Source organism: Ambystoma mexicanum, chromosome 3p (assembly GCF_040938575.1).
Source record: "Ambystoma mexicanum isolate Mex_15411 chromosome 3p, UKY_AmexF1_1, whole genome shotgun sequence".
Lineage (NCBI taxonomy): Eukaryota > Metazoa > Chordata > Amphibia > Caudata > Ambystomatidae > Ambystoma > Ambystoma mexicanum.
The window spans coordinates 86,818,641-86,890,729 of record NC_090925.1 but is presented as its reverse complement, the minus strand read 5'-3'; positions in this window follow the sequence as shown (position 1 = coordinate 86,890,729).

Below are 72,089 nucleotides of genomic sequence, written 5' to 3'. Positions count from 1 at the left end.
ATCAGATCCTGAAAATTCAGAGATTGCATGTCCATCCTCCTGCAATGTCTTGCACTACTCCTATCCATAGCAGAGTCAATGGGCCTGATTCATGGAACATTTTTCTATGGAATTGCACCATTATAAAACACATCCATGAATCAGGCCCAATAACTGTATTAAAATCCCCCCCCCCCAGGATTATGTTACTAGACTTAAGGTCTTGAATTTCTTGAGCCACCTTTCTGAAAAAGGAACCATCATCTGACGTTGGAGCATAAACATTACAAAAGGTCACTTCTTTGACCTGAATATGAGTCCGGCTACAGAATTGCGTCGAATATGAGAGTACCCCGTACCCTGTAGATGTATGGTGTCAACTGCATACTTCCGCAATACTTGTGTGATGCAGAGGATCTACGTGTGTATTGACTTTGGCGATCCAGTTAACCTGATTTTACTACCTGATAACCACTGCTGATGAGCCACCAGAAATCAGAATTATGGGAACCCTTAAAGAGTTGGAACGAATAGCAACCATAGCCCTGAGGATGGATTCTGTAGTAATCCGAAACGCGTTGGCAATTGATTGAACTCAATGGTGCTGTTTGGAATCATTTAAATGGACTTTGCTGATTTATCGAAAAATGTTCTAGTGTGAATGTTGTGAACACTAGTCATTGCAAATTGTTTTGAAGATGTTCCTTCTTTCTTTTTGAAAATTTGATAGTAGCAAACATTACTCCTGAGCTACTCTGAAAAATGAAATATATGATTTTCTGTGACAAAGTGTAGGGTGCTATTTGATTTACAATTGTACTCTTTATGTTTTACTCTTTATGTTTTACTTTTTTGTATTAAACGCTTGATGCATATGTATGCTTTTCTTTGAGAAAGAATTTTTTTTTCTAACAATTGTACATTTAAAGCATACCTTCTCTCAGTTTGAGAGCAATATTAGTGAATTGTTCATAAACACTTTTCGTTAAAGAAACTTACCTGGTGACAGTCTATACTCCCCAAATGTAACTCCTGGTATGGCTCGGAGCTCGTCACCCTTAAACGCGAGTGCAGGGTGGCAGAGAGTAAATGGCGTGCTTCATGTTCATCCTCTGACAAACTGGCCTGCCGCCTGCTCCAAAGGCAATACCGTCTCTCCGTTCTCTCCAAGAAGAGAGCCCTTATCCAAGCCCGCATCTCTGCGGCATCTAACAACTCAGAAAAATTCTTTAAAATCTGCAAGGAGCTTGCCAACCCTGCTGCAGTCTCTACCTCTCCTGTCCCCTCCCAGGCCCTCTGCACTGCACTTGCCTCTCACTTCATCTCTAAAACTCAGGACATCCTGTCCTCACTCTCCTCCTATCACCTCCCTCCCTCTGTTCCTGGCTCTTCCTCTGGCCCTTCTACAACCACCCCTCCTCCCTCCTTCTCTGCCTTTCCCCTTCTTTCTTCTGACGAGGTTTTCCAGACAAGTCCGATCTATGAAAGTCTCGTCTAAACAGGTTCACCCCTGTTCCTCCAAAACTATGAAGGACCACATCGACGCCCTGGCTCCTGCCCTGGCTGACTTTTGCAACCACTCCTTCGCCTCTGGAGTCTTCCCATCCCCCCTTAAGCACTCCCTTGTGCACCCTCTTCTTCAGAAACCCTCTTCTGACCCCTCCTGCTCGGCTAACTATCGCCCAATCACCATCACTCCCTTCCTGGGCAAGCTCCTGGAGAAACTGGCCATCTCCCAGCTTAACCTCCATGCTGAATCTGTTGGCAGTCTTCATGACCATCAATCTGGCTTCAGAGCTGCCAGAAGCACGGAAACTGCTCTCCTGAACATCCGTGAGGACCTACTCTTGAACCTTAACTCCAACACTCCGTGTGTTCTCATTCTGCTTGATCTCTCTTCTGCCTTTGACACTGTCAACCATGCCATCCTGCTCAACCATCTCCGTGATAACCTGGGTATCACTGGTCAGGCTCTGGCGTGGCTGACCTCTTTCCTCTCCAATCGACCCTCCCAGGTCCAACTGGGGTCCTTCCTCTCTGACATCTTTTTCTCCACCTGTGGTGTCCCCCAGGGATCAAATCTCTCCCCCTGGCTGTTCAACCAGTACCTGGCACTCCTTGCCCACCGCATCGCTGCTCTCTGCCCCAACTTTCAGTGCTATGCGGACGATACCCAGCTCATTTTCAGGCTACCCTCGGCCTCCTCCTCTCCTTCCCTCATCTCTGACTGTCTGTCTGCTATCCAGGAATGGTGTGCTGCCAATGACCTCTGCCTTAATGCCAGTCAGACTGAGATTCTACTCATCGGCACACCCACTCCCTCCTTCCCTGCAGCTCTCTGGCCGGCCTCTCTTGGCCCTCTTCCTGCTCCTACCTGCACGGCAAAAAACCTTGGGGTTAACTTCGACTCCACACTCTCCTTCTCTCCTCATATATCTGACGTCTCTAAGAAGTCACACTACCAGCTGCACCTCCTCAGAGGTATTCTTCCCTTCCTCTCCTTCCCCCAGAAGCTCACTGACTCACGAGCCCTGGTTCTCTCAAAGCTGGACTACTGTAACAGCCTCTATCTTAATCTGCCTGCCTCCACTCTCCGCCCTCTGCAACTCATCCAGAACAGAACTGCAAGACTTGTCCTTGGCCTCAAGCCCAGGGACCGTATCTCTCCAGGACTGAAGTCTCTACACTCGCTCCCAGTGGCTGCGAGGATAAAGTTCCAAACCCCTCTGCATTGTCCACAAGGCCTTCTGGGGCCTGGGGCCTAAATCCCTTCAACTCTCTCTTCCTAAATATCTTCCTTCCGGAGCCCTTCGCTCATCCGTCTCCAACTCCCTCAGGGTCAGCCGCTTCTGGAAGCAATGAGCTGGGGGTAGATCTCTCTCCGCGGCAGGGGCCTCCCTCTGGAACAGCCTTCATGCCTCCCTGAAACTTGGGGAGAACCATTTACGGTTCCGGAAGCACCTCAAAACCTTTCTTTTTGCTTCTGCTTTCTCTCTCCCTCTCCCCTGCTAATTTTCGCTGAATCTGCACCGAATCTGCAACTGGGCCACTCTCGCCGATCTCGGTCCTGGGCCCAGCCACTCTCCACTTGCACTGCCTCCCTGTTAACCCCTGCACTGCGGGACTGTCTCTGTATCCCTACAGCCCCCGTTCCCAGCACTTGTCTGCACTTACCTTGCACTTGCCACCAGCTGGCCCTATTTATTTTATTCTACTTACCTTGTACTGCACTTCCCCCCTCCCCTCCCCTTGCACTTTCTCCCTTCCCCCTACCCCTGCACTTGCGCGATCTGAATGACACCTGGCCTAGTAGGACCGTTGTCTGTCTTCCCCTGTTCCCCCCTCCCTGCCTCGTTGCGCCTTGAAACACTTGAAACCCTTGTGTATATGCGCTTTACAAATACCATATCATATCATATCATATCCCCGTGTTGAGATTACTGGGGAGACAGACTCGTGAGTGATCCCTGGGAAAACTTTTCGTTCCCATTTGGAGTGCATATGGGGCTACCGGGTGGTAAAACACGGTTTCGTTTTTTCTAGTCTCAAATTAGCCCCGAGTGGCCTTGTGGCATTTGCCCCTTTGGACCCGAAGTTATTTGAGATTAATACAAATATTGATATCTTCTGGATACTTTCGGTTAAAATTACTATGCGCTAGTGCCTCCCGCTCCCAAATTTTTGTTGACCCTTTCTGGACCGTCATATTACAACAATAATGGTAGGGGCCACCGATTGCCCGGCAGTCCTGACCTCCCGGGTTTTCAGGCCGTTTTCTTTGCATGACTGTCACTGAAGCACCAACACCGTTAGCAACAGTGCTGGTGCATCAGGAACACCATTTCCATGGAGTCCTATGAGCCTCCATAGAAATGGGGATTTACAGTTACTGCTCCCTGCCATAATGTCCTGGTGGCACCGGGAAGTCGAGCAGCGATAACTGTGTTACGGGTTGCCGGTAACCCATCTCCTACCAGCAGGTTTTAAAGCAACACCATAACGAGCCATATTGACTATGGAATCTGCCCAAGAGTGCGTTGTGTGTTTATGCTTCATTTTGATGCAATAACACCCGGCATGGGGCTTCATTAAAAGTTTTACGGTAATTCTGCAGTAAATCCACTGAATTACTGCCAAACTCATTTATCGTAACCAACTATTGGTCCCGCGTATTTACAGCAGGATTACAAGTGGTAGTAGGGTTGTGTTAATCCCCTTTTTTTGGAATACATAGGTCTTCATGGGGATTTTGGTGACCTGCTTCCCTTCCTAAGTCACCACCACAAAAATGTCCTGTTTGCCTACTCCCCCAGCCTCCTAACCAGCTGGCCTAGCTGTACCATTTTATTACTTGGTGAAAAAAGTGAAAGGGTGGTCCCCTTAATTATTTATACATTGTTTAAATTATTAAATAATTATTGTGAAAAGTTGGAGTTGTGGCCATTACGACATAACTTGCTCATTTATTTTAATGTTAACTGACGTTTAGAAAGTACATTGTTTACAGCCGATGATTATTTATTTATTTGCACACTGCTAACTCATTATAACTGTAACATACTTTTTAGGCAGTTCATTAGAGGCCTTCTTCAAACAAGACTGGATTATTCTTGTTTTTTTGCCAGTGGGTAATTCTACTCAGAAACCCCCTTTCTAATCTTCTTCAGCAGTTCTATTCTCCAAAATTCGATTCGAAAATGGTGCATTCGAACCATTAGGCAATGTCTATATAATCATGTATTTAGATGAACAGAATGCACACTTTAATAGTCATACCTACCTAACACTGTAAACAAATTTGTAAAACTGATTTTTGACATATTAATTTCTCCTAAAGACATCTATTTTCAAAAATAAGCATATTCTGACCATTTTCAATGTAAAGCCGCTTTGTTTCAATGGAGACTGTAAACAGCATGGGTCATGATAACATTATGCATTCAAACTTCAATCATTAATAAAACACACTTAAGCAGTCTGCCTTACTCCTTTCACATAGTTGCCTCTCCTGGTTTCTTTCAAATCATGCCTTGTGAATGATTGGAAACAGTTTATTTTCGTCATATTTCCATCTGAAGTTCCAGCTGTGGGTAACAATCTGCACCATGTCTCATCCAGTTGCTGCATTCGCAGTGCATTAATATTACAGAAACAGAACATCCTGAAACTGCTTACCTATAAAAAAAGTTGTACGTTTAAAATGTGCATGTGTTAGGCAGAATCCTGTGCAGTTCCCTGAGGGAGCACTACAGAAGATTAACAGGGTAATTCATAGAAATTCGCACAAAAGTGGCGCACGCGACTGGCGCACAGCGTGCCCGTGCGAATATCTGCGCCAGCCGTGTGCGCTAAAATCAGTTTCCGCGCACAGCGTATTCATGGATTTTTGCATCCAAAACCAGCGTGGCGCAGCGACAGGGGCGTTGCTAGGGGGGTAAGGGGGCTATAGCCCCTGATCTTTTGGTTGTAGCCCCGGATAGAATTTCAGGAGCTACAGCCAAATGACTAGCTAGCCCCCAGTCCCAACAGTTCTGACATCAGCGTAGTCCCGGGTGTTTTCCAGACCTAGCAACTCCCCTGCGCGGCGACCCTGCAGCAGCGCCAGTTACGCCCCCAAGAACGCCCTCGCACAAGGAAAAGCCTTCAAAATCCCCAAATAATCGCAAAGGGCTGCGCTAACCCTGGACCAGTTCACAGGGCTGGCAAACAGCAAACGCCAAGCGGGGAACGTGTATTTCAGTGGTTCGCGGGAAGTTCCACACGCGATTGTCCTGTGTACGTGTGCATTAGGGGTGCGCGGGAAGTATCACACGTAAAATCAGCATGGTACGTGTATTTCAGGGGTGCGCGGGAAGTATCACACGCGATTCCAGCAGGGTACGTGTAATTCAGGGGTGCGCGGGAAGTATGACACGCGATTCCAGCAGGGTAGGTGTATTACAGGGGTGCGCGTGAAGTTCCACACGCGATTTCAGCAGGGTACATGTATTTCAGGGATGCGCGGGAAGTCCCACACGCGATTGGCCCCGTGCGAGCAGGGTACGTGTATTTCAGGGGTGCGCGGGAAGTTCCACACGCGATTGGCCCCGTGCGAGCAGGGTACGTGTATTCCAGGGGTGTGCGGGAAGTTCCACACGCGATTTCAGCAGGGTACGTGTATTTCAGGGGTGCGCGTGAAGTTCCACACACGATTTTAGCAGGGTACATGTATTTCAGGGGTGCGTGGGAAGTCCCACACGCGATTGGCCCCGTGCGAGCAGGGTACTTGTATTTCAGGGGTGCGTGGGAAGTTCCACATGCGATTGGCCCCGTGCGAGCAGGGTACGTGTATTCCAGGGGTGTGCGGGAAGTTCCACACGCGATTTCAGCAGGGTACGTGTATTTTAGCAGTGCGCGGGAAGTTCCACACACGATTGGCCCCGTGCGAGTAGGGTACGTGTATTCCAGGGGTGTGCGGGAACTTCCACATGCGATTTCAGCAGGGTACGTGTATTTCAGGGGTTCGCGGGAAGTTCCACACGCAATTTCAGCAGGGTAAGTGTATTTCAGGGGTGCGCGGGAAGTTCCACACGCGATTGGCCCCGTGCGAGCAGGGTACGTGTATTTCAGGGGTGCGCGGGAAGTTTCCCACGCGATTTCAGCAAGGTATGTGTATTTCAGGGATGCGCGGGAAGTTCCACACGCGATTCCATCAGGGTACGTGTATTTCAGGGGTGCGCGGGAAGTTCCACATGCGATTGGCCCCGTGCGAGCAAGGTACGTGTATTCCAGGGGTGCGCGTGAAGTTCCACACGCGATTTCAGCAGGGTATGTGTATTTCAGGGGTGCGCGGGAAGTTCCACACGCGATTTCAGCAGGGTACGTGTATTTCAGGGGTGCGCGGGAAGTTCCACACACGATTGGCCCCGTGCGAGCAGGGTACGTGTATTCCAGGGGAGCGCGGGAAGTTCCACACACGATTTCAGCAGGGTACGTGTATTTCAGGGGTGCGTGGGAAGTTCCACACGCGATTTCAGCAGGGTACGTGTATTTCAGGGGTTCTGGGGAGTACTACACGTGAATTGGCCGTGTGGGTCCTCCCAGGTGTTCGCTCTACAACCTCCACGGCCTCTGCAGGCAGCCCACACCATGGGGGACTACCCTGCACCCCTGCTCATGTCCCACAGGCAGCCCATCCACCATGGGCATGCCCCCCAGCCAACCCACATGTCACCTTGCACTACTGATCAACAATGCATGTCTCCCAGCACCCCCACCCCCCAGCAGTGCAGGGGCAGCCTCCACCAGGGCCCCACCCATGTCTACCACCACCCCCACCGCCCAGTAGTGCAGGGCCAGCATCCACCAGGCTCCCACTCATGTCTACCACCACCCCCACACCCCAGCCACCAGGGGCAGCCTCCACCAGGCCCCCACTCATGTCCAACTCATGTCTCCCTGCACCCCCACCCCCCAGCAGTGCAGGGGCAGCCTCCACCAGGCCCCCACTCATGTCCCCTATTACCCCCACCCCCCAGCAGTGCAGGGGCAGCATCCACCAGGCCCCCACCCATGTCTCCCACCACCCCCACCCCCCAGCCACCGGGGGCAGCCTCCACCAGGCCCCCACTCATGTCTCCCACCACCCCCACCCCCCAGCAGTGCAGGGGCAGCCTCCACCAGTGCCCCACCCATGTCTACCACCACCCCCACCCCCCAGCCACCAGGGGCAGCCTCCACGAGGCCCCCACTCATGTCTCCCTGCACCCCCTACCCCCCAGCAGTCAGGGGCACCCTCCACCAAGCTCCCACTCATGTCCCCTATTACCCCCACACCCCAGCAGTGCAGGGGCAGCCTCCACCAGGCCTCCACTCATGTCTACCACCACCCCCACCCCCCAGCCACCAGGTGCAGCCTCCACCAGGCCCCCACTCATGTCCCCTATTACCCCCACCCCCCAGAAGTGCAGGGGCAGCCTCCACCAGGCCCCCACCCATGTCTCCCACCACCCCCACCGCCCAGCCACCAGGGGCAGCCTCCACCAGGCCCCCACTCATGTCCCCTATTAACCCCACCCCCCCAGCAGTGCAGGGGCAGCCTCCACCAGGCCCCCACTCATGTCTACCACCACCCCCACCCCCCAGCCACCAGGGGCAGCCTCCACCAGGCCCCCACTCATGTCCCCTATTACCCCCACACCCCAGCAGTGCAGGGGCAGCCTCCACCAGGCCCCCACTCATGTCTACCACCACCCCCACCCCCCAGCCACCAGGGGCAGCCTCCACCAAGCCCCCACTCATGTCCCCTATTACCCCCACACCCCAGCAGTGCAGGGGCAGCCTCCACCAGGCCCCCACTCATGTCTCCCTGCACCCCCTACCCCCCAGCAGTCAGGGGCACCCTCCACCAGGCTCCCACTCATGTCCCCTATTACCCCCACACCCCAGCAGTGCAGGGGCAGCCTCCACCAGGCCTCCACTCATGTCTACCACCAGCCCCACACCCCAGCCACCAGGGGCAACCTCCACCAGGCCCAAACTCATGTCCCCTACTACCCCCACCCCCCAGCAGTGCAGGGGCAGCCTCCACCAGGCCCCCACCCATGTCTATCACCACCCCACCCCCCAGCCACCAGGGACAGCCTCCACCAGGCCCCCACTCATGTCTCCCACCACTCCCACCCCAAGCAGTGCAGGGGCAGCCTCCACCAGGCCCCCACCCATGTCTCCCACCACCTCCAGCCACCAGGAGCAGCCTCCACCTGGCCCCCACTCATGTCTCCCACCACCCCCACCCCCCAGCAGTGCAGGGGCAGCCTCCACCAGGGCCCCACCCATGTCTACCACCACCCCCACCCCCCAGCCACCAGGGGCAGCCTCCACCAGGCCCCCATTCATGTCTCCCACCACCCCCACCCCCCAGCAGTGCAGGGGCAGCCTCCACCAGGGTCCCACCCATGTCTACCACCACCCCCACCCCCAGCCACCAGGAGCAGCCTCCACCAGGCCCAAACTCATGTCTCCCTGCACCCCCTACCCCCAGCAGTCAGGGGCAACCTCCACCAGGCTCCCACTCCTGTCTCCCACCACCCCACCCCCCAGGGGCAGCCTCCACCAGGCCCCCACTCATGTCCCCTATTACCCCCACCCTCCCAGCAGTGCAGGGGCAGCCTCCACCAGGCCCCCACTCATGTCTACCACCACCCCTACCCCCCAGGGGCAGCCTCCACCAGGCCCTCACTCCTGTCTCCCTGCACCCCCACCCCCCAGCAGTGCAGGGGCAGCCTCCACCAGGCCCCCAATCATGTCCCCTATTACCCCCACCCCCCAGCAGTGCAGGGGCAGCCTCCACCAGGGCCCCACCTATGTCTAACACCACCCCCACCCCCACCCCCCAGCCACCAGGGGCAGCCTCCACCAGGCCCCCACTCATGTCTCCCTGCACCCCCTACCCCCCAGCAGTCAGGGGCACCCTCCACCAGGCTTCCACTCCTGTCTCCAACCACCCCCACCCCCCAGCCACCAGGGGCAGCCTCCACCAGGGCCCCACTCATGTCCCCTATTACCCCCACCCCCCAGCAGTGCAGGGGCAGCCTCCACCAGGCCCCCACTCATGTCTACCACCACCCCCACCCCCCAGGGGCAGCCTCCACCAGGCCCCCACTCATGTCCCCTATTACCCCCACACCCCAGCAGTGCAGGGGCAGCCTCCACCAGGCCCCCACTCCTGTCTCCCTGCACCCCCACCCCCCAGCAGTGCAGGGGCAGCCTCCACCAGGGCCCCACCCATGTCTACCACCACCCCCACCCCCCAGCCACCAGGGGCAGCCTCCACCAGGCCCCCACTCATGTCTCCCACCACCCCCACCCCCCAGCAGTGCAGGGGCAGCCTCCACTAGGCCCCCACTCATGTCCAACTCATGTTCCCCTGCACCCCCACCCCCAGCACTGTGGGGCACCTGCCAGCAGGCCCCCACTCATGTCCAACTCATGTTCCCCTGCACCCCCACCCCCAGGCACTGTGGGGCACCTGCCAGCAGGCCCCCACTCATGTCCAACTCATGTTCCCCTGCACCCCCACCCCCCAGCACTGTGGGGCACCTGCCAGCAGGCCCCCACTCATGTCCAACTCATGTTCCCCTGCACCCCCACCCCCCAGCACTGTGGGGCACCTGCCAGCAGGCCCCCACTCATGTCCAACTCATGTTCCCCTGCACCCCCACCCCACAGCACTGTGGGGTACCTGCCAGCAGGCCCCCACTCATGTCCAACTCATGTTCCCCAGCCAACATGTCATCACAATCTAGATCCCTGGTCCCTATGGTCAGCCTCCAAATGCAAAACACCCACCCGAGTATTCCATCCACCCACTCAGAAATGGCAATAACATGATAGAACAGCAATTGAAGTTTGGAAATTAACACATGTCCCTCACATACACCCAATGGGTGTCAGTGAATCTCAAAACCCATATCATGATATGCATGAAACCAATGAGATGATACTACACATTGAAGTTTGATCAAAAAATATGTATTAAAGGAAACATGAATTGAATCAAAAATAAACTAACAGAAATGGGAATGTAAAAAAAGTAAAAAGAAGCATGTCCGTGAAAAAATGCAAAACCAAAAATCAGAATCCAAAGGAATGGTGTCCAAAGTCACAGTCCACAAAAGAAAATCCAATCGGAAATTATAATTGAAAGCCATTGCTCCATGGATAAAATGTAAAAAGAAAATAAAATCCAACAGTGAACTATGTACAGGTGAACAAGCCAGGGTCCATGATCCCAACAAAAGAAATGAAACCTATCTAACAACACTACCTAATAAAAAATAACTATATACAAAAATGTGGCCCATTGTCCAAAAGGTCCAAAGAAAATGCAAAAACAAAGGAAACCTAGCACTAACTACATAACTATTTACATGGGCAGCGGGCTAGTCCAACGGCTCACTGTATGTTGTCATGGGCCAGGGCATCCTCAAACTCCTGTTCAATGGCTTGGAGGCGGGCATGTTCCCTGGCCCCGAGGTCTCGCAGGGATAAAGCAGTGTCAAGCTCCAACTCCCTGCAAAGACCCTCGAGGCACTCAGCCCGCCTCAGCGCCCTCCGCATGGAGTTCTCCACCCTGACCATTGTGAGCCGTTCCTCCTCTGCCCGTTGCCGCTCCGCACCTATCTGCTGGCCCAACCGCTCCCACACGGAAGCCACTCCCATTCCAGGGTTCTCCTGCCCTCCGGCCGATGCCTGCACCCCTGATGTTGATGGCCCCGAGCCATGATGCCTCCCATGTCGAGCCTGCCGCTGCCTCTGATGCAACTGCCTGTGCCAGCACGACGGCATCCAGGCTGATGGAATCCACCAACGCCGTCGTGCACATGCCCTGCCCGATGATGCCGTCACATCCTCCATCTGCTGGGGTCCAGTTGCTGGTGTGTCCACCCCTGCTGGACCTCCGACTCCCAACTGTGGCAGGGATGGGATCCCCACCGAGCCGGCTGCATTGGTCGGGGCAGGTCCACAGGGGGCCCTGGTGGCATCTGGGCCGGAAGACGACATGGAGAACGACTGGTGCATAGTCTCCACAGTGGAGGAGAGGGTCGCCAGATTGGCCGACACATGTAGGAAACCCCCGACCATGGCCGATCCCAACTGGGCCACGTCGGCACGGTGCTCTCCGTGATGACGTGCATGCTCCTCCCGGGAAGCACGCATCTCATCACGAATTGCACCTGTGCGCAACGCGACACCAATCAGGACCTTCTCCATACGGCCAGGGGTCCCCTCGTCCGCAGGTGGAGGGGAGTCAGATGACATGGACATCCCCCCTACCGGCGGACGGGCCTGGGATGGGGCATCCCTGCTGGTGCATGGTGGTGCAGTCACAGTGTCAGGGACAGTGACATGCACAGGCCCCTCCACGGTGACCTGTGCTGCCTCCTGCCCCTGCCCCTGGACTGCAACACTTGCACCAGCAGGGATGCCCCCACCAGGCCCCATGTGCACCTCAGTAGCGGCCTCCTCCTCCTCTGTGGAAACCACCAACCTGGATGGCTCCACCCCATCTTCCGCCGTTGCAAGCCCCTGTGGGGGCTCACCCACCCCTTCCGCTGCAGCCGTGAGGGCATCCCCGCTGCTTTGCTCCACAGAGCCGTCTCTGCCCTCTTCTTCACGTGGCGCTGTGTAGAGGGAGACATAGAACATAAGCATCAGGGTACTGTACAATGGTCCCCTAGACAGGAAGCAATAGCAGATGAGTGGCACTGTCAAAGATCACTTCCATCATGTCCCTCCACAACACATGGCTCAGTGCAGGTAAAACACATGCGGTAACAGGCATGGCACATGCTATGGACATTAGCATACATGTCCAAGTGATTCTTGAAACATACACTGTTGTTTTGGAACTCACATGCATCATGGGGCATGCCAATCACATGCACACACTTCACCCTAGTTTCATCCATCTGGCCTCGTACACCACAGACACAGTGGATACAAGGATGACTAGGCTGCATCAGTGAACCTGAGCATTGCGACAGACATGTGTCATGCATCCCTGCCATTCACAAGTCACAGACACGCAGGTCAGAGACACAGACATGGACAGCATGCATGTACATGGCATCAGCACCCATCCCTCACCCCCACCCATGTCCAGGAACAGAGACTGGCATGCTCTCATTTGGCCATTCTGCATAGGGCAACCCATGTTGCATTTGAACACATGCACCAACCATGTGGTTCGCACATTACTGGTCTCACATGCATGACGTCCCTGCACACATACATGCATACATGGCCTATGTCACACATACAGGCAATTATCAGACAACCAGCACACTGCAACATGCCCTGTCTCACACAGCAATGCTTGGCCACTTACCGTCAACTCCAGACGGGTCTGCCTCTCAAGGATCTGGGCGTGGAGCGCTGGGCCTACGCGTTCCAGGACCCTCATCTGGATGGTACTCATGCGGCCCCGGCCCCCCTCCACGAGGCGCTGGGCCTTCAAGAGGGTCCTGGACCTGCAGTCATCCCAGCGCTTCTTGACATGTTGGTAGTCGCGGACTGCCACCCCCTCCGCGTTGATGGCAGTCACGATGTCCGTCCAGATCCGAGTCCATCCTTCCTTGTTGGAGCGCTTAATTCCGAAGAGGGCATCATACTGCCCCAGGACTTGCTCCACCAAGACACCAACTTCGGTGGCAGTGAAGCTGGTGCCCCTCTGCCTCTCTGGCCGGGGGTTGCCAGTGGTGCCAGACGTTGCAGTGCCCGACATGGCAACCCCAGAGGCAGGAGAGGGTGGGCAACTGGGTCCTGGGGCTGAGCTGTGGAGCGATGGTATCCCAGTCGGGAGTCTTCTGTTCCAGCAGGGGTGGACACAGCAAATGGACCCCTGCAGATGGCTGATGTGCAGGCACCAAATGGCAGGGCACGGTGGCAGCAGGCAGGCAGGCAGGCAGGCAGCAGCAGATGGCTTGTGGGAGGCTGCTCGGGACTCCGGGGGGGCAGTAATTCGGCCATTTTGGCAGGAGTGTGGTCTTCCGTGTGCTTACGCGTGGCCAGCTTGATACGGAGTGATTTGGCACGTGAAAATCCTGCACATCTGCGTGTAAATCGAGGATAGGCCCTTAGCGCGTATGCACGTCAGCACGCAGATGCAATTTCATTGGACCAAAGGCCCTTAACGCGTGAGCGAGTCTGTGACGTGAAGCGCGCGGGTGTTTCCCTCATAACACGTGATGACAGAGCACACGTGGATTTCCAACAATCGCGTGTGCAACTTCCCGCATACCCCGAAACACACGTACCCAGGCTAATCGCGTGTGGAACTTCCCGCGCACCCCGAAACACACGTACCCAGGCTAATCGCGTGTGGAACTTCCCGCACACCCCGAAACACACGTACCCAGGCTATTCGCGTGTGGAACTTCCCGCGCACCCCAAAACACACGTACCCAGGCTAATCGCGTGTGGAACTTCCCGCACACCCTGAAACACACGTACCCAGGCTAATCGCATGTGGAACTTCCCAAGCACCCCAAAGTACACGTACCCAGGCGAATCGCATGTACGCTCACTTCCCTCCGATTACACGCGATGACACTCGGACGTGCAGTTTTACCACGTGTGCTCTGTCATCACGTGTTATGAGGGAAACACCCGCACGCGTCACGTCACAGACGCGCTCACGCGCTAAGGGCCTTTGGTCCAATGAAATTGCATATGCGTGCTGACGTGCATACGCGCTAAGGGCCTTTCCTTGATTTACACGCAGACGTGCAGGATTTTCACGTGCCAAATCACTCCGTATGAAGCTGGCCACGCGTAAGCTAACGGAAGACCACGCTCCTGCCCACAAGGCCGAATTACTGCCCCTCAGAGCCCCGAGCACGCTCCCACCTGCCATCTGCTGCTTCCTGACTGCCTGCTGCCCACGTGCCCTGCCATTTGCTGCCTGCACATCAGCCAGGGGTGCTGTTGCTGTGACCACCCCTGCTGGAACCGAAGACTCCCGACTGCGATTCCATCGCTCCACAGCCCAGCCCCAGGACCCAGTTGCCCACCCAGTCCTACCTCTGGGGTTGTCATGTCAGGCACTGCAACATCTGGCACCACTGACAACCCCCGGCCAGAGAGGCAGAGGGGCACCAGCTTCAGTGCCAGGGAAGTTGGTGTCCTGGTGGAGCAAGTCCTGTGGACTGGGGCAGTATGATGCCCTCTACGGAAGGGTACGCGCCGACAAGGAAGGACGGACTCGGATCTGGACCGACATCGTGACTGCCATCAACGCGGAGGGGGTGGCAGTCCGCGACTTCCAACATGTCAAGAAGCGCTGGGAGGACTTCAGGTCCAGGACCCTGAGCAAGGCCCGGTGCCTCTTGAAGGCAGCGGATGCTAAGGGGCGCCGGGGCCCCTTGTCGGAAGATCAGATGAGGGTCCTGGAACGCATATCCCCAGCGCTCCACGTCCAGGTCCTTGAGAGGCAGACCCGTCTGGAGTCGAGCGGTAAGTGTACATGCATCATGATTGTAAACTGTGCGTGTGGTGATGTGCCAGTAGTGTGCCGGTTGCACATCTGTTTGTATGGGGCCGAGTATGGGTGGGGGTGTACAGGACCGTGAGGCTAACACATGCGAGGGCTGTCATGTGTGAGACGTGGATGGTGCTTGTGTGTGTCGGCTTGCATGCCAAATGCAGTTGCGTGGGCACACATGTTTGGATGAATGTGTATGTAAGTGGGCATGTTCGTGATGTCACGCATGTATGTTGTTCTCAGCTGCATGTATCAGCACTGTGTATATGTGCATGTGTGTGTATTTGACAAGGGTGCAACAGTGATGCAACATGGATGCATGTGACAGCGGGATGTGGAAGCCTGATTGGCAGATGTGACATGGATGCCCATCGGAACACTGCGACAGTTGGCTGAGGTGTAAACATGCATGCAAGTGTGTGGTGTGCGTGCATGTGTAGTGCACTCCCTGTGTTGCATGTGATGTCTGGCTCACCTTTGCCTGCTCATGCTGTTGTATGTGTATGGATGGTGCTGGCAGTTGCAATGTGGCTGTGGTATGGCTCATGTGTGCAAGCTGAAATGACATGTGTGTTGCCCATTGTGATGCCATGTCTGAGGTTTGCCAATGCCACTCATGTGCAACAGTCATGTGTGTATGTGTCCATTGTACAGTGCCCTGATGCCTGTGTTTTATTTCTCCCTGTCTGCAGCGTCAACTGATGAAGAGGGCGGAGAATGTGCTGTGGAGCACAGCGGCGGGGATCGCACCGCCAGCCGGAGACGCAAGGCCCGGCTCCCCTCCCAGGTTGTGATCTCGTCGGGGAGTGAGGAGTCCGATGCCGTGTCCCAGGCCGCAGCTGCTGGGGGGAGGCCCAAGAGGCGGAGGTCAGAGTTGGACTCCTCGGCAGCAGAAGGGGCAGCTGGGACCCCACAGGGCCCAACGGGGGAAGATGGCACGGAGTCATCCAGGTTGTGGGGGGTTTGGTGGAGGAGGAGGCCGTGCAAGCAACAGAGAAGGGGTCTGGAGGTGGGGATTCCACTGGTGCTAGTGGTGCAGTGCAGGACCAGGGACAGGAGGCAGCACAGGTCGCCGCGGAGGTTCCTGTGTGCAATCCTGTCCCTGATCCTGTCACTGCATCATCTTGCACCAGCAGGGATGCCTACATCCAAACCCGTTTTCAGGCAGGGGATGAGCTCACGACAACTGGCCTTCCTCTGCCTGCGGATGTGGCTATCCAGGTCCGGGTTGAGCCTGTCCTGACTCGTGTGGCGTTGCGTCAACGGGCCATGCGAGGTGACCTGCAGTCTTTTCATGAGGAGACTGCACGTCATCTCGAATGGCTCGTTGACCGCGTCGGCCTACTGGGACAGGTCACCCAGGCCGGATTCCTCCGTTTCATGGGGCTTGCTTTGACCACCTCCTCAACTGAACCCCCTATGCGCCAGTCGTCCTCCGTGCCATCTTCCCACCCATCAGTCACCTGGGTGCCCTGTGGAGCTGCCTCTGATGGTGCGGCCAGGCTGGTGGAGGAGGCATCCCTGCCACAGTCGGGAGTCGGACGTCCAGCAGGGGTGGCCACATCAATGACTGCAACCCAGCCAGCGGAGGATGTGCAGGCAGCAGGAGGCAGTGCACGGGCAGAGGCGCAGCAGCAGCACCAGCAACGTGGTGGGAGCCATGATGGCTCGGGGCCTTCCACATCGGAGGGGCAGGCATCGGCCGGAGGGCAGGAGGACCCAGGACGGGAAGTGTCTTCCACGTGGCAGCGGTTGGGCCACGCCATAGATGCGGAGCGGCAGCGGGCGGAAGAGGCACGGCTCATGATGGTCAGGGCGGAGAACTCCATGCAGAGGGCCCTGAGGCGTGCCGAGTGCCTCGAGGCAATCCACAGGGACTTTGGGGGGAACATGTGGACGGCCCTGCAGACCCTCGGGGCCAGGGAGGAGGAGCGCCTTCAGGACATTGAGCAGGAGTTCGATGATGCCCTGGCCCGGAACATCCCGAAGTGAGCCGTCGGACTAGCCCGCTGCCCTTGTAAATAGTTATATAGTTAGTGTTAGGTTTCCTTTGGTTTAGCATTTTTTTTGGACCTTTTGGACAATGCGCCACATTTTTGTATATAGTTATTTTTTTTAGGTAGTGTTATTAGATAGGTTTCATTTATTCGGTTGGGATCATGGACCCTGGATTGTTTATCTGTATATAGTTGACTTTTGGATTTTCAATTTTTATTATGATTTCGCCATGGAGCAATGGTTTTCGATTTTAATTTTCCATTAGATTTACTTTTGTGGACTGTGACTTTGGACACCTTTCCTTTGCATTATGATTTGTGGTTTAGCATTATTTCACGGACCTGCTGTTTCTTTTTTTTTAAATTTCTATTATTGTTTGTTTATTTTTGATTCAATTTATGTTGTTTTTAATACATATTTTTTCTTCAAAGTTCAATGTGTAGTATCATCTCATTGGTTTCATGCATATCATGATATGGGTTTTGACATTCACTGACACCTATCGGGTGTATGTGAGGGACATGTGTTCATTTCCAAACTTGCAATTGGGCTTCTATCATGTTTTTGCTATTTCTAAGTGGGTGGATGCAATACTCGGGTGGGTGTTTTCCATTTGGAGGCTGACCATAAGGGCCAGGGATCTACATTGTGGTGACATGTTGGCTGGGAAACATGGGTGGGGGCCTGGTGGAGGCTGCACCTGCACTGCTGGGGGGTGGGGGTGGTGGTAGACATGAGTGGGGGCCTGGTGGAGGCTGCCCCTGCACTGCTGGGGGGTGGGGGTGGTGGTAGACATGAGTGGGGGTCTAGTGGAGGCTGTCCCTGCACTGCTGGGGAGTGGGGGTGATAGGGGACATGAGTGGGGGCCTGGTGGAGGCTGCCCCTGGTGGCTGGGGGGCGGGGGTGGTGGGAGACATGGGTGGGGGCCTGGTGGAGGCTGCCCCTGGACTGCTGGGGGGTGGGGGTGATAGGGGACATGAGTGGGGGCCTTGTGGAGGCTGCCCCTGGTGGCTGGGGGGTGGGAGTGAAAGGGGACATGAGTGGGGGCCTGGTGGAGGCTGCCCCTGGTGGCTGGGGGGTGGGGGTGGTGGGAGACATGATCTGGACATGGGTGGGGGCCTGGTGGAGGCTGCCCCTGCACTGCTGGGGGGTGGGGGTGATAGGGGACATGAGTGGGTGCCTGGTGGAGGCTGCCCCTGGTGGCTGGGGTGTGGGGGTGATAGGGGACATGAGTGGGGGCCTGGTGGAGGCTGCCCCTGGTGGCTGGGGGGTGGGGGTGGTGGTAGACATGGTTGGGGGCCTGGTGGAGGCTGCCCTGCACTGCTGGGGGGTGGGGTTCATAGGGGACATGATCGGGGCCTGGTGGAGGCTGCCTCTGGTGGCTGGGGGGTGGGGGTGATAAGGGACATAGGTGGGGGCCTGGTGGAGGCGGCTCCTGCACTGCTGGGGGTTGGGGGTGATAGGGGACATGAGTGGGGGCCTGGTGGAGGCTGCCCCTGGTGGCTGGGGGGTGGGGGTGGTGGTAGCCATGGGTGGGGGCCTGGTGGAGGCTGCCCCTGCACTGCTGGGGGGTGGGGGTGATAGGGGATATGAGTGGGGGCCTGGTGGAGGCTGCCCCTGGTGGCTGGGGGGTGGGGGTGATAGGGGACATGATTGGGGGCCTGGTGGAGGCTGCCCCTGGTGGCTGGGGGGTGGGGGTGGTGGGAGACATGAGTTGGACATGGGTGGGGGCCTGGTGGAGGCTGCCCCTGCACTGCTGGTGGGTGGGGGTGATAGGGGACATGGGTGGGGGCCTGGTGGAGGCTGCCCCTGCACTGCTGGGGGGTGGGGGTGGTGGGAGACATGAGTGGGGTCCTGGTGGAGGCTGCCCCTGCACTGCTGGGGGGAGGGGGTGGTGGTAGACATGGGTGGGGGCCTGGTGGAGGCTGCCCTTGGTGGCTGGGGGGTGGGGGTGCAGGGAGACATGTGTTGGTGATCAGTAGTGCAAGGTGACATGTGGGCTGGCTGGGGGGCATGGTCATGGTGGATGGGTTGCCTGTGGGACATGAGCAGGGGTGCAGGGTAGTCCCCTGTGGTGTGGGCTGCCTGCAGGGGCCGTGGAGGGTGTAGAGGGAACACCTGGGAGGACCCACATGGCCAAGTCACGTGTAGCATTCCCCGGCACTACCTAAATACACGTACCCTGCTGAAATCGTGTGTGAATCTTCCCGTGCACCTCGGAATACACGTACCCAGGCCAATCGCGTGTGGAACTTCCCACGCACCCCGAAACACACGTACCCAGGCTAATCCCGAAGTACACGTACCCAGGCCAATCGCGTGTGGAACTTCCCGCGCACCCCGTAGTACACGTACCCAGGCTAATCGCGTGTGGGACTTCCCACACACCCCGAAGTACACGTACCCAGGCCAATCGTGTGTGGAAATTCCCGCGCACCCCGAAGTACACGTACCCAGGCCAATCGCGTGTGGGACTTCCTGCGCACCCCGTAGTACACGTACCCAGACTAATCGCTTGTGGGACTTCCCGAAGCACCCCGAAGTACAGGTACCCAGGCCAATCGCGTGTGGAACTTCCCGCGCACCCTGAAGTACACGTACCCAGGCCAATCGCGTGTGGGACTTCCTGTGCACCCAGGTACACACGCACACGCTATTTTTCACACAGCGGGTGTCCGTGTTTGTCGGTACCCCTTTGCACCTCATTTGTCCCAGAGGCCCACTGTATGGACCATTCATCATGGCTGTATATGGGTGCTTTTTGTTATCGCACATTTTGGCGCACATTTTTTTCAGGCGCAGGGACGCTACCGCCTGCTTTCTTGTGTCGTACTTGTTTGGCCCTGTGCACATCTTTGATCGTGCGCTGGTTTGCCCTATTCGATTCCATGAATACTGGTTGTAGGCGAGCGTGTGGGCGTTCCGCGCACTTGCCCCCTGTACTTCCCCCGTGACGCCCATATTTTCACGCGTTGTTCCCCATTCCGAGTGTTACCCCCCTTGTTACGCCTACTTTTGTGATGTGCGCCGCGCTATGTGCGATTTAGCAGTGGCCGTGGCGCACGCTGTTGGATGACCTGTGCGCCGGCGTGCGCGGCGCACATTTTCAGCGCACATCCAATGTTTTTCTCGCGCACAGACTTCCATGAATCGATGTGTGCTGGTTTCCCTGCGATTTGCGCACTTGCACTGCACTTGCACTGCGATTTTCGCACTTTTCCTGCGATTCGCACGTTTTGGCACCTCTGCGCGGGAATTTCCGGTGCACATTAATTCCATGAATCGACCCCTAAAACTACAGGTATGAGCAATAAATCCCCTTTTGTATCAGTCTGTACCACAAAGATTTAGTTGGTAGCTGTGGCTAAGCATTCAGACTTATCTCAAGAGGGAGATGAGCAGAATTCAGGGTTTACACCATAGGACTACAATACAGTGGTACAAGGAAACACTGACCAAAGCTTTGTATTAAAAAGAATATATATATTTAATTTACACACTTCTAGTTCAACACATGAATCACAGTTATTAAAGCAAGTTAAAATCAGTCAAGAAAAGTATACACAACTCCCTAGTTAAATTGTAGACAAGTTTGAGCAAGAGTGAAAACTAAGCAAAACGGCACAGTGAAAACCAAACACAAATGGCACTCTAGCAATTTCTCACAAGGGAGGGAAAGAACACGTTAAAAATGAATATACTCTTAGGCACCCTCGTCCCTTTTCGCATAGAGAACAACAAGTATTAGACTGTCTGTGGAGTAATCCGGAATTAACCATTAAACCAGCCGGTAAGGGCGGTGCTCTTGTCATAATGGATACAAATAAATATAAGAGGGAAATTGAAAATCAATTACGTGATTCGGACACATATCTAGAAGTCTTTGCGGATCCAAATGAAGCTGTGCGCAGTATTATTGCATTGGTGCTGGAAGAAGCAGTAACAGAAAAATTCATCAGTCATCGAACGAAACAATTTCTTACCAACCTTCATCCATCGATGCCAATCATATATACTCTCCCAAAGATACACAAGAATCCGTTGGACCCATCAGGGAGACCTATTATAGCTGCTACTAACAGTTTGCTAGAACCTTTAGCTCAATATATCGACAGAGTGGTACAGCCGCTGACACGCACATTTCCAACATTCATAAAAGACACAAATGAATTCTTAATCAAATTACAGAATATTCAATTCAATGAAGCAACCAATATTCTGTTTACTATGGATGTAGCTAGCCTCTACACAAATATCACACATCATGGAGGACTTGAAGCTATGGAATGGCTATTTCTTAATACGACAGAAACATGTCCTGCAGATTGTCTTTTTGTCTTGAAACTACTGAAGATCTGGTGAACAATAATTTTTTCATGTTTCAGAAAAGGTATTTTGTCCAGATTTCCGGAACATCAATGGGGGCCTCGATGGCGCCTACTTATGCCAATACATACATGGCATATTTAGAAGAAAAAAATGTGATCAATAACAGCAAATGGAACCAGCATTTGAAAATGTTTGTAAGATACATTGATGACCTTTTTGGTATCTGGGAAGGTTCAATGGAAGAATTAAAAAACTTTTTTGGATTTATGCACACAATGGCCCCGAGGATCAAATTCACCTCAAAGATGAGTAAGACATCGATTGACTTTCTAGATGTGAGAGTCTACATTAAAAATGGGAATTTATGTACAACGATCTTTACCAAAGAAACAAGGAGCACAATTTCAAGTATTCCGCTGAGCCAATTCCTGAGATATCGTAGAATTATCTCAGATGAAACGGATTATACAAACAAGTCTCAAGATTCAGCCAAAAATTTCGAATTGAGAGGATATGATCGTATAAAAGTAAATGAAAGTGCCATGAAAGCTACACAGATCCAAAGACAGGAAGATCTGAAATCACAATAAAAGAAAAAACCAGAAAGTCTAGTATTTGTGACCACTTATTCGAATCAAAGCATGAAAATTAAGAATATTGTGAAAAAGCATTGGAAATTTTTATCATTGGATCCGACATTGGCTGAACTCTTTCCATCTCCACCTCTGTGTGCATACAGCAAAAGTAGGTCAATAAAAGACAACTTGACTAAAGCGTATTTTGCTGCTAAAAGAACAACTAAGCAAACCTTTAAGGGGACCCTGCCTTGCAATAATTGCAATAATTGCAACAATCTGATTAAAGGTGAATATTTGAATCATCCGTATAGGGGAAACAAGATCCAGTTACGTCATACAACCACATGTGATTCAAAGAACATTATTTATGGCATAAAATGTCCCTGTGGAATTTTTTACGTAGGGATGACAACGAGAAAAGCAAAAACTCGTTGGTCTGAACACAAGTCTAATATCAGACTTAAAAACGAACGCTCACCAGTAGCACAACATTTTTTAAAGGAATCTCACACTATTGCCCACATCAAATTCATCATTTTGGAACAGGTAATTCTACCAAGGAGAGGGGGCAATCTGGCTAAAACTCTGTTACAGCGTGAATTATACTGGATTGACAAACTAGAATCAATGTATCCAAAAGGAATGAACGTCGATTGGGACATGAGCTGTCACCTGTAAATGATTGAACTCCATACATTTGAAACGGAACAACACCGACGGTGAACTTAATTATATCAGTCGGGAATATTTGGTCATAGCAAGTAACAATCTCGAATTCAGTGCGCTTTTTATCAACATCTACACATTTGAACGTCTTCAATACATTGAGTTTCGTTATGTGGCAGGACATTCCAAAATGGTGCTCGGCATCGACAAGGTTAGGAGTTGGGTTTCAATTACCCAACAACCCTCCCGGTTGCGCAGCGAACTACGTCTCTCTACCAACAGCGAAAACGCCCACGCGTCTCCCCCAGACAGGAAAGGATCATGTGAAGCAGTGCAGGAATAAGGAAGAACAAACACAGTGCCTTTTGGTTTGAGCAGATAGCTGAACTTCTACTGCTTTATCGCATTTGCGACATGAAGACGACTTCCATTTCCAGCCGTCTGTGACTATCAAGCAATACAAGTAAGTTCAGCGTTTATCAAACGGGTGCAACGACACGGCACAGTAGCCGCAATGCAATGCCTAGAGTAGTTGTGATAATATCGTAATCAACATTTATTGTCACCTTTCAGAGAGCGTTGTTGTGGATAGAATCGCAAGGCAAACACGAACAATACCACTATTGACATGTAGCCGAACTTTACAAGTGACGTTCTGTGCACTGAAATCTCCGCACTCAACCAAATATTACATAGGAATATGGTGAGACAAATGTTTTGTTTTTGAAATAACAGATGACATAACCGTGGAGTGGGACCCAGCACTTCTTTCGAGCGACTCGGTCCCACTCGCAGTTGTTTGTACATATAAGACTCATGACGAGTTTTTGTAAATATGCAATTCTCTATTAGGTATCAGCCCGATTTACAAACTAACATCTAGAAGACCTTATCAACTTTCTGATGCCATCTAATTCGGTCCAGTTTTCATTGGTACCCTTGTAACACAGGTCAGTTATGTACCTTTTGACTTTCGACTATGGCTATTGTTAAAATCCAATATATATTTGAAAACTGAATATAAGCCCGATATTTTCTTATTTGTATTTTAGACTACAAGAAAAGGAAAGCTTCAAATTTGTACCTGAAGAAGGGCTAGTCCCGAAACGCGTCGTACATATGTTTTGTGAGATTATGAACCATATGCTCTTGCCTGAGATAATGTGAATGTCATAAATTCTCATGTTTGCTCATAATTTTTCTGAATTGTTAAATTTCTTTATGTACAATGTATTTACTTTACACAAAGTGTACGTGAAATGTTAACCTCTGTAGGATATACATGTTTAATTCAGTTGAGATAGTTATCTCGAATGAAATCTAATATAATTAAAAATATTAAAAAATATTATTTTTACTGAAACAACAAATCATATCGACTGACGTTTGTCAGACATAAGTGTGAACTGTGTTTGTCCACCGATTAGTGGTGGACCGTTTCTCTTGTTCTACTTTGTTATGGTCTTTTAGCCGAGACCGACTCAGGAGCACCTAAATTCCAATAAGACAAAGGGTAATTTTAGTTAAATCCTTTACAAACTTATTAGGACAAACAACAAGAGTGCACCTCTACACTTCATTTCTACCCTAGCAACACTTCCCAATCAGTTTGTGAACAAGTTTAGGCAAGGCAATACTTTAGTATGTATGATACTGAAGTGAAAACCGAGCAAAATGGTACTTCACAAGTTTAAAAAGTGCGAATGAAAAGGTGGTTATAAGAGTTAGGTGCACTAACACATTTCTAGGAGAGAAGAAATCTAGAGAAGGCAGTTGTAACAAATTCTTGTAGCTGCAATCAAGTCTTTGTTAAACGAAAATGAAAGACAATTTTAGAGAATAAAGGTAGCCAACCCTCACAGGTAGATGAAGGATTTAAAACACCTTTAGCGCTACCAAACGAAAAGGGAGGCCTGGCGGAGCAAAGTATCTTAAAATGTAGAAGAGGCTCCTGCGGTGGCGGTTGTTCCTGGCATTTCCTGCAGTTCGGGGGATCCAGCAGAGGAAGAGAGACTCTCGTTCTGGAGAAAGGTTCCAGTTACTGCACTGCCCAGGGATGAAACCAGCCGCGGTGTTGCCAAACGAAATAAAAAGGTATGCTCCTTTAAATCGTGGTACGGGTGGACGGGTGCCTGGCTGTCCGGTCTCCAGGTGCTGGGCACTGGCGATTCAACCAAGGCAGGTCGGGAAGGCGATTGGCAAACTGGTTGGCCCCACCAGGCTCTTGCAGATGAAGATCTTCTCTCATCGTGCGGAGAAAAGTGGTGAGTCTCTGCAGCAGGCCTTCACTGGTGGTTCAGTTGATGCAGGGGTCTTTGGCTTCGCTCCTCTTCGGCTTCTTACTTCCAGTGGCGACATATTGCTCTTCCAGTCCTCAGGACCCTGCTTTTATGCAAAAAGATCCCCATTCATACAGACTAGCTGTCACTCACACGGTGGAGTGGTCATCTGGCGGGAGACCCTCCTGCCTATCAGGGCAGAGTGCGACATGGGTTGCTGAGGCAACCCTGTCCAGGGGTCCTACTCCCCCTCCCACACAATAGATCCACCCCAGACTCAGTGGCGCCGAAAGGAGGGCTTCTTGGCAGAAACCCGCCAAAAGGACGAACAAAGGATCCCCAACTTGGGTTAGGATTTTAGAGAAAGACACGAGAAAGAATTTATATAAAAGTTCTGGCAAATAAAACCTACCGTAGTAAAGTTAATAAAATAATAAACCGGTGGTGTGTTAGAGTCTGTCTGTAAATGTGGTAGCCTCGAGCAATGGGAAAATCCCATAGGGAAATATTAGCGGTGGAATATTTTTGGTAGTAACAACTGCCACCAGCCAGAATGTTTTGAGAGAGGGACTGTACGGTACCCTCTTGAAAATGAACATAAGGGAAAAAATATTAACCCTTGCCAGTACTTCCATAGGGAGATGGGTTGTACTGGTTTTGTTAATAAAGATTGACTAGTAAAGTCAGTGGGGACTTTACATGCCCTGGGAGACAGTAGTCAGTCCCAGGGTATGGAGTCTATGTTTGGGGGTCGCTATGACACCCCTGTGTCACTGCACAGAGGGTGCTGTGTAACACATGTGGATAAAGATGGTTTCTATGGGGGTGAGATAAACCCCATAGACATGAAACACAAAGAATAGCTTAGAACACACATAGCAAATATGCCTAAGAGTGGGAAAAAGAGTCTCACTCTTAGCAGGAGAAAACAACTAAACCCTTCAAATCCAGAAAAGCTGCTGGGGGACTCTATAGGTAAGGGAAATTAGTCATAGGATGAGGATTCTCCCTAACACTCGCCCCTCCCCCCCAAACTAAGGGACAGGAGGATCTAATCCACTCCTGGATGAGCCTCTTACCTTTAGTCAGTTATGAACATCCTAGAGAACCCATCAGCAGTTTGGTGGTGGCATCCTGACCTGTGCTTAATGGTAAAGTCAAAGGTTTTCCTTTGTAAGCTATATGACCTACAAACCTTTTGAGAAACATCTTTCTTTTTAAATCTATAGGGGATCTGGTTGACCAGTCCCTCAGAAGTTAGTTCAACTCCTGAACCTGTGATAGGCTTTTTCAAGGGGTCCTTATAAAGGAGTCCATTAGATCTAGAAGGGCCTCCATGGTTCCTCACCACCTCTCCTTCAAGGGCAGGTTGGGTCGCAGGCATCTTGGTTGGAGGGTCAGAGGTCAAGCCAAGTTTTACCTGGTGGAGGAGTTTCTTTCCTAGCACTAAGATTTTCTTTGGAGTCTTCAATAGAAGAGTCCACAGCCTTAAGGTATTTAGCCTTGGGCCTATTGTTCCTGGATTTCCACCAGCTTTGAGAATGACCTGCTCTCACAGGCCTAGTGAGGGGTCCAATTGGTCTATCCACCTCTTCCTCAGAAGCAGAGGGAGTCAAAGACTTTATAATTGGATGGTCAAAGTGGAGCTTGGTTGGGGCTCCCATTTCCCTAACATTCTAGCCTCAGATTTGCCTGTGTCAGAGGTCAACTTACTAATATCAGGGCTTTCAGTAGGGGTCTCAGTAGAGGGCCCCACAGGCTTAGATGCATCTCTTATAGTTGCCTCTCTAGCCAATTTGGTTTGGTCCTGTGTCTCCTTACTGGGAGGCCTTGGGGTACTGGATACTACTCCTAGACTTTTTAGATCATTCCCCTACAGGACTCTGCCAGGCACCTCAGTTTGAACACTGACAGGAATCCTCACTGTCATGTTATTACACTGAATGAGGGCTGGTAGAATAGGAACCAACTGGACAGGACCTCCAGAAAATGTAGTGGGACCTTTGGATGCCTTAGCAATAACCTCAGGTTTGAGAAAGCTTTCATCCGCTACTGTTCTGCTGGCCCCAGTGTCTCTACTGGCAGGAGTATCCTGGCCATTGACAAGCACACTGTCCATGTAATATACGTTAGAGTTTTCTGGAAGGGAGTCATACACACCCCTATTCTGGATGCTAACCAGACCCATGGACTCTAAGGATACAGTTACTTGAAGACTCAAGGGTTCTTCAGCAAAAAATTAAAAGTGAGCACTAGCCATTTGTACTTCTTCCTCTGAGGAGAAGGTTAAGGAGGCAGTGCTGATCCCTGCAGGTTTACCCTTGCACCTGGGATCTCCTTTCATATGGTCAGTTGATCCATAGACATAGCATTTTCCAAATGCTCTCTGAAATGGAGGCTTCTGCTGACCTCCCTCTGGTTGAACACAGAGGACTCACTATCCCTATTTAGTTTCCCATGGGATTTACCCTGGTTATTTTTTTGTTTGTGGCCCTCTTTGGGATGGGAGGTATTAGAATTCTCTTGGTTCTCTTTTGGTGGCTGCTTCCCCTCATCCTTTTTCTGAGTGACCCCTGAATCCTTGTGAGTAGCCCTGTTGGCAACCCACAAGTCAGCAGCCTTGCCTAACTTTCTAGAATCAATTTCCTTAGAATCAGCCAAGTCTGAGCTCAGGAGAGCTGTCATCATAAATAGACTCCAACATAACAAGATTTCTCATTCCCTCTTAAGTGTTAACCCTGTAACCCTTAATCCAACCCTCTAAGTTTTTCAAACACTCATTCACCCAAGTATTCCAAGGGGTACTACAATGCTTTTTGAGGGTTCTAAACCTCTTAAGGTACTGGGAAAGAGTCTTCCCAAATCTAGCTATTAAAGCTAGCTTCACACATTCATAATCCGCTGTCATGATTCCTGCCCCTCATGTCCCAGCCCTCCAAGATGTCAGGCTGGAGAAGGCCACAATCACCTACATGGCCCTCAAGGGCCTCTCCATCCCTCCAAAGACCCACTTGGAGTCAGACTTGGCACTTGTGGCACCAGACTCACTCACTCCCCTAGGATAACATTGGGGATTGGACTTGTAGTGCATTGATGGGGACAAGATGGATGCCCCACATATTTCGGTTCCCAGAACTGCATGTGTGGTCTAGTCCTTTGGGTGTGGTTCAGCCCAGAGACACCTGGGATACCCAGAGACTATTTAAGCCACACCCAGGCTGAGAAACATGCTTTGCGTTTTCTGCACCTGCAGCGTGACACTCACCATGTTCGGATCGGTCTCCAGTAGGCCTGCATCAATCTTCTGCGCTCAGCTCCTGCAAGAACAAGAACACCGTTAGGAACAGCCTCACCTTGTGGCACTTCTGCCCATCATTCATCGCTCCTTCTATTCTGCAGGCATCTTCGGCGGTGTCATTCCCATCCCGGCACGCCGCTTCATAAGGAAAAGGGAAAAGAACAGAAAAAAGGCATTAGTAAGCATTCTGCAAATCTTCGCTTATTTTTAAATACTCTACGAGCTTCAAACGCTTACCTGAATCCCAACCGCTCTGGGGGAACTCTGTCTCCGGAACTACTCATCCATCTGCAAGAGGGAAAAGACACTCCAGGTTAGCGTGGAAGCATCTAGAGGCGCATCATACCGTGCTTACCCACTGCATTTGTTCTTCATAACCGGCATCCACGCTGAAAACGTTGCGGCACCTAAAAGACACAGAAGAAGAACTCAGTTCAATGCAAACACAAAAGGGGTGCATCGCGCATCGCGCTCTCACTCACCTTCAGCGCTACTCATCTTAGCAGCACGCCACCATCCCCAGACGCCGGCCATCATCTAAGGAAGGAAAGGAACGAAGTTAGAGAACTGTTCAAAAGACTCATTATACTTACCTGTCGGACTCTTGCCAGTGAAGTAACTAGGCAGCAACGAGCCCGCATCAATCAACAAGCCCCTGCGCTGAAAGCAGGACGGAGAGCACACTATCCAAGAAAACAAGGTGAGCTGTGGATCAAAGGGAAGGGTTGGACCCCGGGGAAGAAGGGGTTCAAGCACACAGAGACAATAGTGAGTTAAACTCTACCAATCCTGTGTTTCAGACCCAGTCTCCAGTCGAATAGCCTCCAGGGAAGGTGTCGGGGGGGATTCTGCCGGGGTCGGCCGGGCCGTCCGCAGACCTCCGGGCAGGGAGGCCCCAACTCCTCCCGTGTATATCTCGGATCGAGACAGAGTATGAGGCACACACAAGGAGCAAGGCAACTTCTGCCGTTTATTATGCAAACGGCAGGGATGGGTCAAGGAGCGTACGCGTTCGTCCTGACACACACACAATAGTGGGGCTCGCAGGCCCTTTTTACTACATTATGACGCGCTACTTGCGTCATTCCAAAAAGTTACCAAAAGAACCTATCGCCACTCTTGATTGGTTGCTCGAGTGGTGGGGTTAGTATAGTACGCATATAGAGAATGATATTAGTGGTTAAGATGTAGTCAGGTGGTATATCTGGGTTGTCCCTACAATTAGATACATAAGAATTGTTACATGAAGACCCCTGAGGATTGGCTAACGTTACTGACGTCTGAGATAAGAACCTCATGTTCTGATTGGTGCATCCGTGAGCTCCCCAGCCTGGGACCACCGTTGTTCCCAGCACACGGTGCACCTGTGGTTGCAACAGTGTTTCAATATGGGTACGTGCAGGCAATGTGAGGATTTATTCATAGGTGGGAGACTGACCGTTCCCACTGTAGCAGGTGTCCATTGAGCCTTTCAAGTGTGTCGGCCTGCGTCTCGTAGCGAGGTACCCAGACGCCTTTTCTCTCCTGGGTTTTGGCATCTCGTCAGGTTCGGCTTGGTCACGTGGGGAGGGACCGTGTTTGAGGCATAATTCTGCACAATTAATATTGTTTTTCCACTGTATGTCTGGTTTAATTTGCAGATATGATTTTAACATTGGTACGTGGAGTGCGAGGTTGCAACATCGTGCCTTTGAAGATTTGTTTCTTGACTGTGGGTTTGCAACATTACGACCTTGGCTGGTTGCTCCACTGGGTTCTTTCTGCAGGCTCAGCAACCTGACTTTTGCTTTGTTAATGTCCACGGGAACTCTTGCTTGAGGCCTACTTGGGCCTGGTGCACGAGTAATCCATTTAGTGCATGGATGCTTTAGGTTATAGTGGCATACAGTTTCATGGCCAGTATCGTGTTTCCATTATATCTCTCATGATGGTAACGGGTTTCAAGAGAAGCGTGAGCAAGCGTTATAAATGAGCTCATGGTGCGTCTTGCGTTTCTGCATTCTGAAAGCCTATGTAAAAATAATAAAGATGCACGTCCGTGAATAAGCCTGTCGCCTACGTCAGAGCACTGAGTATGTTCTTCGTGTAGATTGGTGTGGAAATGTTCAGCGTGTATAATAGTTCAGCGGTGCTTCCCGTTATCTAGGTCGTCATGGCATCTCTAACGATGTGTAGATTTCAGTCTAGTTGGTCCGTGCCGCAGGTGTCGGCATGGCCAGTGCGGGCTGTTGGGCAGGCAGATGGACACATCCGTATGTTTCTGTACCAGGGTATTTGGTCATCTGGTAAATGGGCAAACTCTTCTCGTGGCGGGTGTCTGGGCCGCGACCCTCTAGGCCAAGCGCGAGAGGTGAAGGACGGGAGTCTGGTTTTCCATTCTCCCACTTCAGTCCCCCCTCTGGTCGACTTGTCGACCACAAACATATCCTTCTCGTTATCTCCTCTTACTCTCCATATCTTGGTTATCCCTCCGAGATGTCCATAATGGTTTACGTGATCTTCAAATGACCAATACATGTATTCGCATGTTCCTCCAGGAGTACAGTACACCCATCTTCCTATGTAGCTCCTAGGGTTCCTTGGGTTCTCGATCTTCACTGATGGTGGGTCTAGATGATTGGCGATGATTTGGGTGCGCAACTTCTCCCTTTCGTGTATTATCACACCTGTGTGCTGGCCGTCATCCGCTGGCATCAAGGGGTGCATTCCCACCATTTCCAGCAACTCATCAGTTGAGCGCGCCTTCCGGGCTTTCCAAAATCTAATTATTATCAGTGCAGCTCCAGCCAAAATAGCACATCCCACTATTATTTTCAGTCCATCTGACAGCCAAGATGGCATCCATGACCATAATAGTGAAAACCAGCTTTTATCCTTGTTTACGCCGTTACTTTCGTCCATCATTTTGGAGTGCATCTGGGCCAATTGTGAAACTGCTTCTGTTAGTGTACCATTGTCGGCATCGTTGGCAGGTATGAACGTGCAGCATGATTGTCCTATCTTTGCACAAACTCCTCCTTCCATTGCTGTGAGAAGGTCCAATACATATCTGTTCTGTAGTGCTACCATCCTTACAGCTCGCAGCTCCTCTTTAATTGCGTTAAACCCATTTACTGTCGAATTTATGGTCATCATTAGTTCCCATCTGGTTATTTGCAGCCATTTTGCGTTTGCGTATGCCTGCAGTCCCGGATGTATTATTGAGGAGAAGAACATTGCTGCTCTGCTGAATAGTCTGTGTTCTGGCGGTATTGATGTTAGTTCCGTTTCCGACCTTCCCCACAGATAATTTCCTGTTAATGGCTCTCCTTGTCTTTTTCTCCTGTTTAGGACAGTATCATTGCTGTTGGTCCTGTTTTCTTGCTCCTTCTGGAGTGGTGCAGATCTCTTTCTTCTCCTGTCTCCTTCATCCATTTTCGGAAATTTCGCCACATCGACATGCTTCTTAGGTACCACTAGTGATGGTACATTGACGTGTACCATTGTGCACACACCACTCCACAGGGGAGGCAGTGTATGATATGCCTTTTCTCCACAGGCCCAATAATGGTCCATTATTACTGCTGTTCCCGCTCCCCCCTCAGGTAACTCCATCACACTTGCACAATTGGTGTTATATCCCACGTCCACCTCTCCTTTATGCTGGTAACATACTTTGGGCGCAGTCAATGGTAATATAGTTATCGGGTCTTCATCTTCTTCTACCCACGTGAGCATTGGTACATACTTGATCCATGTCGTCCAACATCGATGATTGTGTGTCTCGATGGTTGAGATAGTTTCTTTTGTTACCATGTTGCTGCCAACCACTCCTATCTCCCAGCTGGTACCCAGGAACACCTTTCCTGTTATCGTCAGTAATGGCCTCTCCCAGCATCCTTGTTTACCCGGAACTTCCGTGGCGTACCAATCACATGGTAGATACTGCAGTGTTACCTTCTTTGTTTCTCCTTTTTCAGGGCCACTTGTTATGTATCTGAATGCTTCAGCATGTAAACTGGTCTTGTGATAACTCAGATAGGTCTTGAGGAAGTTGTTTTCATATGGGTATGAGTCTCGTGTTTTCCATGTCATGTGCACTACTGTTCCTTGGAATCTTCCTTTCGTTTGGAACAGGGCCAAATATATTATGCACTGTGCTGTTTTTTCATCTATTTCTGTGGCAACAAATGTTCGTGAAGCGCTCATGGCGTATGGTATTAATGAGCAAACGTAACAGCTATCCTCAGTTGTCTGCTTACCAATGCGGGTCATGTGCTGGTACCATATGTTGTTTGTGACGTGTGCTGAATCTTGTACATAATTATCAATACCTTTATTGTCTGAGTATGTGCTGCGTTTAACTTTATTTCGCTTTTGTTCATTGTTACTGTTACCACCTGACGTAACACCTGTTGCAGCAGGGAGGTGGGGTACATTAGGTTTGGGTGCAGCAAAAAAACTCATAGCATAGCTGTACTGCCATACAGAGGCAGCCAAAACTCCGGTGATCATAAAAATCCCTATTATTTTTATTACATATGCTAACCTCACCGACATTTTTGCTCTTACCTTGCTGCAGTCCTGGCAGCGTATTCTTGCGACGTTAAAGTTGCCCGCCTAAAAATTCTCAAAAAGTGCTTGTTATTAAATGTTAGTTTTGTTTCATTAAGCTCTCCCTATCAAATAGTCATTCAGTGCCCAGGTGAAGAGTTGCTCCCACGCTACTCTAAGTGATCGGTCTCTCAAGACCGGCAAGTATGGGCGGAGGTGGGGCATGTAATTTTCTATGGCCAGGAGGAAGGCCGTGTAGTATACACGTACCCTTTTCTTTTTTAAGTATGTTGGCCTTTTTATTTCGTATACAAATTGGTGTGACAATTCTTCTGGGTAACTATCGTCTGGCAGCACCATCTACGCCTGCACACTGAATTTGTTAGATAACTTTTCTTAACAATACAATATTACGCAGCTCCTGTATGTGCGAGAGAAAAAGAGAACATTCACGTGTTTACATGTGTATTGGTGCAAGCGAAGTCCTTAGTTTTTATTACAATTGTATTTAGTAGTCAATGGGGGGGGGGTTTGCTCAGATGGCGGGAGCAGTTTTACTCTTTGAACGTGTGACCATGGGGTGGGCAGTGTGGGGATCACCCCCTTCTTCGTCCGTTATTCTCTCCGAGGGAACAATTGGGTCGTTGTCTGTGGTTGTGTTTTCTTCCGCTGCCGGGGATGTTGTTGGCGTTTTTCCAATGGACCTGTCGTTGGCGCTGGGGCGGGTCTGCAGTTTGTAAATTTTTACATCATGCAGGTGGTTCCACGCACGCTTATCCTTTAGTTTTACTGCTCTTGTTGATACGTCCTCTACTAAATGGGGGCCAGTGAACCTCTGCTGGTTCCACTTTCTATTAAAATTTCGAAGTAGTACGTGGTCACCTTTGGCAAGTTGGCACAAGTTCTCCTTTCCCAATTCTGTATTTTCGTCTATTTCTTGGTTGCTGGTGGACCCGCCCCGTGTGCGCTCGAGCTGTTGAGACACAAACACAACGCTAGTAATCAAAGAAGACACATATTGATACATTTCATCACCTAACACATTCGCAGAACTTTCTTGGTCGGTGAATGCCCTTGACGTTGGTGTTAGGGGAAGGCGCATTTGGCGTCCAGTAACCACCTCGTGTGGGGTGAGGTGGTGGTCGGACCCTGGCCTGTTTCTAAGTTCGAACAGTGCTAACGGAAGGCAATACAACCAACTTTTCTTTGTTGTTTGCTGTATTTTAGCAATTGCCTCCTTCAATAGGCCATTCAGGCGTTCACATACACCATTGGCCTGTGGGTGGTACGCACATGCAAATTTGTGTTTAATGTTCAGTAGGGATGTGATATGCTGGAACATTTCATTTGCGAAATGGGGTCCGTTGTCTGATCTTAACACCTCGCACACTCCCCACCTGGGGAATACCTCCCTTACTATAAATTTGGCTGCTCTAAACGCATCAGGGTGTGAACAGGGCCCTGCTTCGATCCACCTAGAAAATGGGCATACTACTACTATCATGTATCTATTGCCTTGACAAATGTTGATCATATCAACATAGTCAATGTGGAGGTGCCGAAAAGGTCCTTCTGGTCGGGGTATGGTACCTCTTATCACCTTTAAAGTATGACCGGCCGTGAACTGTTGACATGTAAGGCAATTGCTGATAAAATTTGACACATGGGATGTTAACTCGGGACAGAACCAATCTTCTCTAATTCGTGCTGCTATTATTTCTTTGCCTGTATGGGCAGGGTGATGTAATTGGTTCAAGGCGGTATTTAACAATGCCAATGGTATTACAACTTTCCCAGTGCCACCCTGGCGCCATAGTGCGTCGGTTGGTGACATTGTGCATCCTCTTTTCACCCATACTTCTTTTTCGGCCATTGGTGCAGCCGCTTGTAACTCCATAATCTGGGTGGCTGGGAGATGGGTGTACCCTTCTTTTATTAACATCTCCCTCGCTATTCCCCTCCCTCTCCCTCTCTGTGAGTCTGTGGGGTTCCATATCTCACCAAAATATGCAGCATATTTTGCATGTGCGTCTGCTGCTGCATTTCCTTTTGATATATAGTCTTCTCCATTGGTGTGTGCTGTGCATTTTACTAGGGCTAGTTCTTGGGGATCGTTTATTACTTCAATTAGTTCAGCCAACAAGAGGGCATGTTGTACTGGAGTGCCGTCAGCTCTCCTAAACCCTCTTCTTCTCCACTTTGATAGCCCTGAGTGGACAGTGGATGTAACATATGCACTGTCGGAATATATAGTAACTTTTTTATCAAAACTTTCCTTTAGTGCCAATATGAGTGCAACCAGTTCCGCCGCTTGAGCAGAGTAATGCTGTGGTAATTGTACACACTTAATAGCCACACACACTGGCGCTTCCATCATTTGTACTACTGCTGCCCCAGTCCTCCTTATCCCGTCTCCTTGATCAATAGTTGATGACCCATCAATAAACAAAAGCTCACCTCCCTCTAGTGCGTTTTCTTCAACTTTCCTAGTACATGAGTACATCTCAGTTACTTGGGTGCAGTCGTGGGCGTAATCTCCCTCTTCAATTACTTCTGCTAGGAACCTTGCAGGGTTAACCGTGCTACATCTAACAATTGCCAGTTCAGCTTTGGACAAAATAATCTCATAACCTGTTGCCCTCTGTGTCGTCAGTGTGGACTTAGGTTTATTCAATATCGCAAATAGTGCATGTTCTACAAATAGTGTAGTTGGACACCCCATAGTTATTGATGATGCTTTTTCTACTGCAAATGCAGCTGCAGCAAGACCTTGTTCGCAAGAGAATTGTCCTAACATTATTGGATCTAAGTGACCGCTGTAAAATGCTACTGGTTTATAGCCCATGCTAGTCTTTTGGGCCAATACTGCTTTCATTACTGCTGAGTCGCAATGTGAAAATATAAAAAATCGTCGCTCATAGTCTGGGGATGCTAGTACTGGAGCAGTTGATATTGCTTCTTTTAATTCATCAAATGCCTCCTTCATTTCCATAGTCCATCCCAACTTTTTCTCCCCTTTATTTGCTTCCTTCAAACCCTCAAGCAGGGGTCCTATGTAAGAGCTGTAATCAAATACCCATGCTCTACAGTAGTTGCACAGTCCCAGAAATTGCTGCAGTTCTCTTACAGTCTGTGGCACGGGAGTGCCTGATATTGCCTGTGCTCTTTGTGGTGCAATCCTTCTTCCATATTGTGATATCAGTTGGCCAATGTAAAGTACCTGTTCCTGACAGTATTGTATCTTTTCCATGTCTACCTTGTACCCCTTTTCAGCCAATATCGTCAACATTTTTAATGAGTCCTCTCTACATTTATCTTCATTTGTACTGCAAATTATTATGTCATCCACATACTGTAACACTGTGCTTTCCAACTCAACGTTACCCAAATCCATCTGTATTACCCTATTGAAAATTGAAGGTGATTCACAATATCCCTGTGGTAATCTGGTATGTTTCCACTTCCTATTTCGGTAAGTGAAGCTTGTCAAGTCTTGTGAGTCTGGGTGTAATGGTATTGAGAAAAAAGCATTTTTAAGGTCAATCACTGTAAACCGTGATGCTTCTGCTGGAATGCCACACAAAATTGTGGCCGGGTTTGCTGTTACTGGATACTCTGCTTCTACTATGTTGTTCAACGGTCTGAGGTCCTGTATGAACCGCCAAGACCCTCCTTTAGCCTTGCGCACCGGGTACACAGCTGTGTTGCATGGGGATTCTGAGGGGACCAATATGCCATTGTTTATAAGGGCTGTTATGGTTTCGTATATGCCCTCATCTGCCTCTCTTGACAATGGGTATTGTTTCACTCTTGGTAGTATGGCACCCTTTTTTAATTTTATCCTTACACCCCCTATGCTTTTAATGCATCCTACATCATAAGGGCTAATAGTCCATAATGATTTTGGCACCTTTGACATATCTTCTTTAAAAAATGGGACTGGTGTGCCAGCGGGTGCCTCAAGTGCCATTGCAATTTTCTGTGCCACTTGTTTGTGAGCCACTGTTAGCCACATTTCTACACTCATCATGAACACCATTTCATTTTCCTCCTTTTCTTCTGAAAACAACTCTTCATCTGACACCTGGGTCAGCCTACATCCTTCTGCTAGTGCTATCACCGCCCTCCATGCTCTCCCTTCTTTATCTTGGGCGTGCACAGCAACATAATCAGCTGTTGCAATAATGCTCTCAATGTCCACTGCAAGGACCTTCCCTTCCAGTTCATTAGCTGGTGTTTCTGGTCGGAATAGATAGGCTGCTGGTCTCCTCCATATTTTCCCTCCTATCCCTGGCATCCATGCAAATGCCATGTCTGTTCCGTACTGGAATAGCTCGCCGTCTACCGGCTCCGCCCTGATCGCTATCTGTCCACAGTATGCTTGCAAAATCTGTCGTGCTGCAAGCATGTTAATCCCTGGAGTAGAGCAAATTATGCCATCCTCTGTAAAGGAGATCGTCATATTTAATCTGTTCATTATGTCCCTCCCCAGTATGTTTACTGGTGAGGCACTATAATACAAAAGTGGTACTGACAGATCGTAATCTCCAATAGATAGCGGAACGTTATCAGTAAATGGAACCAACCCTTTAGCCCCAGAAAACCCTTGTGTGTTCATGGCTTCGCCTGACATCTTAAACTTACCTTCCCTTATGCAAGACCGGGTTGCCCCGGTGTCAACAAGGAATGATAATTTTTTGTCACCTATCGTTACCTCTATGCGTGGCTCCTCCGCACTATTAGGTGTTACTGACAGGATGGGACACACCAAGGCCGTCTGTGGGCTGTCCTATTGGGGGTACAATGACTGGCCATTCCCTGTGTAAGGGTTGTGCCCCAACACCGTCACCCCACCCAATTGCGTTCGTTCAGGTTGTGGTGGTGGTTGTATTAACGCTGCACCAGTTACTTGTGGCAGGTATTGTTTTATTTGTTGTTGTGGTAGGGAATAGTGTTGGTCACTCCCTTGTGGTGACATCTGCTGTGGTTGTATGCCCTGCTGTTCTTGTGATGTCCTATGTTGTGCTTGTTCGTTCCATGCTGGTGTTCCTGGCCTGACCCTGCATGTACGTGACATGTGTCCTAATAGTCCGCAGCTCCAACACACGGGTGGTTCCCTGTTTTGCCATGGGAAGTTCCCTGTGTTGTCCTGGTATACTGGTTGCCCTGTCTGGTAGTTATTTCTGAGTCCCCCAGCCTGTTGTTGGGTATTATATCCGTATCCTCTTCCCCTCATAAACCCTCCTCTCCCTCTATTATAATTATAATACCCAGCTCCTTGCATTGGGTACCCTCCTCCCATGTTCTGTGCGTGTGATTGCAGAGGCAGCACTTGCTCTATTACCTCTTGTGGAGGCGCTATTTGAGCTGGATTTTGTGCAGCCACTACTTGCGTTGGGCTTTGGGCCATTGGTGTTGGCGCAGTTATTAGTGCCCCTTCCATGGTATATTTAGTAAGTTTTTTCTGTACTAATTTGGCCTCTTCTGTTTTCCTGTCCTCTTCCTTTTGTTTCATTTTTCCTTGCCATGTTCTACAGTGATGTACTATAGTCAGTTGTATTTCCGGCCATGGTTTTGCTTCCATCCCCACTACTTTCTTTAATTGTCTCTGAACTCCTTCTGGGAGCCCTTGTACTAGTATATGATAAAATATGGCTGGTGTTTTGTCCCATTGTTCTCTAGTTTCCATGCGCCACTTCTCTTGAATATCCTGGATATAATCAACAGGATCCTCGTTCTCACCCATCTTACGGGAAGTAATGGCTCCTATGTCTGATGTGTCTGGGTACTGCACTCTTAGTGCCTGCCATAGCGCATGTCTGCAGTTTGCAAATGGTGCTCCATCATGCGATGTGTTTGTTATTGTTACCCCATGGAATCCCGCTCTTTTCCAAATGTCATCCGCTCTATCCCCTAATATTGATATTAACAGGCCCTTAACATCTCCCACTGCTAGTTTCTGTCCTGCGGTGTGTTTTTCCATTTCATATATCCATTTACCCGCACCTCCACTTAATGATGGGAGCCTACATTTTATGTTTTCCTTATCCGTATGTTTCCAAGGTACATATTGTGGTCTAACCCCTCCTCTCTCCAGCAGTGGCATTACATTCTGTCTTGTGTCATTCTTTATGCTCCATGATGTTAACTCTTCACACCCCTCCTCTTCCCCCATTCCTTTTACTACTTCAAATCCTTCCTTACTACCTCTTCTCCTACCTCCCTCTTCTTCCTTTCCCCTTTTTTCATCCTTTCCTGTGTTCAATATTGGCACGTCTGTTTGCCTGTCTTGCCTGCGACTAGGGAGGTCCCTAAGCCGACATGCATAAGGTGTAACTTCGTCCATGAAGGGTGCGAGCTTTATTCTGTGCAGAGAGCGTGCAGTTGTTGAACATGTGGGGTGTGGCGTTAGAGAGCGTGATGGTGATGTGGGTGGCGTGTGTTGGTTGGTGAGCGTCGGTGGCGTGTGTTCGTTAGTTTGTGTTTCTCCCATTCTTTTCACTTCCTCCTTACTTCTCTCCAGCTCCTCCCATCTTCTACTCACCCATGGCGAATCTATGTTTGTTCTAGTGAGGTATAGCTTATCTAAGCTTTCCCTTTCACTCTTCCTTCCATCCTCACTACAAAAATCATTCATAAATTGCGCCCCCCACTCTGCCTTTTTTCCTTTTATTGTTACAGTTTTTAAGTCTATTAGGTCTCCCTCTTCCTTTCCGTTGTTACCACCTGTTCCCCTTAGTGCTGACGTTGTTGCTACCTCTCTATTTTTATATACTTCTCCCCATCTTTCACTCTCCCTCTTACTCTCTTCTCTCTCCCCTTCACTCCTCTCCTCCATCTCCCTACTATTTTCCTCTCTTTTCCTTTTTAATTCCTCCATTACTTCGTTGCTCATCTGTTCCAATATCCTTTCATCCTCTCTCCTCCTTTCCCATTTCACCCTTTCTCTTTCTACTATACTCTCTATTACCTTCCCCTCTTCATATTTTTTAGCTGTCTCTGATATTATCCTCCTCCTCCATATTTCCATTTCTTTTTCATTTTCTTCTTCTTCCTTCTTCTTCTCCCTCATCACTACTCTTGATACCCTTTCTGCTGCTGCTTTTACCCTTACAGCTTCCCTCTTTCTCTCCTCACTTTGCTCCCTTAATTTTTCCAATTCGTCCTTACCTTCTTTCCTTTTCCTCACTCTCTCTCTTTCCTCCCCCTCAAGTTGTTTTATCAGTTCATTCTGCTCATCCCTTAGTTTAGCTAATCTTTCCTCCAAAATCTCTTCCTTCTGCCGTAGCAGCTCCTCTCCCCTCATTTCACTCTCTCTTTCACTATCCTCGTTTGTTCTCTTTACCGCCTCCCTTTCCTCTCCAGTTAGTGATCCTCGTAATTTCAACAATATCTGTGCAGCTACCCACTCATCGTTTCCTATCTCTACAGTCTGCTCTTCTCTCCTCCCGTCCCCCATTGGTATCTTTCCATGAGCCACATATGGTGGAGGGCTGTATGCCGGGTTTGAGTATCCTTCAGCCGCCCTTAACTGTCCTTTTATTTCTCCTAATTCTCTTAAAGGGTACAACCCTCCCCCCTCTGTTTTCACTCCCGGTGTTAAGGGTATCTCATTGCTCGGTTCCTGTTTTATGTCAGCTAATTTATCAACCTTTCCTCCACCCAGTTTTTCATTCCCCATATTCTTTGTTCCTTCACTCTCCTTTTCCCCATCCGTTCCTTCTTTCTTAATCTCCTTTTCTTCCGGTGTTTCCCCCATAGTGAACATTCCATTTGGTCCTGGTCTAGACCCCTGGAACATCCTCCATAAGTTAAACACCTCCACATGGTTTGCCAACTTCTTCCCCTTGTATGTATTGTGCAGATGGTTTAATAGTGAATGTTGGGCATATGGGTCAAAGCTACCATTAGGCGGCCATGGTGTCAACATTTTGTTGTCCGTCCCCTGGGTCCACTCTATGCTGTACTTAATTAACTTCTCCCTATGTGGTGGCAGTGTGGTGCATATATGTTGTAGTGGGGTAGTGAGGGTATTCCCCCACCCTCCCAACCCTCTCCCGTATGACATACTAGCGCACCCTTTCTTACCCTTCCCCTTGCTACCAGTTTGCAACATACAACCTTTTATTGCTTACCTTGCCCCGCAAGTGTGGGGACTTACGACAATCCTTTGACAAATTATGCAATGATAATAATCACAAAAAAAAAAAAAAATTATAAAACAAATATATTTATGATGTTATATTATATTCCTTCCCCTACGGCCCCCTGCGGCCGAAGCGCACGCAGCCCCCTGCAGCTGCGTACCCCTTACGACGATCTTACACAGTCGTCCTTTTTCCCCGTTCTCCTCCCACCTTTACACTTGCCGTGGCCGGCGTTCTCCGTGCGCAGCCACGCCCCCTTCCCCTTCTCCTCTTTGATCCACTCGTTTATCGTTTATCTCCGTGTCCGCTCCTTTATCATGTTTCTCTTCCCCACCAATGTCAAACCCAAAGCTTCTTGTGTTCACGATATCTTACTAAATCCCTACTGGTGACGTCACCTATTTCTTCGAACTACTGGTATATTCGTGTTATGTTCTTTAAATTCAAAATACACTTGCAATCTACCCCGCTAACCCTACAGCTGTCTTCCTGTCTCTCCTGGAACAAGGTAATCTCATCAATACTATAACCGGACTGCGCACGCTGCGTCGCCTCGCGTGTGATACGCCCCTCAACAGGAGGGCTTAACCAGCCAATTATCTTCCGTTTTGGGCAACTACGTAACTAGCCACCGCCCACAGGGAAACGTCATCTACCTATCGAGTTTCTTGCTCGAACAATAGGGAACCTCATCTACCTATCGAGTTTCTTGCTCGAACAATAGGGAACCTCATCTACTCATTGAATGATAAATGTCAAATCGTAGGAAACCACACACACCCACCCTCACACGTAGTCGCGATTTAGGCCAATCAGTGTCTTTCGAGCGGCTGCACGTGATGTTTTCGTGCCCCGCCCCCCTCTTTCGCGTAACGTTAGCTTTTTGTTGCGAGCGTCTGCACGTGTTGTTCTCGTGCCCTGCCCCCCTCTTTCGCGTAACGTTAGCCGCCTTCTCTCGCACTCAATTCACTACCATTCATTCCATTATCATCACTCAATTAAACCTTCACCCCACCTTTTTACAATACCTCCCTCCTCCCTTATTTACTTCCGCCCCCTCCCTCACAATTTCGCATTGCTTGTTGTGCGTGTCATGCTCACCAAGTTCCCTCGATGCAGGGCCGCTCGACTGCGTGCACCCCTCCAAGCGGCTCGCCACCTCCCCTCGTCTGGACCACGTCTGGACACTCGCCGACCGCGGGCGGGATACTTCTCAACCGGCTCCCGAGGGCCAATATCCGGATTGCGCTGTCCGGTCCTCTCGCAGCTCCGCGATGGTCCTGTAGTCCTCAGAAGGGGGCAACGGCAGAGGGGGCCGCGCCGCCGGGCCTCCCCGCAACGGGAGTGCCTGGAAAAATAAAAAATAAAAGTCGATCTTAAACAGATCTCAGCAGTGCCTCCAACTTGTCGGGGGGGATTCTGCCGGGGTCGGCCGGGCCGTCCGCAGACCTCCGGGCAGGGAGGCCCCAACTCCTCCCGTGTATATCTCGGATCGAGACAGAGTATGAGGCACACACAAGGAGCAAGGCAACTTCTGCCGTTTATTATGCAAACGGCAGGGATGGGTCAAGGAGCGTACGCGTTCGTCCTGACACACACACAATAGTGGGGCTCGCAGGCCCTTTTTACTACATTATGACGCGCTACTTGCGTCATTCCAAAAAGTTACCAAAAGAACCTATCGCCACTCTTGATTGGTTGCTCGAGTGGTGGGGTTAGTATAGTACGCATATAGAGAATGATATTAGTGGTTAAGATGTAGTCAGGTGGTATATCTGGGTTGTCCCTACAATTAGATACATAAGAATTGTTACATGAAGACCCCTGAGGATTGGCTAACGTTACTGACGTCTGAGATAAGAACCTCATGTTCTGATTGGTGCATCCGTGAGCTCCCCAGCCTGGGACCACCGTTGTTCCCAGCACACGGTGCACCTGTGGTTGCAACAGTGTTTCAATATGGGTACGTGCAGGCAATGTGAGGATTTATTCATAGGTGGGAGACTGACCGTTCCCACTGTAGCAGGTGTCCATTGAGCCTTTCAAGTGTGTCGGCCTGCGTCTCGTAGCGAGGTACCCAGACGCCTTTTCTCTCCTGGGTTTTGGCATCTCGTCAGGTTCGGCTTGGTCACGTGGGGAGGGACCGTGTTTGAGGCATAATTCTGCACAATTAATATTGTTTTTCCACTGTATGTCTGGTTTAATTTGCAGATATGATTTTAACATTGGTACGTGGAGTGCGAGGTTGCAACATCGTGCCTTTGAAGATTTGTTTCTTGACTGTGGGTTTGCAACATTACGACCTTGGCTGGTTGCTCCACTGGGTTCTTTCTGCAGGCTCAGCAACCTGACTTTTGCTTTGTTAATGTCCACGGGAACTCTTGCTTGAGGCCTACTTGGGCCTGGTGCACGAGTAATCCATTTAGTGCATGGATGCTTTAGGTTATAGTGGCATACAGTTTCATGGCCAGTATCGTGTTTCCATTATATCTCTCATGATGGTAACGGGTTTCAAGAGAAGCGTGAGCAAGCGTTATAAATGAGCTCATGGTGCGTCTTGCGTTTCTGCATTCTGAAAGCCTATGTAAAAATAATAAAGATGCACGTCCGTGAATAAGCCTGTCGCCTACGTCAGAGCACTGAGTATGTTCTTCGTGTAGATTGGTGTGGAAATGTTCAGCGTGTATAATAGTTCAGCGGTGCTTCCCGTTATCTAGGTCGTCATGGCATCTCTAACGATGTGTAGATTTCAGTCTAGTTGGTCCGTGCCGCAGGTGTCGGCATGGCCAGTGCGGGCTGTTGGGCAGGCAGATGGACACATCCGTATGTTTCTGTACCAGGGTATTTGGTCATCTGGTAAATGGGCAAACTCTTCTCGTGGCGGGTGTCTGGGCCGCGACCCTCTAGGCCAAGCGCGAGAGGTGAAGGACGGGAGTCTGGTTTTCCATTCTCCCACTTCAAAGGGTTTGAGGTAGTAAGAGGTCAGAACAGGCTGAGTGATGTCCCCGTGGATACCAGGTGAGCGTTACAGAATGCAAAGCCTCTCATCAAAATCCACCTGGCCGTCATGGAAACGTCAGAAACCGACCAGTTAGCCCACATGTTGTGGCAGCTACGTTCCGAAGTACATGCAGCCAGACAGGAGACCAACACCCTGAGGAGAGAGCTGATAGTAGCCAAAGAACACACTGATGATTTAAGCTGGCAACTTCTGAAGTCACAAGCAGGGCATTCACCATTGCCAGGAAGCGTGCCCTCAATGCCAGCGCCATCAGCCAATCCAGATAACCCTTCCTGGGGCAGTTCCCTTGGCCCCGCCCAAACCATTTACGGGGGATCCCTAGAGGTTTGTAATGTTCATGAACCAGTGTGCCTGCACTTCCTTTTTTCCGAATGACCAATCACGGGTCGCTTTTGTGCTATCCTACCTGAGTGGTCTGTACCCTTTGTGGTCCAAGACAGTCCTTTGCTGCATGACTTCAGGGGCTTTCAGCAGGAGATGGAAAAGCTGTCTGCCTGTCGTACTCATGGGAAGGCATTAGACAACAAACTTCTATACCTACGCCAAGGGAATCAAGACCTATTAACATACATAGCCATGTTCAACAGACTCGTAGTTGAAGCAGAATGGCCAGTGGGGAATAGAACCATGTTATTTCATCGGGATTTGCGGGGGGAGCTCATGGATGTTCTCGCCCAAGTAGTGAACCCCCCGAAAGACTGCTCAGAATTCATTGACCTTGTTGTCCAACTGGATCATAGGTTGCAGGACAGAAGAGCAGATTGAACCAGACCGGACCCTCGCCCTATGTATGTGCGTTCAAAGGACAATACTGCCCGAACAATGGAAGGTTCAGGAGAACCAATACAAATCGGAGGGGTCAGATCCCCCTTGACTAAAGCGGAAAGGGATAAAAGGAGACAGCAACAGTTATGTCTGTACTGTGGAAGGTCAGGTCATTTCCTTAAAGAATGCCCTGTGAAGCCACCGTGGAGGACGGTAGGGGTCAAAACAAGGAAGATACCATCAAGGAATCGGAAAACTCCCCAGCCCGGCAAGTGTAGGGGTCCACTTGTCGAGCAAAGAAAGTGAACTACAGACCTCCCATTTTGCATTCTGTGGTCTTGATCAATCACCAACAACCATCTCGGATGCACGCAGTAAGTGCGTATATAGACAGTGGAGCCCTGGGAATTACATCGACCAGGATTTTTCAATTTCTTTATTGCTTCCATCTTTTTCTTTTGTGGATTCAGCCCATGTTCAGTCACTTAATGGCCCAAGACATTTACTTTCTTTTTGCATCATTGTGCCTTCTGCAATGCCTAATCTCATTAAAATGGCTCCTTAGGTTTTCATTTTGTATCAGAACATCATCCACATAAACTATTGTTCCCCTTTCTGCTGCATCTGGGAGTGCTTTTCTCAAAAATATTCCAAACTCACTTCAACTATTGACATACCCTAAAGGTGTTCTGGACCATGCGTATTGAGTTTTATCAAGTGAAAATGCGAACACATTTTCTTCAGCCAGTGGCACGCACCAGTACCGAGCTGTAAGATATAACGTGGTAAACACTTTTGAGCCTGGACCTGTGCGAGACCTTGATCAATAAATGGGAGCAGCAATCTAGACACTGGCACCCTTTTATTTAACTCTCTCAAGTCTGCATACAAATGCCATTGACCGTTCAAAACAGCCAAAATGGGAGCGTTTGAGGTACTGTGACTGGGCCCAATAATTCCACGGGATCTAAATTGTTTATTATCTCAGCTAATGATTCCAAGCATGCTATTAGCAATTGGTATTAATCAACAAATACCGGATCTCTACCATATCCCTCTGGTAATGTAGCAACATGCAAATCGGTTAGGCCACAATCATAAGCGTACTTGGCAAAAACGTCTTTAAATTCCATTAATATTTTTCTCAACTCATTCCTATCCTCTTCATTAGTACACGCATCTACAGCCTGAACCTGTTACTCTACCATTTTTGGAAACACAGGAAAATCCTCCAATGGAATAACCTCTGTGCTCTCCTCTAACCATGTGGCTGTATCTCTCTGTAGAGTAGCCACCTTTAAATATTTTGGAATATCAGCCTCTATTTCAATATGCTGTTTCTTTGTTTCATTTTCATTTAAATCAAATAATATGAAATTCTCTTGGTGACAGCACACTGACTCACTGGAATCATAAGAATACACAGACTTAATTTTGAATATCCCTTTAAGTTGGGAATCCAGAGACTCTGGTAACTCACCCTGTGCATTCACATATTTCTCAGGGATGTTCCCAATCACCGTATTACTGAAATCTGCAGTATAATGTGATTTTTGTATTTCCATACCTAATGCTGAATTCTCTTCTTAATAAATATTCTGACACCCTTTCTTATCTATAATGATTTTGATGGGCCCATCCCCAATCTCCACCAGTGGTGTATATTCACATGCCAGTCCTTATTGCTTCATGGATTCATTTATGCACATACATACATCAGAATCATTTATCTGCTGTCCATTTCTGTATTTTAGTGTTATCGTGACTTGTCAGGTGAATGCAGGAATGGTAACAGCCTTCTTCACCTGTAGCTCAATTGCATATGGCACCAACTGCACACAATGATAAGCGTGTCTCTTGTCTTCAAACTCAGGTGCAGGTCCCCCAAACCTGGACCACACTTTTTGCTTGAGGAAGTCCAACACCATATACATTTTGTGCATAATGTCATTTCCCAAAATAAAGGTTATTTTGTGTCCCACTGACTACCCACACATTCTGACAGATCGTTTTTGGGCCAATGGTAATTTTTAGCATGCATCTTCCAGCTCATCTAACCCCGAGATGTGTGGGTTTTTAATTCTGAATTTTGGGATTTCCTCCCTTTCCATTATTCTCTGGAGTATTTTTTCATTAATGAAACATCTTTCCTGTCCAAGTGCTAAGGAAGCTTTTATCATTCCAGAATGACCATTTACACCAATAGGGATCCATGGCTGCTCATCTCCCATGTGTATTTCAGAAAGTGTTGTAAAATGTGTTCCTGTGATAACCCCAGGGATAACTTTCTGTTTGCACTTCTTTTCTTTTAAGTAAAAGTGCAATGTATTTTCATCTATTTCTGTTTGCCATTTTTTTCTAGGATCCAAATAAAACTCCATGGAGTAGTTCTCTTTTGCACTATGCATTTCACTCTGACACATCAAGATGACAGTGACACTAGGCACACAGCCATTTTGAAGATACACCCCCACTGCATCATTTGATTTAGCAACAGCATGGCATTCGTTTATACTGCTGCTTTGTGACCTTACTTTCTTAGGCCTTAATGGTTTTTTGGTTAGAGACCATAAAAATAAATAAATAAAAGGGAATTTCATTGAGCGATGTGATCTTCCTGTCTCATCCTGTGTTTTCAGATCTGTATGTCAACCTCAGCGACACCTTCGATTGGTATCTCCTCACCACTGAAATCATGTACTGGGCCTTCATTTTGTTTAATCTTTGATATGATTCGGCGGGGAACTCCCTTCATTGATACTTTTCTCTGGACATAATTGTGGCCTGCACACCTGTGTCAATCATTACGAATGCATCACACTTCTCTTCCACAGTAATAGGAGCATAATACCTGTCCTCAACTTCTTCCAGTACACACAAAAAGTGTGATTTTCTGCTGATTTGAGGACTCACTTTCTGCCAAGCACAGAAGCAAATGAAAGGATAGCTGTACATCCCTTTTGCCCATTTCATTTCAGGAATTCCATGTTCAGCACCCATCCTGAGTGTAGCCACTGTCCGTCCCTATTTCCGGGACCATCAGCATTCACACTGCAGTTCCTTAACTGAACATGCCTACAGAAATCATGTGGTAGCTTGTCATTTTTTGGTTCAGGACACCTGTTTACCTCTTGCATGGTGCCTGTTCGCTTAGTCTCTTGGAATATGTGTGGCTCAAAATACACTTTTCAAAATGTCACTTTTTTGGTCTGCTTTTCATCAGTATTTTGACTAACAAGAGAGGATGTTTTAACAATCAATCCTACCTCTTTATCAGGTGTTTTATAACGGCATGTGATGTCTTTTTATAATCTGTCTCTCTGCTCTTTTGGAATTTCCTGTTTATTTTCTCCTTTCTATCTTTCATTTGCACACACTTCGATAGTCTGGTTCAACTCTAAATTGAACCACACCCCCTTTTTATGGGCGTGTGCCTCCCCTTCCTCATTCTCATTTGTGGTCATCTTCATGTTTAAATCGGCAAGCAATTCAGGACCGTTACACAAAACTGGTTCATAGGATTCTGTACCTTTATCATTGCAGGGGCTATGACATAGTCAATTATTGTCAGAGTGCACAAGATCACTCATTGGACATTCTGCTCCCTCACTTTGTGGCTGCTTTTGAACTGCACAGAGGTTTCCTATTTTTTCAGACAACATTTTTACTTGGGCCGCAAGGCATTGAAATCTGTCGATTTCCCTGGAATCTTCTCTTTGCAGCCTATGCTCGTACTGGTTACTTTCACCCTGGCTGGACCTGTTCTGGTATCTCTCAGGAGATTGATTTCTATTTGAGTTGTTTCTGAATTCTTGATTCATGGGAGGTGGGGAGCGCGGTTTGACCATTCTTTGGTTGTGATCCACTGGTGGTGGTTGATTATAGTGGCGTGGGGCATAAGTTCATGTTTTGTCTTTCATTTTGTGGGAACTGTCCTCTATACTGATTTCATTTTCAATGAACCGATCCACATATCATGGTCTGTCTTGATTGCCATATACCATAGTTTTGGGGTAAAATCTGATTTGTGCCCCCAACACCTGGTATGGACCATTGTTGCTTTGATTTTGATTTTGATTGTGATTGTTATTTATGCCTGACATATCGGGCCGGTATCCTACCTTAGGTCTGTCTCCCATATATCTAGGGCTAATGTAACTTTCTCTATTGCTCAGATCATGTGACTGGAAGATTGGAGTTTGGAATGGCATTCTCTGTGGCGCACGCCTCTTTGATCAGATGTCATATTATTCCTGACATTTGTTTGGGCTGATTCAAGTGGCATTTTTGCAGATCTTATCTCCATTACTGTTGGTTTTGAGTCTTTAGTTTTTGATTTTTCCTCTTTCTTTCTAACACCTTCTTCACTCTGACAGTATATGACTTCATACAGTTTAGTCCCTTGTTCTACAATACACTCTAGTGACTTCTCACAATCAAATTTGCGAATTAACTGTGATATAATATATTTTTGTAAGCCATAAAAATAGGCAGTTTAAAACTCAGCACAGTTAGGGCTGAAAACTACATCACAGCGGGAGAATGTTCTTTTGAATTCTTGGAGAAACTGGCGAGGTGACATATTTGGCTTTGCTGTCATTGTATACACTGCCTTTTTCGCATCCTGCAATGACTGGTATGGTGAGAAGCGATGTCTAACCTCTTTCTCAAATTCTGCCCATGGCATATTTTCTTGCTCATTTAGGCCCCTGATAATGCTAGCGGTAGCAGCATCAAGAGTTAGGTGAAAGTACTGTATATATTGTTCCCTGGGTATTTGAAGAGCTTTAACACCTTAAGTGCCATGGGTTCTACCCCCCAACCCCCCAGTGCAAAGGCATTTTTTGGTGATTTTGGTTTGTCGCCATTCAATCCCTTGTAACAAGAGATATTTTTTGTTACAAGAGATATCTTGGCCAAATTTGGCCCCTTTATTTCCCACATGTAGGCGGTTGTTACGCCACCCGTGAATCCTAGTTTGTTGTAGGGGGTGAGAGAAAATAACCAAAAATGGAGAAAATGCCAATAAAATGATGCACAAAGAAGCCTGTGTTATTTTCCTTGTAAGAGCTTGGAACAAATGGTTTGCTGTGCTGAATTCCTAATTTTCCTGGCTTTCAAGAACTGGTTGAGTGGAAACAAAAAAAACTTATTTTGATATGGTTATCAACCATTTTGCAAGAGGTTGGTAATTTTGGCCTTTTTTTCCAATAGGACATGCCATGACGGAATGGAAGAAAAGGTTAGGAAAGCTGAAAGGGAGGACCAAAAGGCATACCTTTCTGAAAAGTAGACACCATTCCAAGTTTAGGAACGGGTGATTTGCGCAGGTCAGGCAACAACTATGTAGGCAAAAATTGCATAGTTTGGGTTAAAATCGGGAAAATGACAGAAATAAAATGTATGTGGTGGACATGGTTGGCCCGTTACGGCAATGGCTGCTGTGAATTATGAGAAAAACAATGCTCCACTACATTCCCCTGACTCTTCCAGTTAGGAAATCATAAATATTTTGTAATGTTTAAAAAAACAAGCAATACCACAAGCCAGAAATTGAGCCATGGTACACAGGAGTGTTATGCTTACGGCCTAAAAAGACATACTTAGCATGTGTAAATAAGGAAAACAAAGGTGGTGAGGAAGGGCAAGCATACATTTTTTGAAAGAGCACAGGCAGACCTTTTGAAGAGTAGGTGACTTGTGCAGGTTACAAAACTAAACTAAATGTTGGTCACATTTGGGAAATGAAAGGGTTGTGTGACAAAGGGCAGCAGCAAATGGGTCGAAACATTGTGAAAACCACACAAACACAACAAATGTCATACCTTCCTGCATTTCCACAGGTGTCTCGACAAAAATGGTACCTCACATTAGTGTGTGCACCTACCTGGCTGCAAAGGGAGAAGCCTAAAACATGGGTAACCCCAAGCCTTTCGGCACAGCAGATTTTCATGAATTTTGCACATGCAGACAACCTACAGATTTGGCCCTAGGGTGTCGAAGCCACCAAGGAAAACAGGGAACCCCATGCATTTCTGAAAAGAGGACACCCGTGAGAATCCACAGTGATCTGACTTGCGCCAATCAGCCCAAACGTTATTGCCCAGAACGCCCGGCAAAGTCCAAAATGTGGCAAAGAAGATTTTTTTTTCGCACATTCCACTCTGCTCACCCAGCAGAACGCGCCGCCAGCACCACATGGCCTAACTTCCTGCGTTCCCATAGGTGTCCCGATAAAAATTGTACCTCACATGTGTGGGTACACCTACCTGGCCGCAAAGGGAGAAGCCTAAAATACTGGTAACCCCAAGCCTTTCGGCACAGCAGATATTCAGGAATTTTGCTCATGCAGACAACCTACAGATTTGAATCTAAGGTGTCGAAGCCACCAAGGAAAACAGGATCCACAGAGGTCTGACTTTCGCAAAGCGGCCTAGAATTTATTACCCAGAATCCCCGACAAAGTGAAAATTGTGTTTTTTCCACCAAATATCAAACTTTGTCGGGGATTGTGTGTAATACATTCTGGGGCTAGTGGCATTGCTGGCCACGGATTGAGCGCTCTGAGCCCTACCAATGACCAGCAATGCTTTCAAAAAAGGTTTAGTTGTAAAGGGGAGAGTCTCCCCTTTCCAAGGACACCTCCCTCCATCTCTGGCTTTCAATAAAGCCAGAGATTGAGGGAGAGGGAGAAAGGCTCTTAGAAAGGCTCTTACCTTCCTTCTTCACCGCGGCAGCCGAAAATGGCTGCCGCAGTGAATTTACTTTCACTTTCACGTCGACGTGCATTATGCACGCCGATGTGAAACTGAAGGTAATGCAACCCCCGGGCTTTGAGGAGGGACCTCCCCCTCACATAGCCCGGGGGTTGGATTACTGTTTTGTGTCTAAAAGGATGAGCTATCTCTCCCTTGGCAACAGGGAGGGAATGCCAAGGATGAGGTACCTCGCCCTTGGCACTTAAAAGGTTAAATATATCATGTACTGTTTCCAAGTGATCCTCTATGCAACAATCACCTCCCTTATTGAATGATTTATTCAAAGCCTTGATCGATTTCATTAATTGATAGGATTACTTGGTGCTATATTTGGAGTAGGATCATTCTGTTGTTCATTCCTTCTCTCAGGTGGATAGGATTGGCAGTAACCATCAGCGGTTGAGTCAAACCCCCCCAATGTGTTACACCCCGGCCTAGCCAGCGGTATAGCTACTGGTACATTGATCCCTCATGGAGAGGTGGGGCTAACCTCAATCTCATTGAATGTGGTGCCTTGTGGTTTTTCCTGAGATTTAAAGCTACATATCTGCTGTTTCAAATCTTTGCACTTTTTATGAAGTCGGTCGGCTTCCTGACAAAGGTACGAATCCTCATCATCCATTTTATTAATCTCACCCTGCATTTCATTTATCTGCAGTTGGCACCGATTAAATTCCTTGTCCTTTTTGTCATTTTCCTGAAACATTTTAGCCATCTCTTGATCAATAGTCTGAAACTCACTTTCTTTCTCCATGTGGTATGTCAGGGCATAGTGCCCTAACATACCACATGTCCAACATATAGGAGGTCTCCTAATTTGCCCATCCTGTATGCTTTGACTATCGTTCTGTGTGTTTTGAAACCCACCTTGGTTATTCTGGAAATGTCCCTGATTATTCTGAAAGGCTCTCGCTCGAAATCCTCCCCTTCCTTGTGGTACAAATCCATTATTACCTTGATCGAACTGCCTTTGGTTAATCACCTGTGGCATAACTAATGCTTGCTGTGAACCCGATCCTTCTCCGCTAGTCAACATTGCCCAGTCTCTGGTGTATTTTGATAACTTTTTCTTTGCTAACTTTGCCTCTTCACCTTTCCTCGCATCATATTTCTTTTGATTCTTTTCTTGCAACAACCTCCAATAATGGGTAATGGTCAGCTGTATTTCTGACCATGGCTTTGCTTCCATGCCCACCAATTTCTTGAGCTGCTTTTTTACTGGTTCTGGCAGCCCTTGGCACAATATATGGTAGAATACAGTAATTTATTTCCCTCAAGCTTCGCGTGTCTCCAAAGCCCACTGCTCTTGGAAATTCTGAATGTAAACAATAGGATCATCCCCTTCCTGCATCTTTTTCACCATTATAGCTCCCATATCTGGTGTGTCTGGATACAGTACTCTAAGCACTTTCCAAACTGCTGCACTACAATAATTGAAAGGTGCTACATCATGAGCAGTGTTCAAGGTGGTAACACTCGAATATCCTGCTCTCGACCAAACTTCATCAGCTCTCTCTCCAGGGATAGTGAATAGGAGACCTTTAATTGTCCCCTATGGCTAACATTTTTCCCCCTGTCATTTTCTCTAATTCATGTATCCATTTTCCAGCACCAGAAGTTAAACTCGTTTGTTACACCTTAAATTATCCTTATCCATCTGTGGCCAAGATATACACTGTGGCCTGACTCCCTCTTTCTCTAAGAAGGGAAAATGCAAAATCCCAAACTCACATTCATCCCACATTGCCTGTCTGTCCATAGCCGGAACAATGGTTGTGCATCGCCTTCTTCATGGCAGCAATCTTAACCTTCTTACATAAGGTGGCAAGTCTCCCTTCTCACCAGAAGATCGCCATCTACGTTGATCTAGCCGTGTCAGGGATTCTGACGCCCGAGATTTGGGTAGGTCTAAAGCCGACCATCTTACTTCCTTGTCCATTGAAAAACACCCTTCAGTCCCACATGCATTTCCTTCCTCCTCCCCATGGAAGGTTTCTCTGTCCTCGATTGACATATCCTGTCCCCAACTTGTGTGACTTCTCTCCTCTTCGTCTCTATTCAGAGTTAGTCTATCTAAAGACAGCTCTTTAGGCTCAAAACTACATGAGGCTCCCTCCTTATCGTATAACTGTGTACTCTCGAGTCAATCGTTTTTCCCCTTCCCCTGCGGTTCTTTCTTAGTCATCATATCATAATAGCCTTTATCGATTGCATCCCCAATGCTTCTAGAGTCAAAATCATCCTCTAGATTTACTCTAGACGGACCTGGTATGGGCTCATGTGCTGGGAAGAATTCTTCTATATCCTCCCATGCCACTACTGGATTAGGATCCATTAATTCCTTCTCCACACGTTGAAGTCCCCATGCTCTCTATCTCCTATTTTGTTCTATTTCATCATCAAACTCTCTCTGCTTCCTTGCTGTCTCTCTTACACTTTCTTTATCCTTTCTTTCCATATCTCTTCTTTCATTTGCCCTTCGTATCTCTTTATCTCTTCGTCTTTGCAGTCTTGTTTCCCTTAATTTATGTTCCTCCACTTCCTCTCTCTTTCTTTCTTGCTTTTATTTTTTTGAAAATCATATTTTATTGGCATTTTAGGTTATAAAATCATGCATTATACATTAACATAGGTCTCTTGAACAGAATTATAACAGTAACTCTCCCCCACCCCCCCAAGCCCCCCACTCCCATAGATCGAGCACATGTATCTAGTTCACCTGATGGGCTTGTTGAAAACGTTATAAGGTACAAGTCGATTCCTTGAACACTGGAGTTTTGGGCCAAACTCTGAACATTCCTTGTGCCCAGTATCATTCCTGATGGCCTTTCATATTTGGGGGAGTTCCCAAGTGTGATGCTGTCACTTTAGACCAGGCGTCCATACTTTTCGAAAAAGGGGAGCCACCATTCCTCAATGTTCGATTTGGACTCGTCTATAAGGTGTGTTAGAAACTCCATGTCATAAATGGCCTGAACTTTAGTGACCCATTCTTTTTCTGTTGGCATATGCAGATTTTTCCACTTCTGGGCCAGACACCACCTAGCAGCCACCAGCATGACCTGCAACATATGACCTTGGGTTTCCTCATGGTCATCCCCCACCTCAATTCTGAAGAGGAGGAGCCAGGGCCCAAGGTCCTCTCTACTGCATCAAACCCTTTAATCCAGGATAAGACCTCTCGCAGTATATCTGGACCACCGGGCATCTCCACCACATGTGTACATAATCACCTTTTACAATCCTACATTTCCAGCAATGGGGGTCATATCCCACCCTCATCCTAGCGATTCTCTGCGGAGGATAGTGCCAACCATGCAGTACCTTCAGAGCCTGATGTCTGAATTGGAGTGAGGCTGTGAAACGATTGGCTTGTCTGCACATTTTGGACCACCTTTCATCGTCAATTTCTGCCCCTAGGTCCTTTTCCCATTGAGTCCGTGCTGGGGGAGGGTCCCTTGGATCAGAGAATAGGAGAAGTTTGTAAAGATGGGATATCACGCCCTTAGAACCCCGGGAGGAGATGAGAAGTCTCTCAAAGTCTGTCAAGGTCCCTCCTGAGAGTGTCCCCCCATGAGGGTTCGGTGAGAACACCCTTGAGCTGGAGATAACAGAACAGGGACAGGGTGCCCAATCCCAGACCCTCCTCCAGAACTTTCAGGGGTAGAAAAGAGACCCCCATCCAGAGCTGACCTGCCCTGCTAAGACCGGCTTCATACCATTGTTGAAATGCAGCCGGATCAACTACCTTGTCCATAAACGGGGGGGCCCAAATGAAATTCAATGGAGAAGGCCAGGTTGTAAGCCATCTATAGTAGCCTCCCTCCTTCCACACTGACCACAGGACCCGCAGCACCGGGTGGTGTAGGACTCCTCTAGAGATGTGCGATCTGGGAACCCATAGCCATTCGTCCAACGTGACAGGGGTGAGGACCTTATTGTCCATCGCTACCCACTGCTTTTCCGTTCCCGGGGTGAAGTGATCTATCAACACCCTCAACTGGGAGGCCTTGTACTATGTCTCCAAGTCTGGGTATCCCACCCCACCATCTTCTTTGGGCCTGGTTAGCACCTCATAGGAGATCCTGTGTTTTGTTGCCAGCCCAGAGAAATCTCAGAAGGACTTGTTTTATTTCCGTTGGGTACCTCCACAGGGAGCATTTGGAACAAGAATAGAAACTTGGGGAGAATTACCGTTTGCACCATATTGAGGTGCGCCATCCAGGAGAGTCCTGATCTCGCCCATCTTTCCACGTCCCTCTTGATTTCCGACCAGAGTGGGAGGAAGTTACCGGGGAAAAGGTTGTCAGTGTTGCATGTCACTTGAACACCCAGGTATCAGAACCCGTCACTCTGAAGTCGGAAGGGGAGTTCTCCCACATAGCCTACCTCTGCATCTGGCAGCTTTCCCCTGATGTATGCCACTGACTTCCCAAAATTCACCTTAAATTCGGAGAGTTCTCCATAACGTGGCAGGTCCTGTAGGATGTGGGGGACCGTCTGGGATGGTCTTGTGATACAGAGCAATGCATCGTAGGGGAACATGTGAGTCTCCTATCCGAACCCCAGTGATTGCCTCGTCTTTACTGACGGAGATCGCCCAGGGCTCCATAACCAATGCATATATTAGGGGGGATAGGAGACATCCCTGCCTTGTGCCCCTCCACAAGGGAAATGTCTTTGATTCAGTCCCGTTTACAACCACCGCAGCTGAGGGAGTGAAGTATAAAGCCGACATCCAGCCCAGCCACCTCAGACCCATCCCCAGAGAAGAGAGAACCTCCCCCATTAAAGCCCAGCTAACCCTGTCAAAGGCCTTCTCGGCATAGAGAGCTAGCAAGAGGGCCCCCTCTTCACGGACCACCCTTGAGTTAAGAACATGGAGGGTCTTTTGCATATTATCGGAGCCTTGTCTGTTAAGGAGAAATCCCACCTGATCTGGGTGGATCAGGTGTGGGAGACATCTCTTTAGTCGAGTTGCCAGAATTCTGGTGAAGATTTTTGCATCTAGGTTTAGAAGGGAGATAGGCCTATATGAACCGCAATCTGCCTGGTCTTTGCCCAGTTTGGGTATTACAGTGATTAGGGCCTGTAGGAATGTCAGTGGAATTGAGTCTTGGCCAGTGGCTTTACCAAAAAGGGATGACATTGTTTGTAGAAGTCTGCCGTGTAGCCATCTCTACCCGGGGCTTTTCCTGCTTTTAGCCTCTTAATTTCACACTCCACCTCTTCCTCTGATATTTCCCCCTCAAGGGCCCCACGCTCATTCTCGGTCAGTCGGGGTAGAGGGTGATCAGCCAAATATGCCCAAATCACTTCCAATGACTCACCTTCCTGTTTGGTGTACAGTTCTCTGTAGAAGTCGCCAAAGCACTCCACAATTTCCTCCCTTTTCTTGCACACATTGCCCCCTATGTCTCTAAGGAGACCCACCCTCCTTCTGTTCTGCATCCCCTTGCCCTGCGAGCCAAGAAAATCCCCACCCTATCCCCTGTTCATAATATCTTTGTCTCGTATACCTCAATTTCTTAATCACTTCTCCTATGAGGACAGTGTGTAGTGCCTGTCTTTCTCGCTTTTCTCATTCTTCGATTGCCCTTTGTCTGTTGTCATACTTTCTTTTCTCCTCTGCCCTTTCCTGTTTTTCAGTTGTTCCACCTGATACAACTGTTCCCATCTTTGTCTATCCTTCCTTTTCACCCTCTCTTCTTTCAATCGTTCCTCTCTCTTGCTATCCTTTTTGTCCTAATCGTCTCGATCTTCCCTTTGCCTCATGTCCTCAATGTTCTTACCATACAATCTGATGACCCATCCATCCGTTCTGTATAAGTGCTAACTCATCAGCATTTTCTTTTTCCCCTTTCCATCTCCGTCCTAAATCTAAGGATGTTCTTGGTCGATCACATCTCTCCTTGTCCATCGGGACCTTAGAGATTACATCTCTCTAGGGTATTTTCTCTGTACCCTCATCTCTGCTTTGTGCAGGCGACTCATATGCCAGATTGCTGTAGCCTGTCACTGCCTTAAACTCTCTTAATGGGTACAACCCGTCATCTTTCTTACTATTGCCGTTTGCTTCCAGCATGGCGGGGGGAGCAGAAGGTTCCTCACCCCCCTCTTTGCATATATTCAATATCCAATCTTCAGGAGGCGGCTCTTCTCTTTCCTCCTGTTACATTTTCCAGAGCTCTAAGCTCACTAATCGTTTATCTAACTTTTTTCCTGTGTATGCTGCAAAACTGCTTTCGATAATGATCCCCTTGTGGCCATGGCATGAACATCTTGTCTGCTGTGCCTTTAACCCATTCTGCACTGTACTGCTTAAGTTTGGGTGCATGTTTGGGCAACTGTTTTCAGAGATGTGTAAGTGGAGTAATATCCTCCATTTTGACTTGTCACACTTGACTGTCAATACTCACCTTTACATTTTGCAATCAAAAATATCTTTCAGAAGAATAAAACAATATGAGCGTGCAACAGACGTCGCAGGCTCCAAACCCTATATATCAAGTGTTTTACTTGAATCATTTTTTCACTAAACACCATCAATTCAGTTCCAACAAATACATGATTAATTCTTAAATCTCATGTTTCTTTTCATATATTTCAATTTCTCTATTGCTTCTTCACCATATATAATCACTTAAAACAAACAGACAGACAAACTACAACTAGACAAATCAACATACTCGACTGGTCACATATATTTCAATCGTATCCTCAATATGTGAACCATTGGTTTTGGATTGTCTTTGAACAAATCTGTAGCCTACGTCACCCATAAAAAGGACTCTAGATACGGTTCCTTCTGTTATGTCTTTACGACGCAGGACACCCTGGCGTAATCTTATCGTGGCGCCTTGCCTCACGATTTCTCTTAATTAATTGGTTACTTTACCCCAACCTCCCTCCGTTACTCGTTCTCCCTTTATCACTTTCTCCACTCACTACTGATTCACAATTTTGACACGTCTCACCTGTGCTTGCAATTCTAATGTAAACAACTGGTTCTGCTATCTACAGGGAGCTTCATGTCCTTTCAACTAAATGGCAGAGGACGTTCGATATTTCTGGGACACCAAAGCCTACTATCTCAATGGATTTTTAACCATCATCTCTGCTACCACGTGAACTGGGGTTCCGCCCTGCCCTTTAAGATGAGGTAGCAGTACCCTGGAGATGATTGGGGATGCAGAAGTTACTCAAACATCAATAATCAAAATGAGTCAGGTAGTTGGCAAAAAGGTTAACTGTTTTAATATCAATTATCTAAAGCAGGGAGTACAACGGGCATTAACGACATCTCAACGCATGCTTTCTTAATTTGTTTCAGAAAAAACATCTTCTTTATAGCTTCTTTATATTGATGACGTCAACCTACATACTTACTAACATCATCCTACGTGGCAAACTACAAAAAGATATTGAAGAAAGTGATAGCACTGGAGGGAACATCTAAGTATACATTATGTACTAGTCTAAGAAAGTAATAGGCTCCTTATCATCAGGTGGGGCAACTAAGCCCTCCCTTAAAACATGTCACTAAGAACTTCACTAAATACACAATGTCCCATTGGTTACACAGACTATAGCACCCTTAATCATGCAGCCTTCTACAATTGGTTGGCCCTCTTACATCCATCAGTACTTTTCCACCTATGTTAGCAGCACGCAGGCTAGACTTCCATGTGCTGGTGAGCTGGTCATAACCATAGCTTCCCACCAATTAGCATATCATCTATCATCACCTCAGCTGTCTGCTGTCAATTAAAGCTTTGAACTTGTCCATTGGGAGTGTTCTTTGCTCTGGAGAATTCAGGGGAGTGAAGGCACTCTCTGCCTCCATGCGTAGGTGTGGTCATCATGTTTGTCCAACTTCATCCCTCCACGTGACTGAAGACCACACAATTGAGCTCTGGTGCATTTATAATACCATTTTCTAAAAGACGTTGTTTTTGTCCATGCCTTCTGAACAAGAGTTTTGTTCTTTCACGCAATTTGTGTCCAATGCCTGTTAATTCCCATCTGATACAACCTTGGCTTCTTGGGGCTCATCCAGCCTTGCCTTTCTGAGTTTCACTCCTGTTAATTCAAATTCATTTATAACTGCAACACACTGGAAAGGCCTTCCTTTCTTGTCCAGCAGTGCTATAACACCTAGTGGAAACATCCATTCTTTACTCATTCCTATATATGTATACGTTGGTGCATGCCGCAATCTATTCACTATAAAGCTAGCCTCAAGAATACTTAGTCTGCTTGCTTTTTTTGCATATTTACACGAATAAAATGACTTGATATCTTCATCCTTTCTATAGCATAATTTTCTTCATCTTGAGCCCAAGATGTCACTTATCATTGATACTTTTTTGATGCCTTATAGAATATCTGTATTCTCTTATCTCTGCATCTCTTCTATGTATGTCAGCCTTGCTTCATTTGTGACATCACCATTATTCTCTTCAATTCATTAGTCCTGCTTCTTCTGGGATTTGATTTAAATGGCCATCATACTGTCTCGTATGCAGGTATGGCTTTCTTAATGGGAAGCTTGCTTCCAGGATTCTCCTTGGTATCTGTAGTTTCAATAGTACTGTACGTTTCTCACACCCTCGTTCCCAACAAGGCCCTCATTACGACCCTGGCATTGGACCATGGTGCTGGTAGCACCATGGTCCATGCCGGTAACTTACCGACTCCGCCATGGCGGAATGGGGAATTACCGCCCCATTCCGAGGTTGGCGGGGCGGTAATTCCCCATGCCGCCATGGCCCTTCCCCATTCCCATTTTTGCCCCATAGGGCTCAATGGGAATGGGGAAGGCGCTAAGTACGGTGCCGCAAATTGCGGCACCGTACTTAGTACCAAGGTCCCTTTGCGGGTTGGTTTTTAATGCCTGCAAAAAGCAGGCGTTAGAATCTCTAACCCGCAAAGGGACCTCGTAATCAGGCATTAAGGGGTTAACGGCGCCGCCACCTTTTACGGCGCCGTTAACCCCTTAACGCCAGGGTTGTAATGAGGGGCATAGACAATATGGGTGAGCTGGTTGAGGTGGGGGTACTTGGCTCCTTCTCTACAGTACTTTAATGGGTAGCTCAACCCTGTGAGTGACTTGTTTCTATAGTGTAAGTAAGGCATGGTATCGAAGTAAGACAGACACAAGTGATCACAGTTCAAGGGTGCTTATTAAACTGTGAAATGGGTGTGATAAATGCCTAATCTAAGATGGGAGCAAGCTACGACCTGTTATCACGTTATCAACAGGTTTTCAACTCACCGGCTGTGCTGAATTATGTTGGCGCCTCTCGACTCTGGAGTCAAGGTCGGTACCACAATGGCAACCGCTTCTCCCCACCCTGGTTATCAGTGCAGGAGGGTTACATGTACCATTGACATCCTTCGCACTGTTCGCCAGCTGTGATTCCCGGTCTTACGTTTTCCTTCTCAGAGGCTCCTCGTGCCTGGGTTGAAAAGGGCAAAGCCAAATCCCTTCTTGTCGCCCATCAAGGTCTCGTCACCTTTCTCCTCTGTTTCAACTGCCATCCCAGAACAGCTGCTTCCTTGTGCATTTGGCCTTGCTCAGAGTGTGCTTTTGTGCTCTTTCTTTTATCCCTATGCAGAAGGGAAAGGGCAGTCAGGTGTGTGTACTTATCGTCAATTGCCTGACTCTGTCTGACCCTTGTGTTGGAACATGTCAGGTAAACTGCTCTAGTGTTAGTTTGATGTCTTTCATAGTTTGAGAAAGTGTTTGTGTAGGAAAAGGGTGGGGAGAGTTTCTAAGTATCCTACAGGATAGGATAGGGAAAAGGTATCATAAGGTAGGGGGGTACCGCGTCTCACCCTTTGGTGTCCCACTTCCATTCCCCAAAGACCTCCCATCTAGGTGATCCACGCACACTGGTCTACCCCTAGGAACTGGATCCAGTAGCAATGGCTGTGTCCTGGCCACCTGGATGACAGATCCCCCGGGACTAGCAGGTGAGACGCATTCAGGTTTCTCACAGTACCCTCAGGGAGAACCTAAGACTTTTAGTGGGTGGATGCACCCTTGGGAGAACCTGAGATCAATACAGGGACGTGACCCAAATGATATACGATAAAAGTAATCCAAAGTGCAAATAACCACTGCACCACTTTGCAATGGAAAACACGTTTTATTATATGCAAATGTCTCAGATATAGCACCGAACTGGCACAGAGCTTGTCACATCCCAAGAAGTTACAGGTTATAAAGCGGAAAACCACACATTTCCAACATAGGTTACAAAGGTGATCCCACAACCCTCATTAAGTAGGTACCACCTATTTGACATGCTGATACCCACGATAATTCATGGACCAATTGGCCACACCTTTTCTAAGCCAACTCCCCTATGCACATGGTCCACTACATCGTCACTATGGAATCCTTTACATGATTGGTGCACAGGTACACTGCTACATTAATAAGTCCTGACCGTCACGTGATGTGAACCCCTCCAACTTAGGCACAATCAAAGTAAGGATGGTAAGGCCATCTCTACCATATCAAATGCTGTGGAAGACACAAGCTGCTCCTTTGACCTTGCACTACATTTACTGGCATCACCTCTGCTCCCCCAATCAGACAGGGTTCCCCCCTTATCTCCTTTAAACCCCAGGTTCCCAGTGATGACATCACCAGGACACCACTTTTGAGTCTGAATTTCAGGGATTTATTTGCTTTGGTTATGGGTCTACTTGTAATTCATATGGGATGACCGCTCCTTAGGTGAGGGCAGTAGTGCTCTAAATCTCTGCCAGGTCGGTAGACATCATAAAACCTCATGCTCTGTTCTCATGACTTTATCCTTTAAAGGGTAAATCCCTACCTACCCTCCCCAAATCTAACATTCCATTGCCAGTACCTTTGAGCTCTGCAGCTGGATACAATTAGTGTTTTATCTGTGCAACATGTGTGCTTCTGACCTCAGCTTCTCTCCTGGGGGATGGAAAGTTGATCTGTCTTGAGACTGAGCTAAACAGAGCCCCAGCTATGCATCAGGCCCTTTATTCTGCTCATCGTGTGCTAAAACGTGAAATACAATATGGCAGCACTCTTGCCATATCGACCCCCTGCCCTTGCTTTTACCATATCACCTTTCTGACTCCATCTTCTCTCTTCACCTACTTGAACTCCCTTCTTGTACCTTACTCAGAACATAGCATTGTATACTATTTCTAAACAAATGGCCTACAATGCAGTGTCATATCTTTAACCTTTGATATTGTAACATTAAACATGTGTTGCTCTTTCTGTGTTGCTTTAGGATAAAGCTAATGTATGCCAAATCTAACTACAAGTAATGCATGCGCCTTCTGCGGTGCAGAAAACTCAACCTACTCACACTGCTGCACTTACGTCGTTCTCAGCCTGGACATTTTTGCCTGGCTGGGAAGCAATACATGCATCCCAACAGATCCTTAAAGGGGCAGCTGCCACCAGTGAGAGGACCCAAGATCATTAAACAGTGGCTGCCCTGCCTTGGAGAACCTGAGAACATTAGTGGGTGGCTTCACCCAGTGATGCATAATGAGACTTATAGTAGGAGGCTGTGCCCTGTGAACAAACCCACATACGGCCCATGCGTTCCCCAATTGGCAGAACTGTTTAGGCAGCATTGTTCAATCCGCTAACTGCAAAATGTGGCAGATGTGAACATGTGAAACTGACCCAATGGATTCTATTGCACATTGAAAGTGCAACTTTATTCCACTGCCGACACTGACAGTTTATGAATACTTTCTTATGGTAATAGATATGTACACAGAAGCACTCAACCAGTAAAGTGTATGCCTTGTTTTGGTGTGCCAGTGAGTATGCTTCGATCCGCGCCAAGCTGCATCGAGGCACCCGGTGAATTCAGTCAAACTGTGAAGTGGAAGCAACTCACCACTGATCACACACGTCCAAGACTAGTCTGTTGAGAAATTCCGCTCAAAAGAATCATCCACTTTAAGCAACCCATGAGAGCATCAAACTGGAAAAACCTAGAACCACAGCTGGCAGCAAATGGAGACCGTCGAGATCTTCACCCTGCCTGTGAACAGCACACTGCAAGGTGCTTGAATCCAGTCGAGTCATTCGATGCTTGGAACCATGACTCATGACATTGAAAAAGCTCTAAAAAGACCAGCTTGTTTTCTGGCCACTATCAATGACGCAGGTAGAGTTGTGAATGCAGTAGAGGCCCATATCAATTATTTTCTTAGTTCTGCGCACTCGCCGTTTTACCTTTCGGTCTAGAGACAGGACACATTTCCTTACTTTCTGAAAGGGATCATTTTGAATGTCTGCTTTTTCTCCTCCTTTCGCACATTTAAATCCAGTCTCATCAGCAGACATGTGCAGCAGTTTGCCTTGATCTGTGTATTTGCTTTACCGGGATGGGATTGTTTAGTGTGTTTGACCATGTGTCTGTGTTAAGTTATGCATGTCCTATAAGAACTCTGTAATAATATATGGAAGCATCTGTACTGGCTCATTCAGCCTGACTTTGGCCCCCGCTACCATAAGAGCGAAAAGAGGTAAACTTTACATGTGGATACCTTTTTGCACCGCCATGTCTGGATCCCTGCTGCACTAGCATTACTGGTGAGTGGGGCATAAGCTTTAGCAGCCATTGCTGTTTGCTGGACTGTGGCTGGAGCAGTCTGGGCTAACATGCTCCATTTGGAGGCGTGGCCAGAGCTGATTTGCCAATGATTATCCCCCTACTGGGTTGGCCGAGCCATTCTGTAAACAAGGGTCTTGATTGCTAGCTAGAGAATGTCCACAGATATCGTTAATTGAACATGACTCATAACATGACAGTCAATTAGATATTGCTCGGAATTAATGTTAATGTCCATTCACTGTGCAAAATAAAATATCCAAATTAGAAATAGGTATCCAATAACTATAACAACAGACATATTCAGCTGGCTACGAAAAAAATGGAAAGAATCATGGAATTTACTGAATACTGCCCAATGCAATTTCTGTTACCACCACTTGGTCTGGCGGATTACAAGTGGCATTAGCGGTGTAAACCCCCATTTTTTAGGGGTCCAGTGGGGCATGGGCCCAATGGGGCATTTTTTGCACAATTACAGATCAGCAGATTTACCTCCAGCTGGCGAATCCTCCAACTTTCCACCCAACTCGGTAATGCGGCGGTAACAGTCAGGCCACCACATTTCTACCACACTGCCAAACATAAAGTGAGGCCCATATTACCCTAAAATCATATGAACCCCAGACCTGTTCGCTTAGACATCTGCACAGACTAATGCGCATAATTAGATGATAGCTATTAGGCAGGTGCAAATCTCTCCAATAAGTGACCCGTGAAATATTGCCGGTCGACAGTTAAAAGGTCTGGTGAACCATGACCATTCATGGTTTACCTTTGGGGTGTGAACCAACACCTCTGATCCAGCACACTATTGCCTGTTTCCTCTGGCTCCCAACCTCTAGCCCCCAAGAAAGGTGTGAAGTCTTTTTTATTCTATTTCCAGCAGTGGAGTGCAGGCAATAGGGAAAAGTTAACCAGACCAAAATGACATGCCAGGCTGTTTACCCCCTAGCGAAACTTCCTTATCGCTGGAAAAGTTCTCAACATTTGTGGAAGTTAAACCACCCAAATTTGAGTGTATTTGAGATTTGCACAAACTAATTTGCTTTTCTTTTAGCTATCATATTTCCAGAACTAGAACTCCTCAGAAATGTTCTAATTGTGAAACTTGCTCAACAATTCCGGAAAGTTTGTGACTGGAAGCCTAAGAAGTTCCACTTGTAATAATCAACGTGTGCATTTTAGCTGCAACCTTCTGCACCTGTGGGAAAGGTTATCGGTTGTCACTTGTCACTGGCCGGCCTTCGCGGATAAGGTTCTTGGGAGTTCAGTCTCAATACCGGCCCTCAGCTGCATGGCGTGCCATATTAATCATGAGGGTGGCTGGAGGGAGAGGTTCCCAGGGTGTGACAGCTCTGCGGTTAGGTGTGCTTACTGTCGCTCTTTTGTTCCCTGGTCTCAGGGCATTGTGCCCGGGTACCATCCTGAAGACTTATCCCACCCTTGTCTGGATCTGACTGCCACCTCCTTCACTGAAGTAGGATACCCTGCTCCATCGGGTAAGTTGCCCAGCATCCGAGATCAGAGTATGTACAGAGGGGCAGATGTGCCTTTATTCAAATTTGAAATGTCCGTGGGTCTGATTTGCAATTTCTAGAAACACACTGTTCACCCACATGCTTTCCCTACACGTCATACACTCTGAACTATTCATTTTAAGGACATTAACACAATAAGGTTTTAATGATCTGGGGCCAGATTACAGAAACTGGGCACTGGTTAAAGTGCAAAGTCTGCACAGGATTAGCAATATGGCAAAGTTTGTCCTATTTGTAAGGGTTCCATGTGATATAATCGCGGAAAAAATTGCTGTCTTAACAAAATATCGCGGAAAAATGCCGCTGTTTTTGCACCGCAGTCCATGTAAAACATGCGGGGGAAATACCCCCGTAACCCCTGTTCCCCTTAAATGGTATAATGGGACACACTTTTACCGGGTCAAACGGCGGCATTTTTGCCGCAATATCTTTTTACCGCAGCATTTTTGCCGCAATGAATTACCTGATACCTTTGTAAGAACACTGGGGCACATTAAAGCATTGCACCTCGACAAGTGCAGTTTGGCATTTTAAAAGCACCAAGGGTTACATTTCTCTGGTGATAAAAAGATAGATGTTTGATGCATTTTTGCATCAGGGCAAAGTTTGCCCAAGTGTTAATACCATTCCATATTAGCACTGGGGCCAACTTTGCCCTGGTGCAAAAATGTAGTGAACATGCATCTTTTTGCACTAGGGAAATGTTTGCCCTGGTGCTCCTAATATGCCAACTGTACTTGTTGAGGTGCAATTGTTCTTTTTAATGGATCCAGTTTTTTTTTAATTTTTAAATAGGCCAAACTTTGCCCTAGCGCTAATACACCGGTGCAAAGGTTCTGTAACCTGGCCCCAGTATTGGTAAATAATCGCCTGTGATTGGATGGCTATCATACAGAGGCAGAGTGCTAATCCGGAAGACATGGGCTGTCTTAGTCTGTCACGATATGGCTGCAGGCGGCGCCAGGAAGCAAGGACAGGCATTCATGCACTTCCAGAGGGCGGATCACATAACACAGAGCGACCGGCACCTATACTAATCCGTTTTAGGATGCCAAGCATCTGTCAGCTGTTCACGCTTTTAGAGAAGGTTGGTTGGCACTCAAGCCACCCATATCAGTAACAGTTCCTTGGCGTAGTCTGTAGAGGTAAAAACAGCAGATATCTATAGATGCATCGTCCTTCTTAAAAGGACAGCTGTGCAGGGTTCTCCTAAGTTACCACGGTAGGTTGAGAAGTGGTCAATACCCACTGGTGGCGCATAGGAAAAACCGTATGGTGGGCACGTGTTCTACCGGGAATGGGCCGTGCACAGAAACACACACGCATAAGATTTCAAAAGACAAGTGAATTGTGGGCAGTGATACCTTTAGAGGCAGTTTACATCTGGTCACTGATTTTGTAAGAGCAGCGGGCCCTACTGTGGCAGAAAACATATTTGGAGTGGGAAAAATAGCCCAACAGTTTGAGATTCAGCACATTGGTGCACACATCACCTTATGGAATCTTGCATTTTGAATAGTGCCTCCTGCCAGGGGTTAAGGTGTTGAAGCACTTTGCCTGTCAGATAGGCAAAGGAGGCGAATGATAGAACATGCAGTAGTGGTAAGGAGGGGCACAGTCAGGTAGGTAGTTGGGATAATGGCGCTGGATACTTGCGATGCTCCGGAAGGCACGAGAATGCAACTTGACCGCATTTAGAATGAGACTGATCTGTATTCTGTGGGGTGCAGCGCCGAACGGAGAGAGAGTATCTATGCCTGGAAAGTACTCACCTCATTATGAGCCTGCACATGGTGAAGCCAGGCCAAGAAAGCACAGATGGCAAAGCCCTTCTATTTACTTCCCTAGCCCCCCCCCCAACAACATTTGGGAGGTGTTGTATGTGAGAAATCCGAATTTGCCACGTTTCCAAAAGCTCCCTGAAAAGTGAGAAAAACAATCAAATATTCATTTGTTTTTTGATTTCCTCATTTATGTCTTGGTGAAAACACCAATCTTTTTTTAAAAATACTTGTTCATCTGAGCAAAGTGCTTAAGAACACACAGACTGTCTTTGGCTCAGCAGTGGTCAGGCTGGTGAGCCATCCACAGTGTCATGGCAAGAATGGGCACATTAACGCCATGCCCCAGAAACCACAGTGGGCAAAGCCCTTCTTCTTACTCCTCTAGTCTCTAACAGCCACAAACAGCCAGATTCTATAGAAAGGAAAGTTGGAAGGAAATAGTGGCACATTTAACCATGGCTTCCCACACTTAATGCAACTAAACCCCTGAAATTCAGATAAAGCCATCTTAACTGTGCACCCCTGATGCGCAAACTATGACCACAGTAACAACATCACTGATGACATCACTGGTGACATTGATAATAGCATCATATATGACATCAATGATTATTTAACTAATGGCTGGCGTAAGACATATTTAGGCCACCCTTACATGTCTACCGACATATGTGATATTAGCATTTTGGTTTAGTTCATAACAATGAGTACATTGTTTAAAACACTAAACAGCTACACATGCATCGTATCACTACTTGTGAAGCTTTCCTTTGTAGTACTTTGGTAAAAGATAATATCTGAATTCTAAAGATGTTATATTTTACAGATATGTTTACTTTCTTTTAAAAGCAATAAGTAAAAAAAAAACTGCTAAGAATGTTTACTATAATATGTGAATAGAATTACAAAAAATAATAGAAATAAATAGAAAGAGACCCATGTTGATCCCTAATTATTTACTACATTTTAAAATAAGCTGTTGTAACTCAATGTGTTTTTTGTAAGAACATTGTGTACATGTATCGTTTTCTAAATGACATGAGAAGTGCATTAAAACAAGGAACAACTATTTATTTATTTATTAGCATGTATATAGCGCACAGCAGCCCGGATGCATCGTGGCTATGTATTAGATTTCCATACATGGGTATTGTAAAAAATACCTTAATAGAACTCTAAATGTAGATATGTATAGAAAAGAAATGAAGTTTTAAAATTCAACATTTGCTTGACAACATGTGTGTAGATTTATATTTCTTTATGTCTGTCTTTTGTAAATGATTAACATGTTAAAATTGAAATAAAACACATACTGTAAAAAGTCAATGGTATCTTTAAATAGTATCCTGTTTTTTAAAACATTGACTTTTGTGTATGTTAGAAATGATGTCATTAGTGATGTTACCAGTGATGTCACCAGTGATGACATCATTGTGGTCATAGGCTCTGCAACAGTAAAGTTAAGGGTGGCTTTAGCTGAATTTCACGGGTTGTGGTGTGCTAAGTTTTCACCTTAACAGCCCTGTTTTCCCTGAGTTTCAAAGGTTTTGTGATAGCATTTTTTTTCCGGCATCACTGGCCATGGCCAAAGGCCATGCTCACTGTATATTTTAGAAAACTACAGACCACTTGCCATAGGCCAGTGGGCACAGACTTCATCCGTTGCCACTGTATATTTTACAACACTACCAGAACTTTTGTTACGCCATAGTTCTTTTCCGCAACACTGGCCATGGCTTTTGGACACTTGCAACCCTTCAGCGGTGTCCTCTGTATAAAGCCTTTGGCCATGGTCGTGGGCATAACACGTGCAGCCCACTGGCCATGATTCTTCATGCCAACCTCATTTCACTTGTCCTAATGACACATTTTGTTTTTAAATATATCTTTTTTCCCATAGACGTGGGTATACCCTAGATTATACCCCTGGTTATACCTGTGTTATCATTAAAAACAAAACAATAAAATGCTTCCCTGCCTTCCCAGACCCACACCAAGTGCCCCCTCCATGTGTAAATGATCCCCCCACTCCCCTGGTGGCCTCTTCGCCTCCCCTGCCCTCTCCCATTCTGCCCACAGCACTTGTGGTTTCTGTGATACAGTTTCAGTTGAAATGTCAGGTTGACGCAGTTATAACCCAGGTAATACCTGAGGGTCTGCGAAAAATGTTTTGTGTTGCAAACTTAGTCCCTAGCCCCCTCCAACTCCCACTTTTCACTTGCTGTCCTCTTTCCTCCCCCACATCTAGCCTGATGGCATGTGTATGTGTTTTGACCTACAAATGTCTATTTTCTGCATTTTATTTCCCATTCCCTGGGGTTTGTAACCTGGGGTATAATGGCGGCTATCACTTGCATCGCAAAAAATAAAGATGGAGGCTGTTTCATTCATAAACACCCTAAACACCTGGATACTCAATGTATCTGGGCAGATTTAGCTATTTATTTTGGAGAAGGTGGCACCCCCTTTATCATCAAATATTTTAAAAAGTACTGGATGGAATAACCCCAATTCACAAAAGGATTGCGAGTCAAGGCTTTGTGCCCAAGTTGTTTCAAATTTGCTCCAAATCTGTCCATCAGTTTTGGCTGTCTGGTCGAGCAAAACATTACCTCTTTTGTTTATGGGAAAATGAATGGGGTGTAGGGTGCAAGTCTTGACAAACTTTCTAATCTGGCTGGGCCCCTGCCTACAAAAGTGTCTTCAAACGCTCAGTCATATCCGTCCCACAAGTCAACAGTTATTAGCAATTCATTTTTGGATTTCCTATGGAACTGTGACTCACCTTAACCATAGGGCAGCAACCGCCGCCCCTTAATATATAATATATTGCGGCGGTCGCTGCACTATAGTTAAGGTGATCTATAGGATATCAAAACATTTGATTGCAAGCAACGCTTGACTTGCATTGCGTATTTGGCTGATATTTCCCCCCAACCCCACCATACTGAACATTTTTGGAAAGATTTGGTAAAAAAGGAAAATTATTAAGAAAGCAGAGAAAATGCTTTTTCCGTCCTACTCCCATTCATTTTCCTATAGAGAAAAAATACAAAATGTTTGCACACCTAAGCGCAAAAACCACTGGACGGAATTGGACCAAATAGGAAACAACTTGAGCACAAAGCGTTGACTTGATTTCCGGGACGGGTTTGGGCTTAATCGATTCAGTTGATTTTAAAATAATCAACGGGGAGGAGGGGTGGTGCCTCCACTCCCAAAAGTATAGCTATACCTCCCATGGTGCTTTGCAGCAGAGAGGCTTTTCAGAGATGAAAAAAATATATATATTTTTTTGGTCTATTCAAGTGATAACCGCAGCACTATCGGGGGAATGCAAAAACAAAAAGTAAAAAAAAAGCTTTTTTAAATAACATTAGGCTAGAGGTGGATAGGAGGAAAGATGACATAATGTGATTTTGGGGAGTTTAGGGTGGTCTGGGGATCCAGTTACAGTTCAGACATGTTTTGCATTATCACAGGAATTTCAGGGGAATATCCCGAGATTACTGCGGCTATAACAGAAGATGTAGTCAGAAAAAAAATGCATAACGCAAACAAAAGAGTGAAAGGGGTTCATGGTAGAGGGCCAGGCAGGGGAAACGCAGCAGAGGGGAGTGTGGGTAGTGTGCACCATGGAAAGGGGAGGGGGCACTTGGTGAGTGAATAAGAGGACTGAGATGACTTTTTAATTTTCAAACATGTTCACAAAATCGGGGAATACCTGGGGAATACCGCGGGGATGGGTAGTTTCTTGCTGCTGTATGCGCAGTTCATTGACATTATCAGAGGAATACCGAGAGAATACAGTGGGAATCAAGAGATACAGTGATCACATCTGCTAGGCAGTGGGTAATGGGTCTTTGTACCACTGACCATGGCCAATGGCCATGGCTAGTGGACCCCAAAGAAACCTATTGGTGCAATATAGGGCTTAATCTGTCCAGTTGGTTTTAAAATATTCAACGGGGAGGAGGGGTGGTGCCTCTTGTCCCAAAAGTATAGCTATACCCCCCATGGTGCTTTGCAGCAGAGAGGCTTTTCAGAGATGAAAAAAAGAATTTTTTTTTTTTTTTTTTTCGGTCTATTCAAGTGATAACCGCAGCACTATCGGGGGAATGCATTGACATTATCAGAGGAATACCGAGAGAATCCAGTGGGAATCAGGAGACACAGTGATCACATCTGCTAGGCAGTGGGTAATGGGTCTTTGTGCCACTGACCATGGCCAATGGCCATGGCTAGTGGACCCCAAAGAAACCTATTGGGGCAATGTAGTCAGTGGCCAGTGGGCCCCACATAAACTACAGTGTACCAAAATCCTTGAAATTCCATGAAAAAACTTAAGTTAAGAGAGAGGGGGAGCAAAATTAACGTGCACTTGCTTCAAATGCGAGTGATACATTTCAAAGTTTTTTGTGCTAAATCTGATCACCTTAACTCTCTTAACAAAGGTTTTTTCAGTGATTTTGAAAGGATCTATTGCTATATTTTTCTTACATTAAATCTGATCAATTTAACTCTCTCAATGGAGCAAATACACATCCATGCGTACCCTGAGACCCCACCACACTGCTGGACTGGTAAAGATAACATTGTAAGGGACAATAATTATATCCCAATTAACTGATATTGCAGACATACTGCCCTCGCAACTCAACCGGCTGTCAGGATTATTACACACACAAATTCAATGAGCACAAATCCCTGTGTGCATTATCTACTGAGTGTTTCATGCCTAACACTTCTACCAGC